The sequence below is a fragment of the Camellia sinensis genome, chromosome 4 (genome assembly GCF_055761805.1).
Source record: "Camellia sinensis isolate YWXY chromosome 4, ASM5576180v1, whole genome shotgun sequence".
In the NCBI taxonomy this organism is placed as follows: domain Eukaryota; kingdom Viridiplantae; phylum Streptophyta; class Magnoliopsida; order Ericales; family Theaceae; genus Camellia; species Camellia sinensis.
Genome location: NC_138964.1, coordinates 43,837,363 through 43,909,451, shown reverse-complemented (window position 1 = coordinate 43,909,451; position 72,089 = coordinate 43,837,363). Strand labels below are relative to the sequence as shown.

The window sequence follows — 72,089 nt, the reverse complement described above, 5'->3', positions numbered from 1 at the left end:
AGTTTTATACATATCTGTGGAAATGATGATAGAGCAAGCATGCTTATCTGTTGAAAAAGGGAAAATGAAAAGTTAATTGGGACTTGTAAGTCGTTGACATAAATATGTAATTTATGTGATTGAATCAGTGTTGACCAACTATCAATTGGCTAATGTTTTAGTCATTGTCCATGGTTGGTTTAGTGTATTTCTACTGGGCTGTGGCTCACCCTATATGGGAATATCATTTTCAGGTAAGGAAGCATGCCACCTCCAAGGACATAGCTGGGAGGCTAGTGGCGGGCATAGTTTTGTCGTTTTACTTTTGATGTATTACATGTAATTTCAAGCCAAGGCTTAATGTGTAAACGAGTTAGAACTCTTTGTTGTAACCAAGTGTTACTTGGGAAAGCTGTAAGCCCGTAGGGCATTTTGTTATGAGGTTAACATGTAATACTTATGTCTTGGAATTCTAATGAATGAAAGGAATGCGGTTAGTTAAATGTAAATGCATGTCTTATCTGATGGGTTTATTGTTATTATTTTGAGGGCGTTACAGTCTATGTGCGGCATTTAAACCGGTCCGGCAGAGTCACGGCCGAGTTGGTGTATCCTTCGTCTATATCCGAAATGGATTTTATGCCCTGAGACTTCTTGAACAGCTTTTCTAGCTTGCTCACTTTTAGCCTGTGGGATCTACCTCAAACTCAAAGGGTGTATCCACTAGGTTGGTTTGTGCTTTGGATAGCTGGTGTAGATTGGGGGCGGAGCTAGCCCCGTTGAAACGTTCGTATTTTCCTAGACGTTAGCTGTCTCCTTGAGTATTGGAATTCTAGGTGGGGGAGGAGCTGGGTGCGAAGCAGATGCTCCGACTTGCTGTGGTGGTTGTTGTTGTTGCTGTAGTCTAGCAATTAACTCTGTCTGTTGTGCCATAACCTCGGCTTGGCATGCGGCAAACTCTACCTATCAGGCAGCATCCTGCTGCATAGCTTTGCATACTTTCTTGGAGCTGACGCATCATCTCCTCTATACTTGCCATATTGTGCTGATCTATCTGAACAACCGATATATCTGTCCCTGTAGTAGAAACTGAGACCTCAGCCTGACTATTCACTGGTGGAGAAGACCACTGACCTAGCGACCGCTATGCCGATACACTGCGCCTTACCGACCTCCATCTGGTAACCGGGGGTAAAAAAAGGAACACTGCTTGTTCGTCTATCAGATCCGCGGATCGATTAAGTCTTCGACCTCTAACCCAGAGTGCTCGGGGAATATCTGTCTGGTTGGATGCAATGGTGCTAAACTAACTTGTAAAAAGATAAATAAAGCATAATAAAGAAACAAATAACCGAAAAAACGGACAGCATAACAGCTTAAATAAAGACAACACACAGTTGACAAACAGAAGCTGAAAAAACTATCCTCAACCACTGATCACTGTTCCCAAATCACTGCCTCGAAACTGAATCTGATACCCGCAGGTAAAACTGATTCCCCAAATACTGATGCCCGCAGGCCTGATACCTAGACTTGCAAACTGATACATGCATTCCTGTAGAGACGCACTCTAAAAGCACATAGCAAGCAAGTGAGAGCCAAAACACCCCTATAGAGGGGTAGGGTTTCCCTGTCCTATTGTCAGGAGCTACGGCCTATTGTCAGGAGCTACGGTTTCACTACGCACATAGCGGTTTTCAAACAACCTACAATCGGGTAAGCAACCTGTCCTAGTTTTGGAATGGTCACTACAGTTTCTGATATACACTAGGTCGAATGGTCAAAAAGGGTGCCCCGGTAAAAATCAAGGTTTATGTTCCCGTTGTGGCAGAGCCCGCAACCGGTCAGCCTTATGGCACGCTTCTCAAAGCAAGCCTCTAGCAAATTGTTCAGGAATAGCATATGGCAAACACGGTGTCCTAGGCGCACCAATGCAAATATAATGCAAAGAGACACATAAGTATAGTCAAAACAATATATCATGAGTTCGAGTCAAGTTCTCTAAATCCCCAGCAGAGTCACCAGAAACTGTAGACGTGCCCGAACGTCCCGGCTCCGAGCGCAAAATGGCGCGAAATCCATCTTGTTCTTAGCTACTACAGTTCGGACTCAATGTTACGGTTCTGAATCTAATCCCAAAAAGTGCAATGCAAGACTGATAAATCACCAAAGAGTCCAAATCCGACAAATCGTTTTGGAAAACAGATTTTTATAAAGAAGTGCCAAACATGGACTGCTTTGCTAGATTCAGAGTCGCCACCTAAATGTTTTTTTTTTGTTTTGGGGAATTTAGGAAACCCTGACTCGTGCCTAAGGCCACGTATCTGTCATCACCAAAGTTGCCTCGGCTCGGGAACTTGGGTATGAGAGGAGAATGTCATGCAATGAGCACTCCCGCTCGCCCGATCAAAGATCAGCCTTTACTAATATGATATTTTATTTTTTGAAAACACATGTGTTCTTATTCCGATTTATTAGCTAGAATTACTATGTGATGCGCACAGCATACAAGTATAGAGTAGATCACCTAAGTTGGAACAAAACATCTCATGTTTGTTTGTTTGAAAATGGTTTGAAGGTGCTACTTGCAAGTAGGCTAAGACGTGGTTTTGCCACCCTCAAGGGGGCTTAGAAAACAAGATTTTGCCACTTCGCAAAGTGGGCTTAAAACTCGCATTTCGATGAATTGTTGCAATTCAAGCAATCCAACCTTCACCCACAGGCATTCAGGCAGTTAAACACTTAAGCAGTTAGCCTCATGGCAAGCATGCTATCATTGCAACACTCACACTCATGCAAGATGCTAAAGCATAAACACTTACAGTGTACTCCAAGCCAAAATAGAGAACTAGTTAGAAATCATGCATGATCCTAGTTCATGTTAAGATGGCTAATGTAACACATGCAAAATGCAACTAGAAATAGGCTCGGCTATTCTAAAATGGCATATGAGGTGCAACTTGATAATCATGTATTCAAGTAGGAATTGAAATACAATGCGGTTAGTATGATGTGCCGAGCCCGGTGCATGCAAGACAGATGAATGATGCACGCATGCGAAGCATAAGGATGCTAATTAAAATATGTCCTAAAACTAACCATCAAAAGCTGATAAGTAAAAGGGAGAAAGACGTGGGCTTGGAAGACATTCACACACGCACGCACACTTATTACAAAATTTGCCCTCTCGACGGAGGGTCCGAATGAATAATACAAGCTAGATACGCTAAGCTATTCTAACTAATCTAATAATCTAAATAGACTAATTATTACATAATCAAATTGAATATTAGCTAAGTTAAGCTAATTAAGAATTTACAACGATGAATTAAATTAGCTAACACATTAACTAATTAATTACAAATTAACTAACTATGCAAAGTAGTTAAAACGGCCTCGAGAAGAGGGGCATATGCATGCTCGATCAACTTCGCTCGGAAATCTGTTGCCATGCCTCATGTTGCCTCTGTTTGCACTATTTTAGACTTCTAAAAACTGTACAAATCTCCAAAACACTTCTGATCCACCTCATGGACATGCTGAGAGGCCATCGGCCAAATGGTATGGTCATCGGCCAAGGGATAAGGGTCATCGACCACTTTTGAGTCCATCAGCCAAATATTGATAGCCAATTGGCACACTAGATAGCCGATCGGCCATCTCTTCCTGCAAACTGCTCCTTTTGTTGCAGCAAAGTACAAACAGAGGCATGGCAATACATTTGCAAGAACATGTTGTGCAACTACACCCCTTTTCATGTTTGAAACTCAAAGGAGTGCAGTGCTCGACTCTCGAGCCATCAATTACGCATTTAGATGCATGATGGCCAAAGAGGCTAAGTTGCACAAATTAATATCACATGAATGCACAAAAACACATAAATGTCTTGACCTCTATCATGCATGATCAAGAGGGTCGGCGACCGAGAATTGAGGCACGTTTCATCACTTCAAGTATGAAACGTCCCTCGTTCCTCGTGTTTGGTTTAATACCCCAAACCAAACACAATGCAATGCGTGCAACATAGAGATGCTATGCAATGCAACATAAGCATGCCAAATGCAATGTCACAAGCATGCAAAATGCAATGCAACCTAAACATGCAAACATGCAATGTACCAAGCACGCAACAACATGCAAAAATCATGCAATGCGACAAGCATGCGACAACATGTAATGCGACAAGCATGCAACAATGACAAAATGGAGCAAGCATGCAACAACATGCAAGATGGACATAAACCAAAATGGACAGACCTCAATCATGCCCAAATCAGTGGCCAAGGCACCAAAACTAAGGCACCAAAAGGCAAAACATGCATGCACACATATTGGTCCATAAGCTAGGCAACAATGCACAATCCTCAAATACGATGAAGAAGTGACAAGTATGAAAGTATGACAATGGAGTAAGCTTTGAAATCATGTGAAGAATGATGCCAAATCATGCACATAATACAAGCATAGCATGCTAGAAGGTTCAAAGCTTAAGAATAACCAAGGAGTTTGTACCAAGGCCACATGAATCAAACCCCAAAGTGCCGAAGACAATCAAAACAGTCCTAGATCATGCCAAAATAAGTCTAAAACATGCATGGACCAAAGCTAAAACAAGCCAACATGAATGGCATAAGGTATGATACATGCAAGGCCAATGAAGAGGGTCACACTACACCTACCAAAACCAAGCATAGCATGACTTAACCAATAAAAATCAGAGTTATGGCATGTCAAAATAAGCCCAAAAACCCATTGAGATGGCATCCCAAAAGCTGAAGCAATAAGACATGCATAACGGCTCATGTTTAAGGCTTAAAACACATACCTCCCAATGCATGGAAAAGGTGACAAATGTGAGTGTGTGACCACACTATATGGACTGAAATCACATATGAAATGATGCCAAATCATGAAAATGGTCTAAGCAATGCATGGTAATGACTTGGACACTCAAAGCTAACAAGTTAGAATGCACTATGGCTATACAAAGCAATGCATGGATGACTAAAACAACATCAAGCAGAGCTTAAGCATGGTAAAACATGAGGGAAATCTTCTTTGAGTTGAACCAAAACATGCAAGAATGATGATCCAAACACAAGATGCATGTTAAGGCAATAGAGAGGATTGCACTACAAGTGCATGGTTCATGCAAGAGGCTATCAAACCAACCTTAGACAGAGGTATATCATGCTGAAATAAGGTCTAATACATGCTAAGATGGAGCCAAAACAAGCTTAACAAACATGTTACTTTTATGAGCCATCAATACAAGCATATGAGACATAAGGAGAGGGGATGACCCTCTCCTATTTGGGACCTCAAAACACCATTTCCACCACTGAAAATCTTCTAGATTTCAGTGGTGAGAACGCCAAAACAAGGTGGTCCTAATAGCTTAAAAGGAAGGCACAAGAACAAGACCAAACAAGGCCTAAGTGGGGGTAGACAACCCCCAACACAAAAGTGACCTTAAACAAACATTACAAGCATGAAAAATCAGAACTTTTTACAATAGAAAGTTAAGCTTAAAACCACATGCGAGTAGGGCCAAAAGCTTAAGCAAAAATAAGGGATCAAAATGTTAGTTTCTTACCCTTGAAGAACACCTTCAAAATCACAACTCTAGCAACTTTTCTGAGCTTAAACCAACCCAAAAACTCTAAAACCAACTTCAAGAAGCCTCAGCAACAAAAGGATGGTGTTCTAGTAGGTGTTTGTGTGCAATAGTGTGAAGAAATTATACTTTTGAGCACAAACAAGGGCAAATATGGAGAGAGAGGTAAAATATAGAGAGAGAGTGACATATATTTTGTATATCAACTTTTCAGAACCTCTGGAAAGGGAGAGGGGCCTCCCTTCTTATAGAAATTCAATTCTCAAGCTTGAGTCTTGAATCAATCCCTCCATGCACGTGTATGGAGGATGAGAATTGTGCTCACCAGCTGGCATAAAAATATCTACAAAAGCAGGTGGAACGGTCTCGGCCAAGAAATATGGCCGATTGACCAAAAAGAGTGCCGATCGACCAAAAATAGTGCCGATCGGCCACCACTTATGGCCGATGGCAAAAGGCCTTGGCCGATGGGTTATAGGGATGGTCAACAGGCCACCCTCTTCCCTCAGAAGCAAAACCACAAGTCCTTGGTCCACAACCAAGCACAAAACAGATAAGTTGAGAGATCTTAAGGCAAGGTGCGTAGCCGAGACTTTCGGAAACTCAAAACGAACACGAGCATGGATGATCATCAAGTGCTCAAACGATGACGTCCAAGTCTTGAGAACGGTAAAAAATGGGGTGTCTACAGTATCATGCATATTTTACTAATTTTTGTTTCATCCTCATAGTCGGATATGAGTAAATACTAGGTGAATATTTATAGCTTTAGCATCCCGTATGTGAATGATTTTTCTTATTATGTCTAAGCATCTTATCATGCGACTACATACTTAACTAATGTATCTCTATGATTGCCAGTGGAATGAGGTTGTGTCATTTAATTTGGAAAGTATTGATTCTTATTCCTGTGGGCTTAGATTCATTTGAGTTGTACATATATCAAAAGTCTTTCAAAATACATGAGGTCCAAATGTTCTAAAATGAATGACATCGTGTATGCTTGATTGCTTCACATAGTAAATTTGTAGCATTAATAAATAACCAAAACAAGAGCATATATTGTTTATAAAACTTATATTATGATTTAGTAGAGGCCGATCTTTTGATCAGGTGAGCGGGGGTGCTCACTTCATGACCTTCCCCCCTTCATACATAAGGGTTCGAATTGAGGCATATTTGGTTATGACAAATAGTAGCCTTTGGCACGAGTCACGAGTTTCCTAATTTTTCAAAACCACTCTAAGATCTGGTGATGTAGTCTATTTCTAGCATATTTTGCAATAAATGGATTTTCTACAAAAGTTGTCGGATTTGCTAATCCAAGCATGTATACAGAATGAGACATACTAATCAAAGTACACACAATCTGAAATGAGTAATGACCACAGAAAACACACATACATTAACAAGTAATAGATATTCTCATCAGTTCTAATATATACTAAGAACATCTCAAAAATTTGAAGCTTGCAAAATCATACTAGGAAAATCTTTTTGGATTTTCTTTTTAAAAAAAATTTATGGAAAGCAAGAAAGAAACGAACAAACATATACAAAAGACCAAAAAAAAAAAACAAAACAAATCAAACAAACAAACACGAATAAACAAATTAACACAAGTCAAGCTTTCTCACCCAAACCGCTTTAGTACGAACAAAGTCGTGAAAATTGTGGTTCTTGGCTGGTGTCTTGACGTTGTGGTTCTCTTTCCCTTCAAGAGGAGCTCTTCTTGACTTGGTTTCCAACCTCCTATTCCTAGGTCTAATTAAGCAAACACAACCTCTCGTCATGTTTGGTCTAATATGACCCTTAACCTCATTACGACCAATGAAATGTTTCCTACCTCACAAGGTATTAAAATTTCTTCCACCTCTATGAGACAGTCTCCCATATAACTCATAACAATAAGGGTAAATATGACCATACATACCACAATGATGATAAATAAAAACAGGGTGTACCTTATTTTCTTTAACCTTACCAACTCCCCACACATAGTCAGTGAAGTGGCAAACATGGAAGCCTCAAAATCACAAACTCTTCTGCATAGGCACAATTCGAGTTGAATTTGCATCTAAACACTTACATCCTCACTAAAACAAAAGAGCGAATAAAATTATAACTGAAAGAAGTTTTTTCAAACGGAATTGCCACTTACAAAAACCTAACATAACTAAATAGAGTTTTATCCAACGGGATTGCCAATTACAAAATCTAACATTTTTCAATTAATTCTGTTAAATAAAAAAATTATAACAATAAAATATTTGTAATTTTCTAAATCACACGAAGCAATTTATATTTTAAGTAAATCGTGCATTTGTAATTTACCCATCAATCTACTGGCATCATGTTTGATTTTGAAAGTAACCGAAGTTATGTTGTTGTTGTTGTTGTTGTTGTTGTTGTTGTTGTTGTTGTTGTTGTTGTTGTTGTTATTATTATTATTATTATTATACTCACTTCCATTTAAGTTTAGAGAAAATACAATTAATTCTATATTTTTGATATAATTATATTAATTTCTCTTGTAATAAGATTAAAATGATCAAAACTAATAATACCTGTCACACCCCAAACTCACCCCCTAAAAGTTTGGGCATGACCTATTCAAAAACGGACACTTAGCCTAACATACATAACATACGGGGCCTAAACGGAAGCATTATATATTAGCAAATAACATGACATAAAAAGAAACTACATCCATTGAGCGACCACTATCATGCCAGGATCACAAACAGTGCACCAAATGGTAAATATTTACATGCACATATACAAACACCGCCCCTTGCTTGGGCGTATAACAAAAACATTGGACACATATGATAGATAATCAGCGTATAAGCTAAAACTTAGCAAAACTTTATAAAAATGGGCAGGCTACATCCAATTTCCTAGACACACAGAGGGTGACAAGAGTGAGACGAGCACCGAGGGTTAAGGCTGACCTCCAGATTTGCTACCTACAAAATCAGACAAAATATAGAGTGAGACAACCTCAGTGAATAATAGTACTTTGATAACTCAATGATCAACTTGAATTATAATGCAGAGCAATGCGTATAATATAAAAGACAAGTAGTTAATCTGATTCTGTACTCATATTCATAACGGCCTCGTCGGTTCACAACGTCATAGATTGGCCCTCGGCCTGGTAGGTTCACACATTCACAAATTGGCCCTCGGCCTCATAGATTCACAACTTCACAAATTGGCCCTTAAACAGAACGACATTAAGCCCTCATCAAACATGTATTAACTCAAGAGGTGGCTCGCACGGATTCTAGAGGTGACTTGCATGGCAACACTTAGTTCCGTGCAACACTTTGTTTCATATTAACAGATCATACAGAATGGCCATAGGCCTAGATGTCATAGATTGGCCATAGGCCTCACGTATGTCACAGGACGGCCATAAGCCTCATAACGTTCATAAAACGGCCATAGGCCTCAGTTCACATATGTATGGACTCAAGAGGTGGCTCGAACGGATTCTAGAGGTGGCTCGCACTGCAGCACTTAGTTCCGTACAGTACTTTGTTCCATACCAGAAACCAATAGGTCTTAAAGACCGAACAATGCATATCATGTCATAGCAGAAATGAAACGATTAAACGGAACAGAATAACCCCATGGTTTATTGCAAGTTGATCTAACTTTCTTACGTATTTCAGAACATTAACAATACTCACTGACAGAAAACACATGTGTTATTAGTCTCAGAGTGATACGGAGGCACATAGATTCTTTTAATCATTCACATGAGTTGAGGTAACATAGCGAACTTGCATTTAATAGAGTGTTAATGATGACTATTAACAAATAGATACCGTAGTTCCATAATACACACACATTCAATTATTCGTTATGAATCAATACCGCTAACTTGTAGATAACAGAGTATCAATAATGATTATTAACGGGAGACGCATGTATCATTACAGTAGGGTCAAGAGACAGAATAATTCATATCATAACGTGGGTCATATAACGATGGTAGACTTTTGTGTTCATATCATAGGTTCTGAACAACCTCAGGTACACGTATAACACAACCGAATAATCTTAGATTCACACAGACACCAGCATTTCCAGATGAACATAAGTTCCATTTATTTATTAAGAAACGACGTAGTTTGCTTATAGATAACAGAGAGTTAATATTCGTTATTGACAGAACAAAATGGTTCCAAAGTCATACCCATGTATGCAAATCTTTCCACATTTACATAAGTTCACACTCTTTCCCAACCGACATAATGTAAGTGTAGTCACTTACGAGGAACAGAGCGTTGGTATCCATAGTCATTAACGATAAGTAAAATGTACATCTATCATACTATTACTCACAGAGTTGTAACGGAGCGATAGTCCCTCCCGGAGTGTGCCCTGCACACATACATAACTCACACATTAGTTCCTTTCCTTGTTGCATTATTTTTGGACTCGCTTTGCTTCAAATGAATTTACATACATCAAAAAGGTACCAAATATAAATTCCAAAAATATCAGAGGGTCGAGCACATAAAACGTAGCGAACCATTTTTTCCAGCATGGGCCGCATGTGCGGCTGTGAGCCCCGCACGTGCAGCAGTTGGTCCTGCACGTGTGGCCATGACCCCCGCACATGCGGTGATTTCAGTGTGGGAGCAGTCCGAAATTCAGACCAAATCCCATTTTTGGTGAGCACTTGCAAGGTTCAAAATAGACTCATTAATTATTAAAATATGGTTCAACAACCATGTAAATAGGGATCACAACATATAACAGTATGAATATAACCTAGATCCTTAATCCATAAACCCATAAACATAGCTGAATTAACTCTTACTTCTTTCAAAGTCTCAATACAACGCAATTCTCCTTGACATACAACATTACATATGAAACTATGTAGCTTAATCATGAAAAACCAAGCACTAGGATGTAATTCTTATATACACACCAAATTAGTTCCAAAACAATAATCAAACACCAATTTCCATCCTAACCCTTAGTCACATGATTATGAGGAAATCTTACTCAATTTCAAAGAAGAGTTCAAAGAAGAGTTGTAGAAGATGAATAAATTTACCTTAAGCTTAGATCCCTCAAATTCCCTTCAAGTTTTCCAACCCTTTTCCTTGTTAAACACCTCCTTCTCTTCTCTAACTCTTTTCTCTTCTAACCCTCTCTCAGAACATATCTTCTAAGTCAAAGGTTAAGAGAACATAGATATAGATATATAAAGTGAATAAGACAAAAATTAATCGTTTAATCATTTCAAATTGAAATTTCACAGAAAATCATATTATAGCCTAAAAATCATGCTGGTCTCAAATATAAAATTAATTTCGGATTATCAAGCCTCTAAGGCGTTCAATTTCTGTTCTGAACATTATAATTGTAACAGATATTTCTTCTTTTTTTTTTAAAAAAAAAAAAATATGAGTCTCTAATCATAAAATTCACCCAGTTAAACTTAATTCCACATAAAATTTCATAGTAAGCATATAAAGGCACGGAGTAAGGGACTAAAAACATACCAGAAAACATGTACGAGGGTCGGGTTATTCCAATACCAATGGTGAGTAGATACTAAAATAAATGAAGATAAATATATATTTTAACAGGAAAATGATGATAATATTATTTTTTTATTCAAACGACTAATGAATTATTGATGAAAAATGATGTAAGTGTTATGTGAATTAAAATTTGATGGAAGTCAGTGTAATTATATTAAAAATGTAAGAATACTTGTATTCTTTTCAAACTTTAAGGGAGATGAGTTTAATTTATTATTATTATTATTATTATTATTATTATTATTTGGTATGAGTCCAGCAACTCCGACAACCATACATTTTACCTAGCAAAAGTACATAAAAAATACACTTTGTATTTTACTAAATCACTTTATCTAATATATACTCCAATAACGCTCTCTATTTCACTTAACCATACAAACTAAAGCTATGTTTGGCAATGGATTTTTGGTTAAAAAAGTACAAAAGACAAAATTAGCTACATAAGTTAATAAGACAAAATGTCACATCCAAACTATAAACATTACACTTTTTCTCTCACAAAAGTCATAAAAGTCAAATAAAAACCAAACGAAGATTAAAAAAAAATAGGTTAAAATAGACAAAAAGTAAAAAAGTTAGGCTATTTTAACTCTTCACAAACGAAGACTAAGCCAATAAATTTTTAAAACAAAAATGTCATACAAATAAAATAAAAAATACATTTTTATATCATACAACGTAAGCACATAATTATGACATGATTGTCAATATGACATTTGCGCAACAGTAACATTTAAAAAATATATATATATATTTTTAAAAATAAATAATTTCACACAAAACTTGATGGATCATTGCCAAAATTTCCTATCACTAGCAATACTCATTTATAAAAGATTAATAATGCAATAAAAATAAAATAAAATAAGGATTGATGGGTTAGAACTGAGAAAAATTGAAAAAGAGCAAGCAACACAATGACAGAAAGTCACGTTTGCCCAACATTAGACACTAGCAACATATGGAGAGTCAATATGAAAATAGGTAAAATCCCTTTTTTGATTGAGAGCCTCATAAAAATAAATAAATAAATAAATAAAAATGCCTGAGTTGCCCATTTTATCTCTTATGTCAGAGTTGCTCTAAGTAGCTTTACTATTTGAATGCGTGTCTTTTTAAGCATGGATCGGAAAGGAATACGAGAAGTGATCGTCCTCTTAATATTTCAAAAAATATTTTCTACATTATCTTTTCTCTAAATTATTCCATTTAAAAAATAATAGGCAAAATTATTTATAAGTCTTATTAAAGAGACTTATACTACATATGGTCCTACTAAAAAACTTATATTCTCATAAGTTCTGTAGGAAGTTTGTTGACACATTTACCCCCAATATTAGTTGTTAATATCATAAATAATAGTAAAATCATATATAGGAAATTGAATGTTACCAAAGACCATATCTATATAAACGTAATGTAACGTGATACCTACATAAACATAACGTGACACATATACGTAACATAACACCTACATAAACGTAATGTAACATTTATAATCTATGGTAACATGTAATTTTCTATATAGAAAATTGTATGTTACCATAGATCATATCTACATAAACGTAACGTAACGTGACACCTACATAAACGTAATATGACACCTATGATCTATGGTAACATTTAATTTCTACATAAACATAACGTAACGTAACGTAACACCTACATAAACGTAACATGACACCTATGATCATATTTGTATGAAACGTAACATGATACCAATATAAACCAGCAACATTTTCACATTCAATTTAAAAAAATAAAAACTTAAGTTAGCAAAATGTAACGTGACACGTTACGTTACGTTTATGTAGGTGTCACGTTATATTTATGTAGGTGTCACGTTACGTTACGTTTATATAAGTGTCACGTTACATTACGTTTATATAAGTGTCTCGTCACGTTATGTTTATGTAGGATCTTGTAAAATACATTCCTATTTAAATAGAATTTGAGACTCTATAAGAAATTATACAAGACTTAACTTACCATAAGGGTTTGAAAAAGAACTTATAAATAAGCCTCCCAAAATAATAATAATAATAATTTGTTGTCTTTTCAAGGGTTGTCGTCCCTTTATATCTATGAAATAATAGAGTCAAACTATAAAATTATAAAAAAAATATATAACAAATATTTATCTTATTATATGTTTTTAATGCTGTGGAAAAAAGCCCAACACAATTTAAAATGTCTCATTTTAGTATGGAAATTATTTTATAATTATTATCTTTTGTAATTTAACATATAAATAAGAAAATATGCTTATTTATACCTATATTTTTATTTTATTTTTAACTTTCTGTGTCCATAAGAATTGACGTTTTAGTTAATAATTTTTTAATTTTTTTATGAGTAATATATGATTGCCCCTTATATTAAAATTTTGGGTATGTGCTTATTTCAATACTTGTCTAGGATTCACCAAAAATTTAATTTTTCATAATAATGTATTTTATTCTAATTTTACTCTTGTTTAATATGAACAATAATTTTGTAAATAATTTTAATTTACTTTAAATTATATTTTTTAATTATAAAAATTAAAAATATTATATTAAATAAAATCATAAATAACAATTGGATTGACAAAACCATGGCATACAATTCATCATTTTGTTGTTTCAAACAATGAAATTTTGTTGGATAAACATTTCAAAGTGATAAAATTTTATTAAATTTCCATCAATAGTTCTATGGAAAATAATATCGTGGCAAATTCATATATTCTCAATGCGTGAGATAGTTGGTGAATTTTATACGTATTCTTTTGTTTATAAAATTTTAATTAATTTCAACAATTAAAATATTATTAATTATAAAAATTAAAATAAACTAAATTTATTTGTGAAATTAATTTTCATATTAAATGAGAGGTGTGAAATTGTGATAAATTCTACCATTATGAAGATTTGAAATTTTTGGCACAATTTATAAAAATAGGACTTAATTACTTACATTAAAACGTGATAAGACTCAATAATAATTTTCAAAACAAAATAGAATCCCTTGATAATTTTCCTTGTTTATTTCATAATCAAGTGATTTTGTTTCCTTGTTTAGACGGGCAGTGCATATGCCATGACTTGTGCATCAAATTGAAGAAAAGTAATTAAATATTTTAGGTGTGTTATATGATATTATTTACATGATTTATCAAAATTTTATTTTGATCTTTTCACTGTTAATTGTAACAAGTACATAATCAACTCTTTATGCTATAAGTTACAAACTTACAATATTACTCTTATGTCTATCTCGTTTTAATAATATGAGCAATTTTTAAGTGTTTAAGTACATATCATATGCACTTACGTAAGTTCTTACAAATATATGTAAGTTATATCACAAAATCGACTAAGTTTTCACAAATATACGTAAATTAACCTATAAAAATTTGAGAAATCACAACTTACACACACACACACACATATATATATATATATATATATATATATATATATATATATTTATGAAAACTTACATAAATATATATAATATACACCTTACATACCCAAACACTTCTCCATGCACAACAATGATATTTATCTGTCATTTGGGCCTACCAAGCCACTTGTCACATGTTTATCTGGTGTCATAAATTAGGAAAAGGGATGCCTGCTGTGCAGCAGGTACTGCTGTGCGTATTTGACCCATGGTTTTGCTTTTTTTTTTTTTTAATATAATTTTTTCTTTGTTTTTTCTTTTTTATTGGTGTGTGTTGCATGCACGGCACACCCTGCTGTGCTTAAGCACAGCAGGCACCCCTTGTCCCATAAATTATTGATCATGCACCAAAACAAAAATAAAAATAAAAGTGGAACAATTATAAAAACTAAAAAGAAAAAGAAAGAAAAAAAAAACCTCCAGTTTGAGTCTTTTAGTAAGATAAATTCGAAAACTTTCATTTTATTAATTTAAATCTTAATTTTTTGATTTATTTTCAATATAAATCATTTGTTTATTTTTACTATGTAAAACTGATGGAAAAAAAAAAGTATTTTAGTCATTAAACCCAATATATGAATATATTAAATGTCTAAAATAATTTTTTTATTATTAAGTTTAATGATTAAAATATCATTTTTTTTCATTTATTTTACTTAAGGAAAATAAGCAAATTGTTTAGATTGAAAACAAATTAAAAATTTAGGATTTAAATTGACAAAATTAAAAGTTCATGGTTTATTTTGTTATAAAGGTCAAATTTTGAGATATTTTTTGTAATTTTCCCAATTTTTTTTTTTTACAAACACATAAATGAGATTGATGAAAGGTCTATCGATATCAGATTAACTTGATTTTTTACAAGTATATTTTACTTGATGTATCTTAAAAGAACGATTCTGATCATCAAAATGAACATCAAAATAGGTTACGCAGGTCGCACAATAGTGACTACAGATGGTCATTTTTTCCCGCTTTACTTTGCACTCGCATCCCCCGTGCCACCCCGTCCCACACGGTCTTTCCCCAGCTTGATTAAGAAATAGGACAGAAACGGGTCTTGCTTCCCTCGTCCTGTTCCATCGGAACCCCACCTTGATTATATTTATTAAATATATTTATATGTATATAATATATATAATATATTTATTTTTCATTATAATAAAATTAAAATACTAAAACATTATACTTAATATTAATTTTTATTCACTTACTTTCTATCTTATATAATATAATTCTTGTTAATTATAAATTATTATTCGTAATATACTAAATTATCTATAATTTTTATTAATATTTTCATTTTTCAACTTGTGAAATTAACCGTCTCGCACCTACCCCATTTCCATCATTCCCCGATTTATCTCTTCCCCAATATGATATGGAACGGGACGGATTTCTATAAACCAATCCCAAACCCAACTTGTGACCATCCCTAATAATGAATTTTGTGTATCTGCACAACAACCACTTCAATTCTTGTTTCCAAAGCAATCCCATTAATAGATTTGACAATACAACATATCTTTTTGTTTTCCATCATTTTTTCCATCTAATCAAAATAAAAGCAGCTTTCTCCTCTTTTCTTTGAACTGGTATGCATTGGAACACTCTGAGATGACTCGAAATTAGGCAAAACACTATTGTATAATATATGGAATAGCACAGTACAAGCTGGTAAATTAACTAGAACAGAACTAAGAGTAGCTTGTACTAATTTTTACCTAAAATGTAATGTATTGACTGGTACAATCCGATACGAAATGAGACTAACAACTTTAATTTTAATGTTGAATTAAGTTATCAAATAATATCTTACAATATTACTCCTATGTCTATCTCGTATTAGTAATAATGATTGAAATTGCTTTTATAAAAATGACCGCAATTGCTGGTATAGATTGACTTTATTTCATTTTGGTTATAGAAAGTTGTGGGAGGCAAAAAATGAATCAACATAAGACAGGATTGGAATTCCTAGGTTGGCAGTAAGAAGGTAGCATCGCCAGCAAAATGAAAAGTCAGCCCATGATAGTTTGAGTCTGGCCTAGAAGCCTAAAACCAAACTAGGCCAGAGAAGTTTTAAGATAGGAGAAAGGTGGCAAAGAGCACGCATAAGAAGGGCGTAGACCCAGTCAACCCACATTCCTTTGTTTTAGGCTCAACCAACTCCTAGAAATCTAGACTTGGTGGAACACAATCCCTAAGGAAAGAGGGCTGACGTGAGGAGTGTGGGGAAACCTAACAGCCAACAACGTTTAGTAGGCAAAAATGGGGCTTATCATTTGGAAGATATGGATGGCAAGGCTGTACCTTTTCCTTGAAACACTGCAAACCTTAGGATTTATTTTCATTAAGTATTTGTTTAAAAAACAATCTATAAATATGCAATTTTTATGAGATTTTTTAGTTATGCTTCAAAATGGTTCTTTGCCTAAGTACAGTTTATAATAATTGCTTGAGTACAAGAATAGATGGCAATCCAGCACAGGATGATATCCTGTCCTGATTGTAGTAACGTTCTAGTACGAAAACAAATCGTTCAAGATTTTTTTGGATGGTTATTCTGTAAACAACACGCCTATTCAGGAGTGTATGAAGGATTCTGATGCAGAAACGTAGAACAATTCTACTTTGGATTGAGGTCCTTAAGACTAAAAAGAATTTTTTAGCCCAAGAAATGTGACTTCCCTGCTCAGGAATGTAGCACAGTTTCTGAATCAGAAAGGTAGGCAAATCCTGTTCTGGATTGTGTTTCTTGGACTTAGAGGATTTTATCAAAAGTTTTCCTATGTCCAAGAAAGCAGACCCTCTTACATATGGGGGTAGTTAAAAAAATTTTACTTAGTCAAAGTTGTTTCAAAGCTTTTACTCAAGTCAAAAATTTTCCGTCAACTTTTACTTGAGTCAAAAATTTTTCAAAATTTTATTTAGTCAAATGTTTCCAAAATTTCCACGTCATTACAATTTCTTCCAGTTTTGTCGTAGTCTAATTTCTTCAAATTTAGTGCTCTACCAATTTTATATAGTTTTTTTGTCTTTGTTGTCAAAACCATCCAAGCTCAGGGGACAAGCAGGGTGCCTTACACACCCATCTCAGCCTAGAAAAAATATTTAGAAAAGTACTTAACACTTAGATAAAAATAAAACACAAAAGCCTTCTATTTTGCGAAAAGTTGCAATTACATCAAAAAGACTAGACCATACAAGAGTTTCTAGGCCACAATTAAAAAAAAAAAAACAAAAACAAAAACAAAAACAAAAGGCAAGTTTCTTAATCCTTTATCATAGCAGGGGTCTAGGTAACACCAACTTCAACAGCTCTAGAAGAAACAATTCCAACATCCCCACCTTCAGCAGGGGTAGGAATTTCTATGGCAGGAAGAACATATGGAGCATTGGAAGAAGTTTTTTCTTGAGGCTTAGGGGTAGGAAGTTCAACCTCATCAGTAGGAACGGCTGCATTCTGGGCACTCGCATTCAGAACAGTCTCCACCTCCTCCTCAGGGTCTTCCTTAAAGCCCACTTCTTCAGCTTCCTCTGTTGGCCATGAATCTTTCTTCCAAGACAGAATTAGGTCTGACTACTAGAAGGAATCAAGAGTAACCCCAGCCTTAGCCAAGGCAGCTTTCCATCCATCAATAACACATATCATCTTGAAGCTTACAGATTTGTCGTAGATATTTCTCGCTAATGTCCCTACGGTATTTATCCAACTTCTCATTCTTTTCATTCTTTAGCGTCTCATTTGCAGCAAGAGCAAAGGCCAGGTTCTCTTGGGACTCTTCCAGTTGGATCTTGGGTAGTTGGGTTGCACTTTCAGCAAGTTCTTTTTTAGTTGTAAGCTTCAAATTCTAGTCAAAATTCTAGTCAAACATCAATTTCGGTATCTTCTCCATATCAGTGATAGTTTTCAGAGCACTAGAGGCCTTGACAGATTAGATGCATGCTTCAGCCTTATAAGAGTCCATGCTGGTCAAACTTTCATAACAAACTTGGATGGCCTACAGAATAGAAGAATGATTAAACTCAGTCAAAATACAAGGAATATAAAAAGCTTGAGTACAAAAAAGCTTACTCTTAAAGCACTGACCACATCGGTACAGATCAGACAAGCATCATCCAAAGGATGAAGGGAGGCCATATCCCTAGGTATGGTAAACCCTTTGCTAAGTTGAAGCCTAGTTCAGGAACTTCCATTAGGCTGTCATTCTTCGACACATAAAGACAATTAGGGAGCAACATCTGGCACCTGAACTAATTATCAGGAACCTTGTAGGACATAGTCTTGCTACCCCTTTGTGTCTTGGGGCGTTTCGTAGCAGGATCTTCATGGTCAGTAGCAGTGGCAGTTGTAGGAGGGGTAAATCATTTTGATTTCATAGATTCAAGGGTAATGAACCCACCGACACCGGAACTAGCACTGGCGGTAGTAGCAGTAGAAAACACGACTCGTACTTCCTGCTTCACCTTCAGGAGTTCAGCACCTTTTTGAAATTTTCTCTTCTTCTCTACAGAGGGAAGGGTAGTAGTTTTCATAATCCTTGAAGAACGTCGCGCGAGGGAAACAGCCAAGTCCTCAACCTCTACGTCCATGGATGTGGCAGTAAGGTCAATGACAGGGCCATAAATTCTTTTGGCAGGACTACTAGTGGAGCTTTCTTGTTGTTCTTAAAAAGCTTGGGACCACTATTTCTCATCTTTTAGATGGGATGCAGAGGATTCAAAACGCAGAAGTTTGTGAGCAGACTTCTCATCTTCAGGAGGGTTCTAGATCTTCTTTAGTTCCTCCTGACGAACGACGTATTCACGAAGGTGCTTTATCATGTTAGTGGTAGGATCTGGCAAAAAGAGAATGAATGGTTAAAGAACAAGTCAGCCATACAAATTCAAAGGAAAAATAAGGAATATAGAATGGAAAGGACATGCTCTTGCAAAGGATATAGGTACAGGCCAAGTATGGGGAGAGCTCTTAAATTCTCAATTCTCAGAAATCATCACAATATCTTCCTCTAGGTCCTTATTGGTTTTGGGAAGAAGGGTGATGAGTCTCTTTGAGGCACTTTGGCCTCAATAATACTTAAGGTCCTCAGTTGAGGCTTGGTATTGTAGGTTGTAAGAACATAAATGGACAGAATCTCTATTTGACCAAGGTGGGTGCCCAGGGCTCGGTTTAGCTCAAAAACCCCATTCACAACTCTATAAATGTCAGCAGAGAGTTGAATGGGGGCAAGGGACCAAGAACACATGCACTCTCTCAAAAGTGGGTTTAGGGAAAACCTAACCCCTTCCTCAGTAATGGCAACAAGGGGCATACAATTGTAATCTGGGCCACCGTCAAGGTTGTCGCATTCTTTTGCAAGCAAATATGGACATTATCTGGGATACCAAATTGTTCGCGGAAGGCGGCCAAAGAGGAAAGGGATTCTAGGAGGACACGATACTTGCCTATCAGACTAGAAAAGGAAAAAAAATCAAGAAATGTAAGAGAGAGAGGGGGACTTACAGACAACCAAAGGAAGATCGAAACAGAAAATTATCGAACTGAAAATGCTATGGTTGGAATATTTTCTCTTACTTTTCTCTAGAAGGAATAGTGAGTATTGAAGAAGGAAGGACTCTGGTGGGAAATTTATAGCGCCAGAAATAATTTTGAATGGACATGTCTGTCGCGTCGTATAATAGACACGTCAGTTTGGAACTTATGGGGTGAGGCCACCTGTCCTAGGATAGAGGCGGTGCGACAGGCGAAAGGACATCACGCCTTTTAAAAATTGAAATGATAGGCACGAAGCCCTAGGATTACGGGAAAAAACTTTTGCAGTTGTAATGAAAACTCTAATTCCTTTTTCAGCCTAGAAAGAAAAAGAAGCAAGAATTGTGAGGCAATTGTGTGAGGCAAAAAACGAATCCACATAAGGCAGGACTGGAATTCTTGGGTTGGCAGCGGGAAAGAAGCATCGCCAACAAAATGGAAAGTCAACCCAGGATAGTTTGAGTCTAGCTTAGAAGCCCAGGACCAAACTAGGTTAGAAAAGTTTTAGGGCAGGAGAAAGGCGGCAGAAAGCACGCCTAAGAAGGGCGCAGACCCAGTCAGCCCACATCCTCTTATTTTAGGCTCAACCAACTCCTAGAAATCCACATCTGGTGGAGCACAATCCCTAGAAAATGGGGCTGGCATGACGAATGGGGGAAAGCCTAACAGCTAACAACGGTTAGTAGGAGCATGCTATAAAAGGGGAAACAATCAGTAGAATTGAGGTATGCAAACACTTCTATCTGAACCCTACTAAGATAATCTTGCACCTTTATCTACCTCTATCGCTGACTTAGGCATCAGAGGGTCTCTAGGCTGCTCCAACTGCCCTTCTTCTACCTTTATCCAAATGTTTTTCAAGTCAAGAATCAAGCTATCTCTGTCGCGTTACTGCTGCAACCTAAGTGATTTGATTTTTTGCACCACAAAAGTCATTAGAACAAGGGGGAAATTACCCATAAGTCTTGTTTGAAATATGTGTACACTATTTAATCCAACAACTTTTTGAGTAGACCCAAAAGTCCTACACGTTTCTCTCTCTCTCTCTCTCTCTCTCTCTCTCTCTCTCTCCTTTTTGTCTCATTCTTTACATTTTCCTCTCTCTGCGTTTTCTTTTCCTTCTCTTTGTCATGTCTGACAACCGGTGATCACACCTTCCTTATTCTCTTTCTCTTTCTAATATATAGTCATTGGTGACCGACGATCACAATTGATTGGGGTTTATCAGCAACCACCAACCACCAACATTAACTCGTGACTTCATTCTCACCGACGATGAAGAAAATGAGATCTACATCAAATTTGAGTAGATCTACATGAGATCCGACTAAATCTAAATAAAAAATAGTTGCAGGAGTACAATATTCTTTCTATATCTATTTTTTTCTTCAATTTCTCAATTTTTCTACATTTTCTCTGTTACACAAGTCTATTTTTCTATTTTAATGGAGAAAATTTTCAAATTCTGAATAAGTTGTTTTTAAGTTTTAGTTATAAGCGGTGAAAACTGTACAATTTTACAATTTCAGCTTTTTTGGTGTTGAAATGAATGAAGCTTTAAAACTGCAAAATTTTGCAGTTTCATAATATTCTTTAGAACTGTAAATTTTATAGTTTCATAACATGTTTTTCAGCTTAATAGAATAATGCTTTGAAACTGTAACATTTTACAGTTTCAAAGCTTACTTTTCAGTTTGATCAATATTACAGATTATTTGCTTAAACCCTACAAAAATTGAAAAATAATATACACTTTTTCTCATTGTTGTTTGTTGTTGTTATGTGTTTTAACTATAATTTCTCAATTTATTCTTCTTCTTTTTTTCGAAAATATTCTGAATATTCTAGTGAATCTCTGATGATGTTCTTGACATTTTCCAGTAATGTTCAGAATACTTCAGCGAACTTCCAGTGATGTTCCGGCAACTTTTCAATGATGTTGAATATTCCGGCGAGTCTTCGGTGAGTTTGACGGAAGTCGTTGGATGTATTAGCATTTTTAAAGTTATATAAAAAAAAAAATTTTAAAAAGAATTTTTGGTAACAATTAAAAATATATAAAACTAATTGGTGCAAATATTTTATTTTGGGATTAAATAGAATTTAAATTTTCTGTATGAGACTTATTAATAAATGCCCTTAGAACAATACTCTAGAACCATCGTATTTATGTCATTTGAGCCTACCAAGCCCACCTGTTTCACGTGTTTACCTGTTGTCCTATTCTTTCCCTTTTAATCATTTACAAAATTCTTTATCATGCACTAAAAAAATGACTATAATATAAATACATAAATTGATTCTAAAATCAGATACATAACATATATATAGATAAAAAAAGTTTTTTTTTTTTAATGAATCTCATAATAAATCTTAAAAAATCGTATCCATGTCTATGTATATTATGATCAGTTTCTATAATCATTTTTTTTTTTTTTTTTTTGTAGCAAAACAATATAAGAATGACTCATCTCCATACTATTATATTTTATACTCCTCTGGATTTCATTTTGTGAGTCCACTCTGTGTCCATAACGATGATACAAATCACTCATCTCATTTCATCGAATATCAATTAATAGATGAACAAATCACATTTTGTTTTATATAATGGTCTATTTAAGTTTAAACTCATAGTTTCCGTTTATTAAAAACAAAACAAAAGAAAACAAAAATTGTTCATGCGTCTAGTCATATCCAATAAAATTAATTTTTTACACGATTCATCTTTATTGTTGATTTTAGAAGATGAATAGTTCAAATTTTCATAGCGGACCTAACATAAGGCTCACCAAATATAATATGGAAGGGTATAAAAGATAGTGGTATTGAAAGGAATCATTGCCTCTTCAAGGATGTTTAATTTGAAAGTAAAAAGTTTAAATTAACCCATATTATTATGTATGAATATTCTATATTAATTTTTTTTATTTGTACATCATTCTTCAAAAAAATATCATCCGTCGATGATTAGTTCTATTTAAAGCCTTAGACTTCACAAGAATGTCACAAGCACTTAACACCCAAAAATCTCTCCTCCTCTCTTTCTTCTCTCCAACAATGGTGACCTTAAAGGCCTCTTACATGGTGAAACCAACCAAGGAAACACCAACTGGGCTCATGTATTTATCAGAATTTGATCACTTGATTTCCATAATTCATGCACCTACTGTTTACTTCTATCAACCCTCTGGTGAGTTGACTCTAAATTCAGTAATACATACTCTAAAAGACTCTTTAAGCAAAGCACTCGTCATATTCTACCCTCTTGCTGGACGCCTCCAATGGATTGCTAGGGGTCGCTGTAGACGTCCCTGAACGTCCCGGGAGGGAAATCCCCCCCGTTTTGTTCATTGGGTTCACTACAGTTCAGGACTCAATGTCACGGTCCTGTATCTAATCTCGCAGAGTGCAATGCAAGACCGATGAATCATCAAAGAGTCCAAATCTGGCAAATCGTTTTTGAAAACAGATTTTTTTGAAAGAAGTGCCAAACATGGACTGCTTTGCCAGATACAGAGTCGCCACCTAAATGTTTTGTTTTGGGAAATTTAGGAAACCCTGACTCGTTGCCTAAGGCCACGTGTCCGTCATCACCAAAGTTGCCTCGGCTCGGGAACTTGGGTACGATTGGGGAAGGTCACTTCGTGAGCACCCCCGCTCGCCCGATCAAAGATCGGCCTTTACTAACCATGATATCGGGTTTTGAAAACATTATGCGTTCTTATTCCGGTTATTAGCCTAGATTTACTATGTGATGCACACAGCATACAAGTATAAACTAGGTCGCCTGAATTGGAACGAAACATCTCATGTTTGTTTTAAAAAATGGTTTGCTACTCGCAAGCAGGCTAGAATGTGGATTTGCCACCCTCAGGTAGGCTTAGAAAACAAGGTGATTTGTCACTATCTAGTGGGCTTAAAACTCACAATTGATGAATTGTTCCAATCCAAATAACCCAACCTTCAACCACAGGCACTCAGGCAGTTATATCATATAAGCACTTAGCCTCATGGTAAGCATGCTATCATGGCAGTCACTCACACACATGCAAGGATGCTAAAGCATAAAACTTACCGAGTACTCCAAGCCAAAACAGAAGCTATGTTAGAAATCCATGCATCATCCTAACTATACAGAAATGTCTAATGCAACACATGCAAAAATGCAACTAAGATAGGCTCGGCTATTCTAAAGATAGCATATGAAATGCTACAACTAACAAGTATTCAACTCGAAATTGAAATACAAATGCAGTTAGTATGATGCGCCGAGCCCGGTGCATGCAAGACAGATGAATTAATGCAAACATGCTATCATACTGTATGCTAATTGAAACATGCCCTAATCTAACCATCATAAGCAGGTAAATAAAAGGGAGAAAGACGTGGGGTTGGAAGACATACATCACACGTACGCACACTTATTACAATTGCGCCCTCGCTCGGAGGGTCCGAAAGAATAATACAGTCCGAATGAATAATACAGTCCGAATAAATAATTAAATATTACAAAATCCTAATTAATTAACAAATTAACTAGGAAAGCGATAAATCAACATGCAAGCCTATGGGCTGCCTCAGCTCTGTTCTGAATGATGGGAGATGCATGCTTGAGTTGTCTGGTGCCGAAATCCATTGCGATGTCCCGATTCGCCTCTGTTTGCAATTGTTTTCGAAATGTTGTGTAAGGCTTTGGAAAGCTGCTAATTTCTGATTTGCTGCAACAAAGAGCAACAAAAGGGCATGGCAAAGTATTTCACATATGTATGCATGACTACTCTTCAAGGAGTGTAGTCCTCGATCCTCGTGCCACCAATCACGCATATCGATGCATGATGACCGAGGAGTCGAATTGCACGACTCAATATGAAATGAATGCACATGAAAGCACAACAAGACCTAAACTCCATCTTGGGTAATCCAGAGTGTCGGCGACAGGGAATTGAGACACGTTCCGTCACTCGGAGTACGAAACGTACCTCGTTTCCCGTGCTTGGGCTAACTCCTATCCCAAACACGATGCAAATGAGATGGCATACACAATGCGGCTAACATACAACCTAGCATACACAATGCTATGAAATGGCATACACAATGCTTGATGTAACATGGCGTACACAATGCTCTAACATGCAACCTAGCATACACAATGCTATGAAATGGCATACACAATGCATAATGGACTTACACCAACATGAGTGGACCTCAGCCACACTCACATCAGTGGCCATAAGATGAAAATGAGACAACCGAAATGTGTGCACACATGCACGCAAACCGAGGACTAAACCTACGACATAAAATACCACTCTACCAAAGCATGGCAAGGATGAAGCATGGCATTCAAACATGTAATTTTCAGCACTGAAACATAATGCTAAATGGTCCCGAATCATCCAAACATGGCACCCGATGCATGGAGTAAGCCCCGAAACTCAAAACTAGACACATGTATTGACTTGTAGCTATACAAAGCATGCATTATTTGACCATGAAGCACAAAGACAAAGCCAGGGCAGTCCCAAAACATGAACATTTCTAGTTCAAAGCATGACCAAAAGATGCAAGCATGATGGACTAAAATAGCATGCAACTTTGACTAGCAAACATGGTTTACATGGCATGCATATGAAGCATATGAAATCTCACCAAACCAGCAAAAATCAGTGAATAAAACATGCCAAAATATGTCCAAATAATCACTGAAATGCAGCCAACATACACAAAAATGAGGGGCTTCTTTGGAAGGGCATACAAGGGGTAATTAAGCACATGCATCAAGAACACTTAGCATGGCACAACCAACTCTGGAAATCAAATATAACAGCCCTAAAACTCACCAAATTGATCCTAAAATTGGTCTAGGGAACATGCAAAGAAAGGCCTCTTTGAAGGGCCTTGAATGTGATTGGTCTACACATGCAACATAGACCTAAAATATGGCAAAATGGGCCTCAGAAAGAGTCAAGGCTGACCTCAAAACCCTCAGAATGAGGCCTGGAAAGTGACTTCGATGCATGCAAAATAGGGTCCCTTTGGAAGGCCTAAAAGATCCCCAAACAAGACAAGGAGAGAGGGGGTCACCCCCCTCTAATTTTGGCCCTCAAAAATGTATCTAAGCCACTGAAAATCCACTGAATTTCAGTGGCGAAGAGGCCAACCCATGGCCAATGCAAGTGCTCTAATGCATGGCCCTAATCATGAAGGAATGAAGCATGCATAGGGGAGGATGACCCCAAACAGAGAATAGACCTTAATCAAACATAAAGATGATATCAAAACAAGATTTGTTTCAGTTTAGGTCGAGGTCAAAAATGGCTCACAAATAAGGCTAATGTATCATGCAAAAACAACCCTAAAAGAGGGATAGAACAAACAGGGCAGCAAAAGGGCTCAAACTGCAAAGAGCCCTTCAACAAAGTTGAAGAGGGGCTCAAAAAAAGATACTTTACAGTTTATGGTAAATCTCGAATATGCTCACAAGTAAGCCTAAAATATGATGCAAAAATAGCCCTAAAAAGGAGATAAAGGGAAAGGGGTAGTAGATGGCCTCAAACAGTGAAGAGCCCTTCAACAAAGTTGAAGAGGGGCTCAAAATAAGGTACTTCACAGTTTGGATCAAAGCCCAGAAATGCTCAGAAATAGAGATAATATATCATGCAAAATAATCCCCAATAGAGGGATAAAGCACAAAGGGGGAGTAGAAGACTTCAAATAGAGAAAAATCCTTAATCAAACATGAAGATGAGCTCAAGATAAGACTTTTTTTAGTTCAGGCCGAAGCCCAAAAATGTAAGAAAAAAGGGCTAAGATATTGAACAAAATAGTGCAAAAATTGAGAGAATAGGAGCTTACCCTTGTAGCCTAACTTTCCAGCAGCCTTTGGTCCAAGGAAATGAGCTTTCAACCTCTGCAAATGACTTCCAAGGGGCTGGAATGGATGATGGTGGTGTGGTGCTATGGGTTGTAGTATAAATGGACCAAGGAAGTTAGGGTTTTGAAGCTTGAAATGGTAGCAATGGAGGGAGAGGTGTATAAGCCTTGGTCAAAAAATGTCTAACCTCTTGCAAAATGAGGTGGGGGGTTGGTTATATAGAGGGAGAGAAGTAAGGCTTCTTGGAGAAGCCAAGAGATGGGTCAAAGCTTCTCAAAGAAGCTTTAACCAAAAAGGTCAAGCTTCTTAGACCAAAATGGTCAAGCTTCTCTAAGAAGTTAAGCAAGGGGGGCAAAACCAATTAAAAAGGATCAAAAGGAGGCTCAAAATCTCAGACAGTGGGTCAAGTGCTTCACAGCTGGCACAGTTGTGTTACACTTGAGAAGAGCAAAAAGCAGAAAGCTGGCCGACCAGCTAAGGTGGCCGGTCGGCCGGCCACTCCCTATGGTCGGCCGACCAGGGGTCAAAAGGGTCAAGAAAAATTGCTGGTCGGCCTACCCAGAAAGGTGGCCTCCCAGATGAGTAGAACGCAGCCCGGTGGTGAAAAACCAGAAAATGTGGCTCAAAAGTGAGAAAAACTAGCTTTTTATCAGAAAAATCGGCTTTTGGAGAGAGAAAATGAGAAAACTGGATTTTCAGGGAAAGAGGTGGCCGACCACCATCCTACCACCTCCCTAACAGTGAAAATAGGGTCTCTACCAAAAACGGACCAAAACGGATGCAAAATGAAGGTTCGGGGGCCAAAACGCGCGGTTCAAGGCCCCGAAAACAGGCTGTTAGGCACCGGAAGTGGCGTATGACCACGAAGGTGGTCTCCCGGGCCACAGTGTCCCTCTAAAGGGAGGAAATAAGATGTGTGCCAAAAACCGGAGTAAACGGAGGTAGTTAAGCGGTCCCGAACCGAGGCACACGGCCGACAACTCTGAAAACCGGAAACCGCTCCAAACGGGAAAAATGGCCTACGACTACGAAGCGTAGCCTACGACCACTGAGAGATGGTCTACGAGACCTCTCCCTCCCTTCGGGAAGAGAAAACAGAGAAAACAGGACCCGATTCGCAAACCGAGGTAAAGCACAAAAGAGCCCCAAAGTCCGGAGGCAAGACTCGTAGCTGAGACTCCGTAACCTCAGAACGAGCACAATATGCAACATCACCGAGCGCTCAATTGGTGACGTCTGAGTCTTAAGGTCGGTCAAAAATGGGGTGTCTGCAGTCGCCTTCAAGTAAACAATCTTTTCTATTTTTTTTAATTAATATCTTGTTCTTTTATTTTTGTTAATTATTATAGGAGTAATTATATTTAAGGTCCTCAAAGTATGAGTATTGTGTCATTTTAATTACTGATAGTTAAAAGTATTTCAATTAATCTCCAATAAAAAAACGTGTTTCAAGTTGGCCTTCCAATCTAACTTAATAGACGCATTGGGAAATCAAATTAAAATATTTTTTAATGGTATAGATTTGGAAACCTTCCGCCAAAGGAATATTTTATACACAGTAGACAAGGAATCCATTCAATGAAATACCATTTTTATTCTTTGGCACAACTCGATGAATTTAGTAGATCCTTTTATGAGGCCCATTATTTGTAAGCTTAGATCGAACTTATCCAACTTTTATAGTGTGATGGTTGGTTGTTCACGGACTAGCTATACTTACTTTTTTTGGATCAATATTAGTAATGCAGCTCATCAAATGATATAATTAATTTGTATTATAGAGCTACGAACACAATCAAACCCAATCAAAGAAAATGTTGAATTGAATTGTACTGGTCTTTATTGGGGTGTTCTAAGCCTATATATCATGAATTGAACTAATTGCTTTCTTTTCAAGTTTTTTTTTTTAAGAGAAAGAAAGAAAATAGTATACATTGGGGATCATATTGAAATATTTTCAAAAAGTATTTTAATTTGGTCCTCTAATGCGTCTATTAACAAAGTTAGATTGAGGAACTAAATTGAAACACTTTTTATATATTATGGATCAAATTGACATAATTTAAATATATTGAGGACCAAATTGAAACATTTTATATATTGGGAATTAAAATTGACACAATTTAAATATTGTGGGACCAAAACGACAAAAGACTTGTACTTTCAGAAACCAAAATATAATTAACCTATTGTTATAAGGGCAAATTATACCAATAATCCCAACATTTTGCCACTTATGTTATTTTGGTTCCTACACTCTCAATTGACTCAATTTTAATCCTTAGTTTTGGATTTTGCATTAATTTCACCCAATAAATAACACCATTAAGGTTTTTGATAAAAAATTATCACTAAGTTAGTTGACATTAAGTTACTAAATTAATCAATGAAACATACCACTCATTTGTCATAAAAATAAATGTTAACAATTGAAATCAATTAAAGCAATTTGAGACAAAATAAAAAAATTTCAAGTTAAAATTGAACAAATTAATATTATAAGGATTAAAATGACACTAGTCACTCAAGATTTAGGGGATAACTATTAACGATGTGATTTACCCTTGTTATAATATTTACTCTAATAGAACTTCTTGCAATATTTTCAACAAGATCAACTGCAACTCCATGGGTGCCCAGTTCCTCGAAGCTGAATCCGAAGCCAAAATTGATGATTTTGGGGACTTATGTCCGAGTTCAAAGACTAGAGCACTCATACCATCAGTGGACTATGACAGACCAATTCATGAACTGCCAATGCTTTTGGTTCAAGTAACCAAGTTTAGCTGTGGTGGATTTAGTCTTGGCTTGAGTGTATCACATATCCTAGTTGGTAAAATAGTACTAAAATTCGTGAATTCAGGATTACTCTCTCTCTCTCTCTAACGTTCTCTCTCTCTCTCTAAACCTCCACCCCCGGGCCTCACTTTTGGCCGGTCGACCGCCGCCTTTGGCTATGGCGGTCGGCTGGCCCAACTCTCTTTCGTGTTTGTGTGCTGGTTTCTGCTTTCAATAAACTTGATTCCCACAATTTCTTCCCACTTTGGTGTCCTTTTTTTGTGTCTTCAGGGGGGCTTCGGCTTGTTTTTTTTTTGTTGTCTGTTTCTGTGTCCACTTTGGGGTTTAAGGGACAGAACAGAGAAGAAGGAGGTTGGGTTTGGACCGGTATAGAGGTTGGCCAGATCTGGATGGATCTTCATTCGGGCGCTCTTTTGTGAGTGGGAGTTTGAGGGATGAGCTTGGTTTCGGATCTATGGAGTTGCTTCGGTGCTTTGTTTGGAGGGAACATGGGTGTTGTAGTTGATCTAGATTTGTCTAAGATTTCATTCGAGCGCTCCTTTTCGAGTGGGAGTTTGAGGGGTGAGCTTCATCCAGATGTATGGTTTTGTCTCGGCGGTTGTTCGATGTTTTGGGCTGTCAACACCGAGGCTATTGCATTGGGCGTGTTCAGAGTTTGGAGCTGGAAAGCTGTGCCCGATCATGGAAGTGGAGATGGCAGTGGGTCTTGTTGTCATGAGTGTTGATCGGCCTTGGGTGTATTCAAAGTGCTCGGAGTTTTGAATCAGTATAGAAGTTCAGACCGTGGAAGTGGGTTTTGGCTGTGTTCAGATGGGTGGCTATGAAGTTTTTCGGCCAGAGAAACTCCTCGGTAGGAGCAGAGAAGTGTGCAGCAGGTAGGTAATCAAGCTGGTAGCTATGGTGATCAAGCTGGTAGGAGCGTGCAACAGCAGGAGTTTTGAAAAGCTTTAGCAGTAGTAGCAGGTGGCTATGGAGTGGGTGTAGCAGGTTTTCAGTGGGGGTAGCTATGGTGATCAAGCTGTGTTCAGTGGGTGTAGCAGGTTTTCCAGCCATGGAGATGTTGGCTATGGAGTCTTTTGGCCAGAGGAGCGTGCAGCAGATAGGTGAAAAGATGTTACAGTAGGAGCAGGTGGGCGTTGGACGTTGTCAGGTGGGCGTTGGGAGTTGAAGTAGGTGAAAAGTTTAGATTCAAAAATTAGCTACTGGGCGGTAAAGATTTAGTTTTATGAATAGCAAGTGGGAGTTAAAATAGCAGAGGCATAGTGATTAAAAATTTTCAGGAGCTGTAGCAATAGCATAGGCGTTCGGGAGTTGCAGCATTAGCAGAGGCATGGTGATTAAAATATTGGGTTGTTGATATTGATGATTTAAAATCATGAGGCTTGCAGTTTAGGTGATTTAAATATTGGGTTGATTTTGGGTTGATTAGAGGATTTGCAGGAGCTGTTTGGGGGGTTTGGTGGGTTGATTTTGTGGGGTTTCATGTACTTTATTTTCTAGTTAAGTCCTTCTTAACTTTTTATTTAAAATTCGAGAGGCCAAGGGGTTGGTTGTATGGATGCGAGTAGCAGTAGTAGGGGTATTTTTGTACTTCCGAATCTCTCTCGATGCATGTCATCTTCCTGTACCTTTAATTTCATACTGTTAATGAAATTTTTCTTTGCTGATCAAAAAAAAAACATATCCTAGTTGGTGGTGAATGTGCAGGTCACTTCATCTCCGAGTGGACCAGAATCGCTCGCGGCAAAAAACCAGAGAACTTTCCATTTCTTGATCGAACAATCTTACAACTTGAGGATCCTTTGCCAAAAACAAGCTTTGATGTCTCGGATTTCAACCCACCACCGCTCTTAATAGGCCATTCGAACAACACAGAGGAGCGAAACAAGAAGACCGTCATGGCTATGCTAAAGCTAAGCAAAGAACAAATCAACAAGTAGAAGAACAAGGCTAATGAGTATCGAAATAGCGAGACCAGTACTAACCGCGCCTTTACAAGGTATGAGAGTGTTACTGCTCATATGTGGAGGTGTGCATGCAAGGCACGTCAACATGAAAGTGAGCAGCTGACTAACTTTCGTATCGTTGTGAATTTTCGTAGCCGTTTGCAACCTCCATTGCCTAAGTGGTATTTCGGTTGCGCTGTCTTGCCAGTAGTAGCAACCACTACCTCGGGGGACATTGTGTTGAAACCATTAAGTTATACCGCAGAGAAGTTAAGAGAAGTTATAGAGAATATGACAAATGAGTACATAAGGTCATGTTTTGTTTTTCTGAAAAATGAACCAGATTTATCTAAGTTTGGATACTTTCATATTGTTGGAAGTAGTCAAGGAGCCTTCTATGGGAATCCAAATATAACCATCGGTGATTGGACTCGACTACCTTTATATGGGGTGGATTTTGGGTGGGGAAAGGAAATTTATATGGTACCCGGAGCAATTGGACATGATGGGAAGGCATTCATCCTCCCGGGTCGTGATGAAGATGGTTCTTTTCTTTTCCCATTGCGGTTGCAAGAAGCACATGGATGCCTTCAAAAAATTCTTTTACATCGATATCTAATGCCATGTTAACGATATCTATTGTCTTCAAAAAGTTATTTTCTTATTCCATTTGTAGTATTTTATCCTAAATATTTATTTCTTGAAGACAGTCATTGCTTGTATTGAAATGAAAATAATTTATGAATAATCTTTTGAGTGCACATCTGGTGATGGCAAGCATTTTGCCACAAATCTTTATCTTTGGTTTGGTTCTCAGGATTTGTTCTAAGTTTTGGAAAAAAAAAAAAAGAATAATTAATTTTATGAAAAAATAATAAATAAAAGAACACATCATTTTTTGAGGGCAAAAGTAATTTTAAAAATAAAAAAATAATATTTTTTTAATATTTATTTTTATAAAATAATTTTTTTATTTTTTTTTAAATTTAAAAAAAAAATGATTCTAAAATTAAAAATGCCACCCCCGAGAATTGCTCAAGGATATCGGAGCAACGTTTGTTACTGCGGCAATATAAAGTAGCTAAATAGTAAGATTACTGGGATATTGCTGATACTCTTATCACTTTGTTTGAAACAAGTCATTTTAATAAATTTTTTAGTTAAAATATGAAGTAAAAAATTAGTATGTTTGGGATATTTTTTAAATTTGTATGAAAAAACATGGAGAAAGTAAAATAAAAACAGAATGCTTGATTTTTTTTTATATAGCTTGTTGATTTTATAGTAGTTTTAATTACATTTTGACTTCTAAATTAAAATTCACACTTTTCAAACGATGTAGTGATGTTCAAAGTTCACTTGAGTAAAGTTGTTAAACGAATTAAATTATTCATGCTTGACTTATGTCTCCAGTTTGTTAAAATTTTGTTTGAGATCATTTTGTTATATAAATAAATCAAGAATAAATATTATTTAAAACTTATTAATTTTTCAAATCAAACTTAAATAATTTACTTCTCAACTTGATATACTTATATGCATTATAAAAAATCAAATTGATCAAACTTGACTCGTATTTAATTTGTTAAAAACTCAATTAAGTTTGGCTTATTTTGTAAAGTTAAAATTGAATATATCTTAAAACTCGTTATATTTTTTAACTTGAACATTCTAATACTCTACTCGACTTAACTCATTTACGGCTTTACACTTGAATTGAAGAGCAAGGTATAGAAAATAACGAGGCCCAATAGGCCACAACAAAATTGGAAATGGCTGGCCAGCATGTGAAGATGATTGTATTTCATTTAACATTCAACTATGTATTACTGCCCGTCTTAGCACAACTTATTTACAATTAATCATAAAGAGAAGGAACTTTCAATGACTTGTTTAGACCCGAGGCCGAATATTCAGTCGTGTCTTCATGTGGTGTTTTCTGCTATGCTTTTAAAACGACGTTATTTTGATATTATTTTTTATTTGAAAATACATAGGTTTAAAATGGGTGTACTATATACATTTTTAATTATGTTATTTTCTTTTTTAGTTTTAATTAATTTTTTTCTTTAATTGTGACATTATTTTAGTCATTACTCATGAAAATTTTAATTATATCTCATGTTGTATTTAGTTATGACATGTATTTTTTTTAGTTATGATTCAAAATTTTAAAATTATACAATTTTCTTATTTAGTTATAATATGCATATAGAACAAGACGAGGGCGACAATGTAGTAGTAGTGAAGCAACGCTAATGGATCCGCAATCTCCTCTCTCTCTCTCTCTCCTTGAGAGAAAACATATGTGGATCTGCTTGGGATTTCGTATCTGTTTTATGTTGTTTTTGGTGATCAATTTGATCATTTTTGCTCTCTATTGGAGCTTTTGGTTTTTCAATTTTTGTGGCTTGAATGGTGTTGTTCGCTAGAATATGAAAACCTGTTGATGTTAAGCCTAACAAAAAGAAAGAGGTTAGATTACAGTAGCAACAAATTGCAGAAGAGTTGGTGTTAAGCCTTCAATGGCAAATCTTCGAAGCAGACTTCTCGCCAGTCATCTTCGTTCGTGGTTCGTTTTTTCCCTCTCCTTTGTTTTGGTAATTTCCCCTAAACGGAAACAAAAGAGAAATATGGGGAAAGAAAGAGTGCCAAAATGAGTCGGACTCGTTTAGGCACCACAGCAAATGATTTGGACTCGTTTAGGCCCTAATTGAGTTGTAATTTTTTAGTTAAAAAATTATATATATAAAAAAAGATAATTACATTGACATTGTATCAATGAAAATTAATTACAAATTAATGACAAAATTTATAATTTTAATTATTAATATTTGTAATATTTTTTTTTTGTAATTAATATTTTCTAACATCACTGTCAGGTTATTTTCCTAGAAAAATATTAAAAAGTCAAAAAAGTAAAATATCACAATATACATGAATCAATCCTCTTTTCTTTTTTTCTTTTTTTTTTCTCATAACTATTTATTCAACTAAAAAAAATCATTCTAAATATATTAACTTTTTTCACCTTATAAGAAAATTTAATACTAAAAGACTAATAAAAAAAGCCAAGTTATCAATCATAAAAGGAGAAAATATTATTTTTTCTCCTAAACTATCACTCAAAAATTAATTAAACCCTATTCTTTTAATAATATCAATTTTATACCTAAATTATCTGATTGTGCATGAATTTTATCCCCAACGTCAATTACCGTTTATAATCAAACAAAAGTTGTTGATGTGACATCCAAATTTTATTTGAAATTTTAATTTACTTCCAAACTATTCCCAAAATATCAATTAGACCCTTGAATAAAATAAAGTTTGGGGTCTAAGTGATATTTTATAAATAGTTTGGAAGGTAAAATAAAATTTTAAACCAAATTTTAGTATTACGTTAGCAACTTTCGTTTGATTATAAAAGACAACTAATGAAATTGATACAAAATTATATAATTTAAGTATAAGATTGATATTATTTTTTGCATACGGTTTGAATTAATTTTTAAATAACAATTTAAGAAACACAATTATATTTGCTTGTTTGAGTTCATATTATTGTATTGGTGCCCACCAACTACCGTCATCCACCTTTTAGCTTGTCTTTGATTGGATTTTAAATGTTTACGTGTTAACACATGCTTTTAAGTAACCATGCCCTTTGCCTCGGCCATTTTGTCTTATTGTTGTAATTTGATTATATTTGGTACAATTGATTTTTATCAGTATTTTTTTAATGGTGGATCAATGGTTGCTACTCATAGTTTAGGAGCTCAAAAATAAGACCAATAACCTTATTTGATTTTAGAATTTTGAATTCACTTTTTAAAAATTGAATTTTTTATTTATTATTTTTTTTTCATTGAATTATTTTTAAAATTTAAAATAATTTTTTTAGTTTTTAGAGACACCTAACATAAATATAATTAAATAGTATAATATTTGTGGAATTTTTTTGAAAAAAACATTCACTAAAAAAAAATTTTAAAAACAAAAAACTTAATTATCAGAAAATTTAAGTTAAAAAATTGGAGCCTTTGGTTTAATTTTTGAATCATGATTTCAATCAAAAGATTTTAGTTTTTTTTTTCAAAACTCATAATCCAGTGCTCAATTCAAAACTTTTGTCAGCAACTATTTTCAAAACATGTTTTGTTATGTAAAATTATTTTTATTTTTTATTTTCTTGAAAAAAATATTTATTTTATTTTTATTTTTGAAGAAAAATATTTTTTATTCATTTTTTTGAAAAAAAAAATTAGTTATTTTTTTAAGTGTTGACCAAATAAGTTGTTATGATTTAGATATATATAGTGATTCAAAAAAATATTTAAATTTACAAAAAAATTCAACAAAATTAAATATGTAAAAAATAAATAAATAATTCAAAAATATTTTTTAAAAATATTTAAAATATTAAAAAATAAAATAAAATATTTAAAATAAAAATGATATATTTAAAATAAAATAAATATTTTTAAAATTTTAAAAAAATATTTAAAATATTAAAAAATAAAATAAAATATTTAAAATAAAAATGATATATTTAAAATAAAATCTATATTTTTAAAATTTTTAAAATTTTTAAAAAATATTTAAAATATTAAAAAATAAATAAAGCGCAGAATGTAGTAAATATAACACACATTAAAAAAACAAATAAATATTTACAATAAAAATATTTACCTTAAAATAATAAAATTAATTTTTAAAAAATATTTATATAAAAAAACAAAAAAATTCAAAATATAACTTAAAACTCAAAACTCAAAACTCAAAATATGACTTAAAATCATTTTCAAAACTCATAATCAAATAAATTTTATCTTTTCAAAACTCATCTTAAAAACTTAAAATTCAAAACATAACACAAACTCAAATTATGATTTCAAAACTAAATCAATGGAGAAAAATTTATTGGTTGGTCGAGGGCGCCATGTGAACATATTTCTCATCAACCACAATTTATTACACACTTTCATATTCCTTAATCACCTAATATAAATTTATAAATCATACCCACTCCACCAATTGAAATAATATTTTTTTTTATTACAAGAAAATCCTCCCTACTCTCCTGCAGATTCAATGCGGCGCCCCTTGTAGAGATCATCAGGGTGTCTTGTTAGCCGTTCCGAATGAGAAGGTTATAATATGGGATCTTGCCACAATTTCTCCAAGACAAGCTCCGCTTCAATCAGAAGTTAGCCCTCGTTTGGCAAGTGGTGATTTTAGTCAAAAAGTCACTAAAAAAATCAAAAAGCCAACAACTTATACTAAAAAGTCAAAGATTCCCTTTTTCTCTCTACTTATTGCACATCTTTTCATAAAAAAAATCAAAAACTCATCACAAACATACTAGTTTTGTTAATATTATATTTTAATTAAAAAGTCAAAAAGTTACTAAAAAAGTCTGTTCCCAAACGAGGCCTTACATACGAAAAAAGCATTAAAACATCAAACCAGGATACCAAAACCAATTAATAACTTCTCACCATAATAATTCCTCATGTTTGTGGCTTACAGCTGGAAATATAATGACAGGTGGGACTGCCATGAAACCAGTGTACCATCAATAAAAAAAATTATGGTTGCGTTTAATTTATGTTTTGAGATAAATTTTTAAAAATAGTTTTAGAGAGAGTATTTACAAATATTTTTGATTTATTTGCTTGTATATTTTAAAAATAGTTTTAGAGTTTAAAAGTTTGAGATGATTTGATATTTTGGGTTAGCTTGGCATCCATGAAAAAAGATAAAAAACTAAAAAATTATTAAAAAAATCAAAAAGCTATCACTATTCACAAAAAAAAATATATAAAAAAATAAATTTACAAAAAAAAGTACTAGTCAAAAAGTGTATTGAAGTGATGTGCTGTCTGCAGTGCTGGTACACATTAGACAGCCGAATGCACTTCTCATGATACACAGGACAACGTCGTTCGGCCCGTGGATGCCCATCACGGTTCCCGTTTTGATAATCTGAACCATTCAATTTGTAGAACTCGTTGAGTACTATATGCTTGTAAAAAATCACGTTGATCGGATATCGATAACTATATAATCAAATCAGTTTTGTAAAAAAAAAATTTGACGGTGAAGAAATTAACGGTTGACAAAAAACTAATTTGATCAGATAGCTATCGATATCTGATCAACATGATTTTTTACAGACATATAATACTCGACGATTTTTATACATTGACGGTTCCAATTATCAAAACAGGATTTGTGGTGGGCCTCCATGGACTGAACAGCACCGTCTACTTCGATCTCGGGCTATAGGCAATCTGTTCCTATACACGTTTGCTGCCCACCATCTGGCTTCTTGGACAATCCAAGCCAATAGGCATTTAGATATAATAGCGGTAAAATGGTAATTTTGCCATTTTATACAATATTTTAATACATATTTTTTTCGTAAAAGTCAAAAAGTTATCCCAAATAGCCTTTTTTTTCTCTACTTTTTAGTCTAAAAAGTCAAAAAGTGCACTTATTAATGTGTAGGAGAGAAAAAATGTGTGAGTGAGAGAAAAAGAGATTGAGAAGGAGAGAGGAGAGAGGAGAGAAGAGAGAAAAAAAATGACTGATTAATGTGTAGGAGAGAAAAAATAATTTTGAAATTTTTTTTCAAAAAATTTGAACCAAACAAAATTTTAGAAATTTCTCTCAAAAATTATATCTTGAAATATAAACCAAACAAGCCCCATAACATTCGTTACAGAACAAATTTTTTCTTTTGAAAACTAATTTAAAAAATTCAAAAGTTAAAACATAACTCAAAATTCATGATTTCAAAATTAAATCAAATGGAATCTAAATTTTTTATTTTTCATATATATATATTTTTTATTTTTAGTGATTTTATTTTTAATATTTTAAGTAAATTTCTACTTTTTATATACACCTAACTTACATGTACCTAAAAAGTAAAATATTTATAAAAAATTATTTTAAAAATTAAATAAATACACAAGAATACAAAAAAAACTAATTTTTATTTTTTTATATATTTTTATTTAGTATTTGTTTTTTTTTTAAACTTCACAAATATTACACTTTTTAATTGTATTTATATTAAGTGTATCTAAAAACTAAAAGAATTATTTAAAATATTAAAAACATTTAGTGAAAATAAAAATATATAGAAAACAAAAAACTCAATTTTTAAAAAATTGAATTAAAAAAATAGATTATATTCTCTTTATCCCATATTATTTGTTTAACATAAAAAGCAAAAATTTAAAAATAATATATTTCCTCATTAATTTAAAAAAAAAAAAAACATTCACCAATTGAAATATTTCATTAAGTGGGTCTGTTTGGTAACGTTTACGTTTTTAGTTTATATTTACAAAAATTTTATAAACTGATTTTTGTTTATTTTTAGAAAAACATGAACTACAAACGCGTTTGGTAATTGACAAAATGTTTAAAATATTTTAAAAATATAAAAAAGAGTGAGAAATGACAAGTGGCGGTGGAAGACGGTGGTGGAAAGTAGTGACGGTGGGTGGGTGGGTGGGTGGGTGACGGTGGCAAGCGGTGGGTGGTAGTGAGTGAGTGGTGGTGGTAGTGGTGGCGGGTGGTGGGTGGTGGTGGCAGGCGGGTGGTGGTCGGTGGTGGCGGATGGTGGTGGTGGTGGTGGGTGCATGGGTGACGGTGGCGGGTGGTGGGTAGCAAGTGGGTGGTGGTGGTGGTAGCAGGAGAGTGGCTGGTGGTGGGTGGGTGGTGGTGGTGGGTAGGTGACGGGTGGTGATGGTGGGTGGGTGACGGTGGCGGGTGGTGGGTCGTAACGAGTGGGTGGTGGTGGCAGGTAGGTGGCGAATGATGGGTGGTGGTTGGTGGTGGTGGTGGTGGTGGTGGTGGTGGTGGTGGTGGTGGTGGTGGGTGGGGTGAGTGACGGTGGCAGGTGGTGGGTGGTAGCGAGTGGGTAGTGGTGGGTGGGTCAGTGACGGTAGCGGGTGGTGGGTGGTAGCGAGTGGGTGGTGGTGGGTGGCGGGTGGGTGGTGGTGGTGGTGGTGGGTGGTTGTGGCGGGTGGGTGGTGGTGGTGGTGGTGGGTGGTTGTGGCGGGTGGGTGGCAGGTGGCAGGTGGGTGGTGGTGGCGAGTGATGGATGGTGGTGACAAGTGGCTGGTGGCTGGTGAGTGGTGGTGACGGGTAGGTGGCGGGTGGTGGTGGCGGGCGATGGATGGTGGTGGCGGGTGGATGGTAGGTGGGTGGTGGATGGTGGTGATGAGGGGTGGGTGGTGGTGGCGAGTGGGTGGCAGGTGGGTGGTGAGTGGTGGTGGCAGGTGGGTGGTGGTGGCGGAAGATGGTGGTGGAAAATGGTGGCGGGTGGTGGATGGTGGCGGGTGGTAAAAAAAAAAAAAAACTCAAAACTCAAAACGGAAACACATTTTTTGAGTTTACATTTTTTGGTCAAATTTATAAACTGAGACCACTGATTTATAAATCAAATTTACCAAACAAGCTTTTATTTGAGTTTTTAAAATTTTTGTAAATATGAAAAGAAAACTGAAAACGTAAGTGTTACCAAACGGCACATTTTAATTTGTATGCAAAAACTTAAAAGTTATAAAAAAAAAATAAAAACATTTAATTTTAATTTTAATTTTTTGTTTTTTTAGCACTTAACAAACAATTTAAAACAAAAGTACTAGTATATTAGAAATAAATAAATAAATAAATAAGTAATTTTATATTTTTTTCTCTTATCCATGCAGGTTCCATCATGATAGTTAGGGGTTATCAATAGAATGGACGAGACTTACTTAACCTATAATTATTGTGTTTAAATCCTATATTTTAATAGATTTTTCGAGTTTTGACTAGTGAATGGGTTGGTACGAGCTGGGCCTTTTTAAAAAGCTAAAATCGCACCTCGCTATAGACACTCCATTTTGACCAGTTTTAAGATTTGGGCGCTTTATTCTAAACACCTGATGATGAAAGTTGGAATGTGTTATTTTACGAATTCATCAGGAGAAAAGTCGGGTTCAGACTTTAATCTTAGCTTTACATCCATTTTGGCCAACCTATTTTAGACACTTTTAAAACCTTTGTAAAAATCTTGGGGTGGCGCAATTCCAAACATTTCTACAATATCCTAAGACTCACATTTCAAAATGTTTTCTTTTTTAGTAGATCGAGAAAATGATATAGTGTGGATGAATGGAAGGGGTGATATCCTATGAAATACCTGTTTCCCTTTTCAAATCATGCTAACCTTACTTTATTGATTCAACGATATATTTTTTGTTTGGCCGGACAGCTATTCTTGGTCGGATAAAAAATAGTCAGTCGAATGAGTAATGGCACGGCCGGTTGAATTGTCCGGGTACGGAGCATTTTCGGGAACTTCGGCTTTTTCTGCAAATATCTAAGATATTTTTATACTGAGCTTCCTCTGCAAGTTGCACACAAATATCTTAGATATTTGTATTTGGCTTCCTACACAAGCTTCATGCAAATATCTTAAATATTTTGCATTTGACTTCCTTCATAAGCCTTGCCTCCAAAAATCTATATATACATATCTTCTCTTCATTGTTAAGTGGAAATTTTTGTTACAAGCTTAGAGACTTGTAAGAGTTAAGACTACTTCCAATTTTCAAGCTTTCATAAAAACTTGAACTCTCTTTTCATACCTATACAACACCAACACCATTGAAGCTTGAACTTGGATCTTCTTGTTGAGGATTCAAGCCATATCCAAGGACCTTGAGGGTGTTTGGAAGCAAGTTTGGCAATCAAGAAGCTTTTTCTCTCTTCTAGAGGTAAAGCTTTGGTTTTTTTTTTTTTTTTCATCTTCTCCTTCTTTCTTCATCTCTAAGCTTTGTATCTCATTATTAGCTTGTTATAATCATGTGATAAGTCCTCATGGATGTGGATGAGGTAGATTTAGCCATCTATTCATTGAGTTGATAGCTTTTCCTTTATGTTCCTTGCTTTCCTTAGCTCTAATTTCTTGTTTGTATGCATTTTTTACCCTTGTGGATGTGTTTGGGAGTAGCTATTAGCCATCCATTCACAAGTTCAATAAGTAAAGTAGTTTTTCTTGTTGTTACATTCCTTATCTTCATCTATCCTATCTCTCAAGTGTATCAATCTATATGTTTCAACCTATGCTCGAAAATAATGAGTAGGGTGGTTCTATAGGATTCCTTGAGTGATTCCTGAGATTTGATGTTGAAAAAAGTTGTGTTCTCTTTATTTTTGTTTGTCTTTTAGAAGTACAACAAGAGATTTTGGGTCAAATGATGTTAAAATCTCCCTTCTCAATCATTTGTGCACATAGAAAATGGTGGAAACATCCTTGTTCTATGACTAGATGAGGAGTTTTCAATGGTTTTGATGAATCCCTTGTTTTAAAAGCAAAGCTTCCACCAAGAAATGATTTGCATGAATCTTCGCTCTCCACTTAATGGCATGGATTTGGGTATTAATGTGCCCTTATTCACAAAAACAAGATGTAGGTTCCTATTAATTTTTGGGCTAGAATTTGTTATTGCTTTTGATTAATTTAGTTTGTTCTTTTTAGCAAAATATCTGTTGTATATATTTGTTTATATCATTATTGAGGGTAATAGCCCATCTATCTCTTACCTAAGTGATCCTTGTGGGCAGAGGGGTAGAAGGGATCAGCACCCCTTAGAAAATGTCCTTTGGCCTCTGTTCTGGAAGTTTTGCACTGACCTAAATCTTAACCGGAAGAAGAGTTAGGTCGACTAATTTTCTACTCGGCCGGCCCATTTTTGTGTCAAGCCAGATGATCCTTCCAAGAACAGAGCAAATAGTTTCTGGGGAGTACTGTCCTAAGTGGTTTTGGAGCTGTTGGTTATATTATTTTGTTTATACAGTATGATTTGCTAGATTCAGCAATAATTAGGCTAAATCAATTCATTGTTGTAATAATTCTTCTAACCCCATTCGTCTTTCTTTTATTGTTTTATTCAATTGCTTTATTATTTCAATTCATTCTTTTATTATTTCATTCAATTGTTTTAATAATTCCTGCCTCAATTCGTCTTTCTTTGTTTTCATTTGAATTATTGTAATAATCTTCCAACCCCACATCTTTCTATCCCTTTTATTTTTGTACTTTATGTATATACATAGAATCATGTTTTATTTATCATACTCATGTATTGCATCCATTTTTCATACATTTGGGTTCGACTCATCTGCATTTATGGAATTTATCATTTTTGAACTGATTATGTGCGCTACCTCATGCCTTGAGATGATACACATATCATATATTTAGTAGCCGAATCTATAGTTGCATTCTTGTGTATGTATTGCATTAGTATTTTGCATATAAGATCACGCATATTTTACCAACTTTTGTTTCATCCTCATAGTCGAATGTGAGTAAATACTAGGTGAACATTTATAACTTTAGCATCTCGCCTGTGAATGATTTTTCTTATTATGTCTAAGCATTTTACCATGCGGCTACATGCTTAACTGATATATCTCTATGATTGTTAGTGGATGGAGGTTGTGTCATTCAATTTAGAATAGTATTGATTCTTATGCCTGTGGGCTCAGATTCATTTGAGTTGGACATACATCAAAACTCTTTCAAAATAGATGGGGTCCAAATGTTCCAAAATGGATAACACAGTTTATACTTGATTGCTTCACATAGTAATTTGTAGCATTAATAAATAATCAGAACATGAGCATATATTGTTTATAAAACTCATATCATGGTGTGTGGGTGCTTAATTCATGACCTTCCCTCCCTCATACATAAGGTTTCGAACTGAGGCATATTTGGTTATAACGAACAGTGGCCTTTGGCCCGAGTCATGGGTTTCCTAATTTCTCCAAAAAGATTAGATGGCGACTTTGAGATTTGGTGATGTAATCCATTTCTGGCTTCTTTTTTTTTTTATATAATAAATGAATATTCTATAAAAGTTGTCAGATTTGGATTCTCATTTTTTATTTCACATTGCATTAGTGATGGTTTGAACTGTTGGGCATGCTCGGGTACCCTTCCAACACCTACAGTTTTTGGCGACTCTGTTGGGGAAACTAAAAGACCTTGACTAGAACTCCATGATATGAGATTTATTTACATATATATGTTCATTGCATTGCATGTATTGGTGCGCTTAAGTCACTGTATTTGCCATTTAACATCCTGAACGGCTTGCCAGACATGGGCTTTGTTGTGGTGGGAATACAAGCCTTGAATCTAGACCACCAACGTACTGCTTGATCCACCATTTACTTATAGGTGTTGGGTAGGGTAGGTATATCTTTGTCTTGCTGAGGTACCCTTTTGTAGCTTGCTTTTCATGCTCTTTTCGGATATGACTATTCTGAATCTGATTTCACAAGTGCAATGTGAAACAATGAAAACACAAAAAGAGTCCAAATCCGGCAATTCTTTTTGGAAAATCAATGTTTGAATCAAATTCCAAAAATGGACTGCTTTACCAGATTACAGAGTCGCCACCTAAATATTTTTGAGAAATTCAAGAAACCCGAGACTCGTGCCAAAGGCCATTAGTCCATCATCACCAAAGTGTCTCAACTAGGGAACTCAGGTACGAGAGGGGAAGGTCATGAATTGAACACCCTACTCTCCCGATCAAAGATCAGCCTCTACTAATCATGATGTGATTTTTATTTACATTATATGCTCTTGTTCCGGTTATTAGACTAACATTACTATGTGATGCACATAAGTATAGACTAATTTGCAAAAGTTGGAATGCTTTGATTTCATGTTTGTTTGAAAGTTATTTTTGATACTCGTTACTTTAAAAAGGTGAGTTTGTACAATAATCAATTTGTCCCAATTTAAGCAATTAGCCTTCACCCACCGGCATTCAAATAAGTATATCATTTAAGCACTTAGCCTTATAGAATCATGCTTTGATATTATAACACTAATACGCAATGCATCATACTAAACTCAAAATTGCTCACCTAGTACTCCGAGCCAAAACAAAGAAAAATAATTAAAAAACATGCATGCTCCTAACTAATGCAATATGACTAAATGCTATGCACACATTATGTATTTTTAATAGGCTTAGTTATGAACATGGCATATGATTCCATTCAAAACATGTGATAAATCACGTATTCAAGTAATGAATTTAAACATTTGATTAGTATGATGAGCTGAACCTTAGATGCATGAAAGACAATGGATGCAAAGCATAAAGATGCTAATTTGAAAAATGGTGCTCTACACTACCATCGTAAGCGAATAAGTAAAAGGGAGAAAGACATGGGGATAGGAGACATACATGATATTATATATTTTCCCCAGTGAAAGAGGGTACGAATCAATGTCCAAGAGTCCGAATTAAACTAATTATTACAAAACTGAATGAATGAATAAGTAACTAACTAGCTAAGCTGTAATTAACTAAACTAGCTAATCTATTACAACATAATAATCTAACTATCTAACGAATTATTGCTATAACAATATTAATTACGATGATAATAATTACAACAATATTGAGATCATTAATTTACAATTTACAATGGAAGCACAAGAATGGCATGCTCGTAGCGGTTTCAGAAGTAACTCTGTTTGCCTTCCTTGGAATCTATTCTGTTTCACCTTCAGTCATTGCCCTCTGCTTCTGCAAAACACACTGCCTTACCAAACATTGATGGTCGGGGTCGGCCCCCAATTAAGCTCGGTCAGGCCCAAATAAGGTTGGCCGTGTCTTAATTTTATGCAAAATCCTATTTTTGTGCTCTGAAGTGAAAACAGTGCAGATAGAGTTATTCTAAACTCTTTTTGTCCCTTTTACTCTTCTCTCTCATGGTAAGCCTCAAGAGAAGTACAAAGTCATTTCCAAAACCATCAATGAGCAAATTGATTGCTTGATGAGTTAGTGTAGACGCGCTCCCGGGAACTCTCCGATATCCGCACTCATGAGGGGGCGCGAATCTCGTTTTGTTCTGAGCTACTACAGTTCGGACTCAATGTCACGGTTCTGAATCTAATCTCATAAAGTGCAACGCAAGACCAATAAATCACCAAAGAGTCCAAATCCGGCAAATCATTTTTTGGAAAACTGATTTTAAAAAAGAAGTGCCAAACATGGACTGATTTGCCAGATACAGACTCGCCACCTAAATATTTTAATTTTGGGGGAATTTAGGAAACCCTGACTCGTGCCTAAGGTCACGTGTCCGTCATCACCAAAGTTGACTCAGCTTGGGAACTTGGGTACGAGAGGGGAAGGTCATGCAATGAGCACCCCCGCTCGCCCGATCAAAGATCGGCCTGTACTAAGCATGATATTTTGTTTTTAAAAACACATGTGCTCTTATTCTGGTTAATTAGCTAATCTTACTACGTGATACGCACAGCAAACAAGTATAGACTAGATCGCCTAATTTGGAACAAAACATTGCATGTTCGTTTGTGAAAAAAGTCTTGTTTTAAGCTTCTTAACATGTTTGTTTAAGACCTCTTTTCTGTTGGGGGTCACCTACCCCCTGTGCATGCTTCATTACTCTTTGTTTTGAGCCATGCATTAGGGCTTTTGTGTTGAGCTTTGTTGGCCCTTTTGACCACTGAAATCCAGTGGATTTTCAGTGGTTCTTATGTATTTTTGAGCATCAAAATCAGAGAGGGGTGATCCTCTCACCCCTTGTTTTGTTTACTAGCTTTCTTGGCCTTACAAAGGAGCCCCTATTTGCATGTTTTCAAGCCACATTTCAAGTTATTATTTGTGAGTTTTATGACCTGCATGACCTCTGTCTAGAGGTGGTTTTGCCATGTTAAGTGTCCATCTTGCATGTGTGGAGTAACCCTCTTCATGGCCTTTCAAAGGAGCCTTCACTTGCATGCTTCCTAGCCCCCTTTCAGGCCCCTTTTTGATGAGTTTTAGAGCCCTCATAACCTCTATCCAGAGGTGGTTTTACCATTTTTGATGCCTATCTTGCATGTGTAGAGTAACCCCTTGCATAGCCTTTCAAAGGAGCACCTCATTCTAGCATGTGTTGACTGAGTTCCAGTGAGTTTTTGGTCATATTTTGGCATGCATTGTTTCTGTTTTTGGTTGGTTTGGTAGTCCTTCACATGCTTCATATAGTTGTAGTGTAAGTCATGGTTCACTAGCTTGTTTTGCATGATGTTTTGGCCGCCTTTCCTAGCATATTTTGGCCTTTCCTTAAACTGATTTTGTGCATGTTTTGGACTTCCTTAGCTCTATTTTTGAGTCTTATGGTCGAATGATGCTTGTTTTACATGCCTGTAGTTCAATATCCATGCTTAACTTTGAGTTTTGAGGTCCATCGCATGCATATACTGAGGTGTTTTCATGTTTTGGGGCCATTGCACATCATATTTCAGAGCCTATATGTATACCATATTCCCATGATTTTCACTCTTTAAGTGCATTAGAGAGTCGGGCTTGTATGCCTCATTTACTGACCATTGCATGGCCTTCATTTGAATGCATTCCGAGCCATCATTTTAGACCAATTTCCCACTATCTTGGACTTGCCTACGGTCTATTTGGGGTTGGTTTTGCCATTTGTGCATTTCTTTGTGTGCCTCTAGTGTAACGCACTTCACTAGTTTCGGTATTCGGGCCATCTAGCATGCATCGTGTGAAGTGTTTGCATGATTCGGGACCATTGTGCATCATATTTCAGAGCTGGATCATGTGCCATTCTGTGCCATATTTCATCCTTTGCCATGCTTTGTTAGAGTTGCATGTTGTGCCTTAGGATCGGTTCTTTGCATTCGTGCATGTTTGCATGTATTTCGGTTGTCTCATTTTCATCATATGGCCACTGATTTGAGTGTGGCTGAGGCCCATTCATTTTAGTTTAAGTCCATCTTGCATTGTGTATGCCATGTTACAATGTGTTGTGCATGTTATGTTGCTAGCATTGTGTATGCCATGTCACTCCATGCATTGTGTATATTAGGTGGTTAGTTGCATTGAGCATGTCATAGTTCATATAGCATTGTGTGTTCCATATAGTCCATAGCAATGTGTATGCTAGGTTGCATGTTTGCATATTTAGGTTGTATGCCTATTACATATTGCTTGCTAGCATACTTATTTTGCATTAGTTTGTTTGCATGCTTAGGTTGCATAGCATTGAGCATGCATCCCTTGCCTCTTGATCAATCATGATAAAGGTTGGGGCCCTTTATGTGTTTTATGCATTTCATTCCATATTGAGTTGCACACTTGGCTTCTTTGGCCATCATGCATTGAAATGCGTGATTGATGGTCCGAGGGTTGAAGAACTACACTCCCTAGAGTCTTAAACATGATAGGGAGTGTAGTTCTTACCTGCACTTGTTAGTGCATTGCATTGCTCACGCTGTCTTGCGCATCTTACCTGCACTTGTTAGTGCATTGCATTGCTCACGCTGTCTTGCGCACCCATCTCATCGCACTGTCTTGTGCACTCGCGTTGTCTAACGCATCGCGCTGTTTAGCGCATCGCACTGTCTTGTGCACTCTCTGGTCTAGGAGACCTTAAATCCTCTAAAGGTGCAATTCCTTTGGTGTTTGTCGTGCTCGAACGACTTCCGGTGGTTTGGTATAGCCACCTGCCTATGTTTGCAGTGAGTTCCTAAGAGACCAACTGAGACGGTGGAAACTAGAGTTCGAATGGCTCATGCCTAGAACGCAAAGGTTCGGGATTTCTGAGACTAAAGTCTGGTTTAAATACCCAGGGGTATATCCTCGGCTTGAAATCTGTATGGCAGCCCCATAGATTGAGATAACATGTGTATGCGCCTCAATTCTGGATACCGAATCAACCTAGTCTGTCACCCTGTTGGAGAATAGGAAAAGTTGTGACCATAGCCAGAGAGAAAAGTAGTACCTACGGTTCAGAAATACAAGATACAGAAGAGGAAGATTCCCACATCAGCATGAGGTAGGACATTGCCGAGGTAAGTCATTGCCAATTGCCCCTGTAAGGTACCTCCTTTTTCCTAGCTATCACATTGCATTTTAGTCATTACAGTGCATTGCATAAATCCTGAATTATCAAACCGGCTTCGTGTAGCGTATAAGTCCAATTTTCAAACCAGCTTCGTGTAGCGTATAAGCCCAATTGTCAAATCGGCTTCGCGTAGCGTATAAGTCCAATTATCAAAATCTTCCTGCATAACATTTTGCATCCTGCCCCTGAACTACGCTGGTTTGATTCCTTGTAAAGGGATACGTAGGCAGCCTGCAGGCGCAACCATTTATTTATTTGTACTTTGTTTGTCCAAGTCTTCGGCCTTGTCAAAAATGGGTCGTCTTTGGGCTTTGACATTCACTCCCGTCACTTCTTGACTTCCGAGTTCTGTCAAAGAGGGGCAACTGTAGACACCCCATTTTTTACTGCCCTTAAGACTTGGGCACTACTGACGTGTACAGGGCAAAGGTTCAGTTTCTTCAGCAATGAGAGAGAGTCAAATCTCAACTTCATACCCCTTTTTAGACTAAAACAATCTTTATCAAAAGATTTTAGACCTTGAAACCCTCTCTTTCAAAATGTTTTGAAAATAAAGTTCCTATGATGTTCCGACGCTCGCATTTCGTTAAATGTTGCGCTTTTTGGGAAACCGAGCAAGGACAAAGTGGAAATGAATGAAAGCGAGTTGAAATCTTTGAAAAATCTTTCAAAACACCTTATTTAGGAGTTTGGAGTTGCAGAAGAGAGGAGAAGAGGAAAGAAACCAAGTTGAAGAAGAAGGTGGGTATAAATCGTTAAGAGAAAATCGAGCGGTCCTCGCTAAATCAGGCTTATCTGTCTATACACTTAGGTTTAAGCTATGACGCCACACCATTGGAAAGAATACTTCCGGGGCTTCATTTTACACTCAAGAATCTCCTAAAGGCAAGTCTGGATGGGGAGATATGATTGGTTGAAGTGGGGCGTCAATTCGGTTGGATCGAAACTGCGCGGGTTCACCAAAATAGACATAACTTTTTTCACAGATAGAATTTTAATGCAAGGCGGGTACCATTGGAAATCTTACTTCTGGGGCTTCAATTTGGACACAAGAATGACCTGAAAATGAGTTCATATGAAGGAGTTATGCCCGTTTGAAGTTGAACCTACAGAGCAGATTTTTCCTGCCAGCCGACCAAACAATGTGCCGGCCGACCCAAACAACGTGCCAGCCGACCAAATAAGTAGCAGGCCGACCATTTATAGTAGCCAGCCGACCAATTTTGCTGGCCGACGGCCTTCCTACGTATTCTACAGATTGAATGGATGCCAGCTGTGCCAGCTGGAGGGCACAAACTGGATCCTCCATACACGTGTATGGAGGATTTTTGGCCTTGCTTCTTGGCTTCTTGGAGAAGCTTTGGTCTCCTTGGTCTATAAAGGAAGCCTTCCCTCTCCATTGCAAGGGTTCAGACTTTGCTTCTAAGGCATACAATATACACCTCTCTATATCTCTCTCTTTTGTGCTCAAATACTCCATAGTTCTTGCCCCTTTGCACACCAACCCTTAGCTTAACCCTTCCACCATCCATCCAAGCACCTTGGAGCTGATTTTCAGAGGTTGAAGGTTTGCTACTTTGGTCCAGAAGCTGCTGGAGGTCTTCTCTACAAGGGTAACACTCATTTCCCCCTTTTAAGCATTATTTTGATTCACATCTTAGCTCCATTTGCAAGCATATTTGGGCTTTGTCATAAACTGAAAAAAGTCTTGTTTTAAGCTTCTTAACATGTTTGTTTAAGACCTCTTTTCTGTTGGGGGTCACCTACCCCCTTTGCATGCTTCATTTCTCTTTGTTTTGAGCCATGCATTAGGGCTTTTGTATTGAGCTTTGTTGGCCCTTTTGACCACTGAAATTTAGTGGATTTTCAGTGGTTATTATGTGTTTTTGAGCATCAAAATCAGAGAGGGGTGATCCTCTCACCCCTTGTCTTGTTTACTAGCTTTCTTGGCCTTACAAAGGAGCCCCTATTTGCATGTTTTCAAGCCATGTTTCAGGATATTATTTGTGATTTTTATAACCTGCATGACCTCTGTCCAGAGGTGGTTTCGCCATGTTAAGTGTCCATCTTGCATGTGTGGAGTAACCCTCTTCATGGCCTTTCAAAGGAGCCTTCACTTGCATGCTTCCTAGCCCCCTTTTAGGCCCTTTTTGATGAGTTTTAGGGCCCTCATAACCTCTGTCCAGAGGTGGTTTTGCCATTTTTGATGTCTATCTTGCATGTGTAGAGTAACTCCTTGCATAGCCTTTCAAAGGAGCACCTCATTCTAGCATGTGTTGACTGAGTTCTAGTGAGTTTTTGGTCATATTTTGGCATGCCTTGTTTCTGTTTTTGGCTGGTTTGGTAGTCCTTCGCATGCTTCATATAGTTGTAGTGTAAGTCATGGTTCACTAGCTTGTTTTGCATGATGTTTTGGCCGCCTTTCCTAGCATATTTTGGCCTTTCCTTAAACTGATTTTGTGCATGTTTTGGACTGCCTTAGCTCTATTTTTGAGTCTCATGGTCGAATGATGCTTGTTTTGCATGCCTGTAGTTTAATATCCATGCTTAACTTTGAGTTTTGAGGTCCATCGCATGCATATACTGAGGTGTTTTCATGTTTTGGGGCCATTGCACATCATATTTCAGAGCCTATATGTATACCATATTCCCATGATTTTCACTCTTTAAGTGCATTAGAGAGTCGGGCTTGTATGCCTCATTTACTGACCATTGCATGGCCTTCATTTGAATGCATTCCGAGCCATCATTTTAGACCAATTTCCCACTATCTTGGACCTGCCTACGGTCTATTTGGGGTTGGTTTTGCCATTTGTGCATTTCTTTGTGTGCCTCTAGTGTAACGCACTTCACTAGTTTCGGTATTCGGGCCATCTAGCATGCATCGTGTGAAGTGTTTGCATGATTCGGGACCATTGTGCATCATATTTCAGAGCTGGATCATGTGCCATTCTGTGCCATATTTCATCCTTTGCCATGCTTTGTTAGAGTTGCATGTTGTGCCTTAGGATCGGTTCTTTGCATTCGTGCATGTTTGCATGTATTTCGGTTGTCTCATTTTCATCATATGGCCACTGATTTAAGTGTGGCTGAGGCCCATTCATTTTAGTTTAAGTCCATCTTGCATTGTGTATGCCATGTTACAATGTGTTGTGCATGTTATGTTGCTAGCATTGTGTATGCCATGTCACTCCTTGCATTGTGTATATTAGGTGGTTAGTTGCATTGAGCATGCCATAGTTCATATAGCATTGTGTATGCTAGGTTGTATGTTTGCATATTTAAGTTGTATGCCTATTGTATATTGCTTGCTAGCATACTCATTTTGCATTAATTTGTTTGCATGCTTAGGTTACATAGCATTGAGCATGCATCCCTTGCCTCTTGAACAATCATGATAAAGGTTGGGGCCCTTTATGTGTTTTGTGCATTTCATTCCATATTGAGTTGCACACTTGGCTTCTTTGGCCATCATGCATTGAAATGCGTGATTGATGGTCCGAGGATTGAAGAACTACACTCCCTAGAGTCTTAAACATGATAGGGAGCGTGGTTGTGCAAACATTGTCTGGTAAATGCATTGCCATGCTCTGTTTGCTCTCTGCTGCAGCAAAACAGGGTTCTGCAGGAATAAATAGCCAGTCGACTTCTTTCAGTGCCGACCGACCAACCATACTTAGCCGATATCCTCACAACTGGTCGATGACCATTTTCCAGTGGCCGATGGCCTCTCACAGCATCCATGAGGTGGATCAGAAGTGTTCTGGAGACTTATGCAATTTTCAGAGGAACAAAACAGTGCAAACAGAGGCAACATGAGGCATGGCAATGGATTTTCGGGTAAAGCTGACCAAGCATGCATTGATCCCTCTTCCCGAGGCTATTTTACTGTTTTTTTTCCATAGCTTAATTAATTTGTTTAATTAGTTAAGAATTGTGTAATAATTAGCTGTAGTTGTTATTTATTCAGTTTGTATTATTTATTCGGACCCTCCGAGAGAGGGCAATTTTGTAATAAGCGTGCGTGTGTGTGATGCGTGTCTTCCAACCCCACGTCTTTCTCCATTTTATTTAACCGCTCATGATTGTTAGTATTAGGGCATATTTCAATTAGCATCCTTATGCTATGCATGTTTGCATCATTCATCAGTATTGCATGCACCGGGCTCGGCGCATCATACTAACTACATAGTATTTCAAATTCCAAGTTGAATACGTGTATCAAGTTGTTGCATTTCACATGCCATCTTTAGATTAGCCGAGCCTATTCTAGTTGCATTTTGCCTGCGATACATTAGCCATTTTTAACATGGACTTGGATCATACATTTGATTACTAACATGTTCATTGCTTTTGCTCGGAGTACTCGGTAAGTGTTTATGCTTTAGCATCCTTGCATGCGTGTGAATGACTGCCATGATAGCACGCTTACCATAAGGCTAACTGCTTATGTGATATAACTGCCTGAATGCCTGTGGTTGAAGGTTGGATTATTTGAATTGGAACAATGCGTTGAATGAGAGTTTTTAAGCCCACTTGAAAGTGGCAAAATCATATTTTCTAAGCCCACTTGAGGGTGGCAAATCCACGTCTTAGCCTACTTGCGAGTAGCACCATCAAACCATCTTTCAAATAAACAAACATGAAATGTTTTGTTCCAACTCAAGCGATCCAGTCTATACTTGTATGTTGTGTGCATCACATAGTAATTGTAGGCTAATAACCGGAATAAGAGCGCATAATGTTTTTTAAAACTCTATATCATGGTTAGTAGACGCCGATCTTTGATTGGGCGAGCAGGGGTGCTCACGAAGTGACCTTCCCCAATCGTACCCAAGTTCCCGAGTTAAGGCAACATTGGTGATGACGGACACATGGCCTTAGGCACGAGTCAGGGTTTCCTAAATTTTCCAAAACAAAATATTTAGGTGGCGACTCTGTATCTGGCAAAGCAGTCCATGTTTGACACTTTCAAAAAATCTATTTTCAAAAACGATTTGCCAGATTTGGACTCTTTGATGATTCATCGGTCTTGCATTGCACTCCGCGAGATTAGATACAGGACCGTGACATGGAGTCCGAATGGTAGTAAGCCCAAACGAACAAAACGGGATTTCCCTCTCGGGACATTCGGGGGACGTCTACACAAGGGCAACCTAAAACAGTCCTAGATCATGCCGAAATAATACTAAAACATGCATGGAAGGAAGCCAAAACAAGTTAGCATGAAGGGCATATGGCATGATGCATACAAGGCAAATAAGGTGGATTACACTACACCTATTAAGACCAAGCATGGGATGACTTAATCAACAAAAATCAGAATTATATCATGGCAAGATAACCCCAAAAACACATTGAAATGATGGCTCGCAAGCTAAGGCACGAAGGCATACGCAATGATTCATGTTAAGGCATAAAAGGGGAAACCCTCTAGCGCATTGAATGAGTGATAAATGCAAGTGCAAGTGCATGAGCATGAAACATGGACTGAAATCACATAATAAATTATGCCAAATCATTCAAATAGTTCAAGTAAAGCATGCTAATGGACTTGGTACACAAAGCTAACAAGCTAGATTGAACCATGGCTATACAAAACAAGTCATGCATGGCCAAAACAACCAAAATCAGAGCTAGAGCATGCTAAAACATGGACAAAAGCTTCTTGAAGTTAAGCTAAAAGCATGCTAGAATGATATGTTAAAATATGATGCATGTTAGGCTAAATCATGGAAATGCACTACAAGTGCACGGAGCATGCAAGAGGTGACCAAACCAAACCCTAACAGAGGTATGACATGGCAAAACATCACCAAAAACATGCTGAAATGGAAACAAAACAAGCTAGAATGACATGCTACTTCATGAAGTATACAAGACTAGTTTGTGAGATTTACACTACAAGTGTATTAGGCATGTATGGAGTGACAAAACCAAGTAAAAACAGTGGCATGCCATGCTAAAATAATTCCAAATACAAGCTAAGATATGGTCAACATAAGCTTAACAAACACGCTCACACATGAGACATTCAAGACAAGTATTGAAGACACAAGGAGAGGGCATGACCCTCTCCTTTTTGGGACCTCAAAACACCACTTCCACCACTGAAATTCCTCTGAGTTTCAGTGGTGAGAAGGTCAAAACAAGGTGGTCCCAAAGGCTCAAAAAGAAGGCACAAAAGCAAGGCCAAACAAGGCCTAAGAGGGGGTAGACAACCCCCAACACAAAAGTGACCTTAAACAAAGATCTTAAGCATACAAAATCAAAACTTTTTTTAGTTTAGAGTTGAGCTTAAAACAATCATCAAGTAAGGCTAAAATCTTAAGCAAGAATGGGGGTTTAAAAGGTTAAAAGCTCATCCTTGAAGACCACCTTTAAAGCTGCAACTCCAGCAACTTATTTGAGCTCAAACCAGTCCAAGAATCTCAAAAACAACTTCAAGGGACCTCAGTTCCAAGAGTATGGTGTTTGAGTGTGTGTTTGTGTACAAAAGTGAGGCAAAATGACACTTTAAGGCACAAAACAAGAACAAACAAGAAAATATAGAGACAAGTGTGTATCTATCACTCAAGCCTCAAAATTCTGAACCTAGATGAGAGAGGAGGAGGTTCTCTTATATAGAGAACAAAAGTGTAAGCTTCTTGAAGAAACTAAGGCTCAAGGCCATCCCTCCATACACGTGTATGGATGATGGTTCTAGTGCTCTCCAACTGTGCCAGCTGGCCAAAAATATCTCCAAAAATGTGACAAAAATCAGTCGACCACTTGAAGTGTGGTCGACCAGCTACTTTAAGTGGTCAGCCAACCACTTTAAGTGGTCTCCCAAGACAAAAACTGATCGGCCATGGTGGGAGATAGTCTAGAGCATGAAAACAATGCAGTGGTGTGGTGGCCGACCAGAAAAGATGGCCTAAAGACCAAGGAGACCAGTTGTCAGACCAGAAAACTAGCTGGCGGGAAGAAAAGTGGTCTCCAAGGGGAAATACTGGTCTCCCACCCTTGTACCACCTTCCAAACAAGGAAAACAAGGTTTGTACCAAAAACAAACCAAAACGGATGTAAGACGAAAGTTCGGGAGGCAAGCCGCGCAGTCGGGAGCCTCGAAAACTAGCTGTCGAGCACCAAAAGTGGTCTACGACCACAAAAGTGGTCTCCCAGACCACAGTGTCCCTCTAGACAGAGGCAACAAGGTGTGGTTCAAAAACCATGCCAAACGGAGAATGTTAAGCGGTCCCGAGCCAAGGCGCGCGGTTGAAGGCTCCGAAAACTGAAAATTAGTCTCCAAACGGGAAAAGTGGTCCACGACCACAAAGTCTACAAGACCACTCCCTCAAAAGTGGTCTACGACCACAAAGTCTACAAGACCGCTCTCAGCCAAAACTCTGGAAACCTCGAAACAAGCACAACATGCGCAATCACTGAGCGCTCAATCAATGACGTCTGAGTCTTAAGGTCGGTCAAAAATGGGGTGTCTACAGTTAGGGCTTGATTTTGGACAATAATTAATGAATGCAATGAATCAATAACCACCCATCCTTCCTATCATTGAGTAAGCTCAAAGAGAGAGGTAGGAACGCTTCAAGGCTCATCAAAACATCATGAATTGATGTAAGACAACCCTTAACACAATAGACTCGACATAACGTCCGGCCAAATCCAAGCAATACTACTCATTTTCTTTATGTGGGTTGATTCATTTTAGCAATTTTTAGACCTTTCCATTCTTTAGTCCATTTGTCCAAGATAACAATTAAATCCACTAAATGAGAAGCATGTCAAACGGGAAATGATTCTCAACATGAAAGAGAGACTATGCCGTTGGCGATGAACCTCCGTAGAGATAAAGCCATTAAACATAGATCTCCAACTCATGTTTTGAACAACCATCAACCGGTTTAAACAACTCTCAAATGAAAGAAATGAATAGTAAGTTGATTATTAAAAGGAGACCCTTAAACATAGAAATTAAACAAAGAAAGGCCAAGAACAACATACAACAAGCTATATATGCGAACTTATGAGACAACAAGCAAACTAATCAAAGCATGAACTAATTAAATAACCTAGGATAGTCCTAAAACAACCCTTAATGGGTGAAAAATAGTGGCTCAAAGTGCATGAAAAAGAGCCCAAAAAACTAAACAACAAGTAAAGAAAATAAGGCTATAAAGCAAGAACAAGGAGGGATGGCTAACCCCTCTACTTTTGAAACCTCAAAACATGATTTTTAGCCTCTTTTAAACTCTGAAAATCAATTTAGAAAGCAAAGAAAAGGGTGTAAAAACAAGGGTTTGAGCTATAGGTGAAGGTGTAAGAAAGAGTGTTAACTCTCTCTACCCTTTGGTAGCTATCCAAATCCAAGCTTGGACACTTGAAAGAGGATCAAAACAATACAAAAATACAAGAACTAGATAGCAAGAGATAGCAAAGAGAGCAAGAAAAAAGATAGTAAGGTTATACCTCTCAAGAAAGGTAAGCTCTTTGTTGTGAATCAAACTATGTCCAAACACACTCTCAAGCTTGAATTGTGTTGCTCAAGGCTCAACCAAGGTTCTAAGGCTAAGGTGTGAAGGTGTATATGGTGTATGGATATAGGTTAAAGGTGGAAAGCTTGCTCAAAGGTTGCTGGCACAAGAAGAAGGAACTCTCAAGAAGGTGTATAAGCTTTTTAGAATTTTTTTCAACCCTCAAAACAGAGATACAACTTCGTTTTTATAGAATTTGAGCAAAAGAGGTCATAAATATCTTCAAAAATGGACAACTAGCGGGCTCTCACCCAGAACAGTGTTTCTCTGTACCAAGCCACGGCCAGCCATAAATAGCCATGGCCAGCTCCCAATGAGGCACGGTTGGGGCTCGATGTGATCCCCTGTCTCTCTGCTTCAGACTCAACATAGGATGGCACAATGTGTAAAAATAGATTTTTGAGGTACAAACAGTGTGAATATGGAAGGTTTGGGATTGTTTTGGAGCTTAAACATAGCCCCTTCGTTGAGACCTCGAACCACGCACAGCACCACTTTCATCATCGAGTATACCAGGCAAAGCGCTTGAGCCTCTTTTTGACAGAACTCAAAAAAATGAGGTGTCTACAGTTGCCCCTCTTTGACATAAAGTGACGTGAGTGAATGTTAAAGCCCAGAGACGACCCATTTTGACGAAGCCGCAAGACTTGGGCAAGAAATCAAGACATAAATGCAAAGATTGAACTCAAGGGCAAAATGCAAAATGACATGCATAAAATAACTTATGATCATGCAATGAAACACCAATGAAACAATGCAATGAAACATTCGAATGCAAATGAAGCAATGAAACAACGCTACGATCTAAATAGGAATGTAACGTTTGAATGAAAATGTAAATCAGAGCAAAATGAATCCCGCTGTGTCTCACATAGAAAGAAGTGAATAAACAGGCACGTCTCATGTGGAAAGGACAAAGAAAGCACAAACCAAACTACGTCTCATGTAGAAAGGATGTAAGAAAATGCAGACCTAACTACGCCTCGCGTAGGAAGGGTGAAGGGCGACGTAACCATCGAGCACACCCGAGGTTTTCAATCGAGATCCTAACACGTCTCACGAGAGAAGAGGAAGGGTGGTGTGAACAAACAGGTACACCTGATGTTTTTAACTGAAGCAAACAATCCTAAAGCATCTCATGCGATAGGAGGAGAGGTGGTGTGAACAGACAAGTGCACCTATTATTTTTAAATGATTTGGACAATCCTAACGTGTTTCATACGAGAGGAGGAGGATGGTGTGAACACCAGGCACACCCGATGTTTTTAACCAATTTGGACAATCCCAATGCGTTGTACACGAAAGGAGGAGGATGGTATGAACAACAAGTGCACCCGTTGTTTTTAACCAATTTGGACAATCCTAACGCGTCGCACGCGAGAAGAGGAAAGGTGGTGTGAACAAACAGGTGCACCTGTTATTTTTAACCGAGGTAAACAATCCTCACGCATCGCATGCGAGAGGAGGAAAGGTGGTGTGAACACCAGGACACACCCGTTGTTTTTAACCGAGGTGAACAATCCTTACGCATAGCACGCGAGAGGAAGAAAGATGGTGTGAACACTGGGACACGCCTGTTATTTTTAATCGAGGTAAACAATCCTCACGTGTCGCACGCGAGAGGAGGAAAAGTAGTGTGAACAAACAGGCGCACTTGTTGTTTTTAACTGAGGTAAACGATCCTCACGCTTCGCATGCGAGAGGAGGAGATCAGAATAATGCATAAGCAGCCAAATTCAAAAGCAGCCAAACTCTGAAGCGAAATTATCTCATTCCCGGGAAGGCCTAAGAAATGAAGCCATAAGGCCCGCAGAGATAACTCAAGTCAAGACACAATGCATAAACGTGAATTAGAAGTAAACATAGATTCTACTCAAAGACACATAAAATCAAAACAATCAAAGCAATGTAGTAAAGTGAAAGCCAATTTGCCCATGTGTTGAAAATGGGCTTTTGAAAACGACACACCACGTTTCAATTTGATTGTAAAATGGATGATGATTTTACTATGGCACGAATGATTTTGTCCAAAATTCCTCTGAATGAACCAAACACATAATATCGTTTATTTATGGAATAGCAGAATATATTACGATTCAGGTAAAACAATTTATAAACTACCGGAACAGTTTAAACAAATTAAAAGTTTTAAACAAAACAAATCAAATTATGAGTTAAACAAACAAAATGAATTAAAAATCAAATAAATCAAATTATGCATTCGCACAATAAAACAAAATAGAATGAACAAAATTCCTCTCTTTTCTTTTCCCTCTTCTTTTTATATTTTTCCGCTCATTTTTCCCTTCCTTCTTTTTTTGATATTTTCTTTTTTTTTTTTTTGATATTTTTTTTCTTCACTGTTTTTCTGTTTGCTTAAAACTCCACAATACAAGAAATAAAATAAAATAAAAAATTGACTAAATTCACACTGAGAGCCGGCTGGGCCTCGATGAAGCATAGTCGGGCATCAATAAAGCCGGCCGGGCCTCGATAGCGGCAGGGGCAGTTTCAGGCATTCCGCAAGTCACAGTTGTTTTAAACCAACTCAAGCCTTATTTTCTCACACACTCCCATCCGAAACTCCTTCTCCTCTCTCTCTAACCTCCCTCTCTCTCTAGATTTCCCCTTTCCTTGAGTTACCCAACAACCCTTGCAATTTTTCTTTGAAACCCCATTCCCTTCTCTATATTTTGAACCGAACAAATATTGATTTAACGGAGTTTGAGTTTTTCCTTTGATTTCTCTCACATTTGCTCACACCTTTTTTGTTTTCCCCTTTGATTTTCCACCTCCTCTTTATTTTCTCTCTCCTAGGGTTTGGATTTTGGGGTTTTCACTCATTTTCACTCATCCCTTCACTTTTTCTTCACTTTTTTTTTTCTTTCACTTTCTCTCTATGGCTAGAGACGAGGTTCCCATCCCAAACCCTGCAATTGGTATTGGGTCGTCTTAGGTGCAGATATAGAAGCTAAAGACGTTCCTACATTGCCTCCCCACATCGATAGTCCATTTGATACGGCCACCTACTGACCACGTACATATGCTCCACCCCCAGGTGGTATTTTGAGATTTGAGGGCCTCATCCCAGGGATAGATGAGGACATCCTACTGCGAGAGTCCATGGAGCACTTGTCCGCTGATGCCTCCACGATAAGCAACTTTTCCTTCGTTTTGCACATATGTTGAATCTCTTAAACAAACCATTTGTTAGTGCTATACCCATATTGATAATACTCCCAATTTACAGATGATAACTAGAAGGATTGGCAACTATGGATCCATATCCAACCCCGGCGCTGGTATGAGAGGCGTCCCGCAGAGGTCCACACACTGGTTGATGCTGCTGGCTTTGGGCCCTTCTGTTCAGGGCTCATACAGATGAGGACTGAGTCGCTGCTATACAGGACCCTAGTAGAGAGATGATGGGACACTATGGACTTGTTCCACTTCTCATCAATCGGGGAGCTAACTTTGACCCTGTACAATTTCTCGATGCTCACTGGCCTGCGGATTAGGGTTGGCGGCTCAATCCCATGTGATCCTGATATGATACAGTGGAGAGCCGCACATTGTCAACTCCTCGGGGCGATCCCAGACACCACCAGTCATGGGATGGTGAGGTATAGTTAGTTCTTTGATCACTTCTTCGACTTTCAGCCCACTACTCTAGATGAGGTCGCCTAGTACACCCGCGGCTTCCTTATGTATCTCCCTGAAACTACCATGTTTGTGAACAGGGAGAATACTATGGGGTTATATCTTCTAGGAGCACTGGTGCACCTACCACAGGTAACAGAGTATGACTGGGGTGGCGCCAGCCTGGCCACCTTATACTGCTATATGAGCTTCGTATCCCGCTGTACAGCGGATTCACTGTGTGGCTACTGGAGAGTTTAGGAGGTACACCTTACACTTACTTTTTATGTGCGTTCTGTTCAATTTTGCATTTCCTGCTCATCTTTGCTTTGCATTTCCTGTTTATTTGCTCATTTACTTCATCCATCTTTTTCTTCTTGGAGCTATGGGTTTACACATATTTCTCTTCTCTAGCTCCGGTCCCGGTGAGACTGATTGAGATGTCAGTGCCCTGCTCCCGGTACTATAACTCCCAATTTGAGCGACGTCGTCTCGTAGACCGAGACCTCCCTTACTTTCTCTACTTGACACCACCACTGCGAATCAGGTAACAAAATACTAGTCTTTAACTTCCATACTATTGTTTCCATACTGCTGTTATTCTCATACTGTACTATTTCCATACCACACTGTTTCCATATTGCACTGGTTCCGCTGCATTATTTTCGCACTGCACTATTATTCTCATACTGTACTTCCATACTGCTTAGATCTTTGACATCTAACATCTGCTTTCATAGGTTGACTGGCACCCCTAAGTGGGTATTCCTCAGGTAGCGAGGGCGACCTACGTTGCTGCGTGGCACGCCTTTACCATGCAATTTCTGTTTGAGGGCCCCTTTGGTTGAGCTTTTACCTGGGGGAGAGGGTCATCTGCCAGACACGAGGGGTAGCAGATTCAGACATTCCACATCCTCTTCCTCCCAGTATGAGGGTAGTGGATGATCTTCACGACGTTCCTCATATCGATTTCCTGATGTTAGGAGAGGATGGTGACTAACATCATGAGCTCGGGACTTCACTACCTTCTTTCAGACTCGGTTGATGGCGTCTCTTATCCATAGCATGGCCCGTGCTATTCCAGAGGTTGCTGCTACTACTGCTAGAGGCGCTCTCGCTTCCGGGTTTCTTATGATTTCGACTGAGGTTGTATACATGTGGCCAAACGGGGTGATTGAGCAGATCCCCCTTGAGCATATTGAGGAGAGGGATCGCAAGTTGATGCTTGCTCCAGCCATTGAACAGGCCCACACTTCTTTATACTTCTGCCCACTGTGCTACTTTATGTTTTCACTGTACCCTATTATTTCTGTTCACTGTACCCTGTTATTTCTGTTCACTGTTCTCAAATGCTCTTCCTTTTGTAGGTACCCAGGGCATATGTTGTTGGCCTCCTCCAGAGGATTGACTGCCTGCTTCTGATGGTGCGGAGGAGGCAGATTGCTCTGGCCACTCATGGGATTGAGGTATGCTTTTGTCCCTAGTTTACAATTTTTACAAACTTGCTCACAACTCTGTTGATTTCTTCTAATATCTGTAATTTCTTTTTTTCCTTTCTTCTTTTAGCTTGAGCCAGCACCAGTTACACCTACAGGAGCTCATCCAGCTAGGTGACGGAGACGAGGCTCAGTGAGGGGCAAGGTTGGAGCTGACTGGAGGAGAGGCAGAGTGAGATAACGCTCACCTCCCAAGGAGTCCTTTGAGGAGTGCACGACTTTTGAAGAGGAGGGGGATGCGGTTGACATGTAGTCTAGCAGCTCCAGTGATGACAGCGATACACCCCCTCCGTAGTCGAGGAGGAAGAGAGTGAGGATGGGTTACTGATGATGATGATAATGATGATGATTTTCTGTTTTTGTTTTTGTTTTGATTTGTAGTTAAAGACTAGCTTTAGATAGACCTTTTTGTTTGAAGGATTTTCTTTTGTTTTGTTGCTTTGTCAAACAATGATCAGGATTGGACCCGCTATTTTATAAAAGACAAATTTTTGAATGATCTCCTTGCATATGTGATGAATAGCATAACCTTTGTATGGTAATTTCACACAAGACTTAAAACAACGAATAGCTGCTCTTGCATTCATTCTTGAATCAGATAGCAACCCACAACCGAGCAAAATGTAAAATACAACTCGATAATAGGAAAATAAAATGAAAACAACTTGAAAATACTAAAAAAACATTTGGTACAAACAAAACAAGACTTAAAACACAACCGTCGTACATCAGGACAAAGGCCAGCCTTTTTTGAAATCACACTGATCTGGGCCCTCATTTAGACTCGGCTGAGCCCAAATAGGCACGGCTAGGCTTCACTGAGGCATGGCTGGGCCTAAATATGAGGTTGGTTAGTGCTGTCTAGCTGTCATGCACTGTTCCTTCTCAACCTCTATAAATGGTGCTCCTATGCTGTTTTTCTGGCAGAATAGCAAGTCTTTGGTATTTTGCTCTCAAGATGGAAACATTTCCTAACAATAGGCTCCAAGACTGGGTAGCCACTCTGGATGGCTCGGAAAAGGTGAACTTTCACGGTTTTGGCCTAAATGCCCTTTTTCCTCTAAGTCGCACTTCTCTTTGCTTTCTATTCCTCCATGCTACTGTTCGATGTTGGAACCCGATCACACATGTGCTTTAATTTGGATCACAGGAGATGTGTCTGACAATCGAAGAATTTTAAGCATTGATGGAATCTCGGCGCGACGAAGAAATCATGTCGCAGCCTTGTTTTGGCCATGCCCAAGCTTTGGGACGGATGTGTGGGATAACATTACACGAGGTTCGATCCTTGGCACATGATGGGAAGCTAGACATCCCCGGTTTAGTTTATTGATTTTTCGCTATTGGAGATAGGAGTGATCTTCTCTGGTGAGGCCACCGACAACATGCTCTCTGTTAATGCCTACTTGCACAATTCCTCCTTGCCCCTAGTTTTGGCGGAGCTAGCATCTGGTTGATCAAAGTGGCTCAATGTTTGAAAGAGGGTAAGAGTTGCATGGGTTTGGCACTGGCCGAAACCTTGATGGGTTTGGATGCTTTCCGTCGGGGAGAAACCACTCGGTTGGCAGGAAGTTCACTACTTCTCCAGGTATTATTTCCTACCTTGTTAATTTATGATTCTCACATCACTCGACACTCAATCTCTATTTTTCTCTCATAACATCTTCCTTACTTTTCCCTCATTGTACACCTCTCTATTCTTTAATCTCTCTTATTTTTCATCCCTCCCCAGGTATGGCTTATGGATAAACTAGAAGTAGTGGACCCTTGCCCCGAGTACTCAGCTAGAGCTTACTTCTTTCGCCAATGGCTGGTCGATTTCCCTTCAGAGGGGTTGTGGTGTGATTGGATGTGCAACAAATCTACAGTTGGCATAACTTGGCATTGCCCCTGGATTAATTTGGCTAGCATGAGCTACAACATGTCCTGACAGCCGGGTATGCAGTTGATTGGCCTCACACACTATGTGTTCTATTTCCCCTTTCAATTCAGACGCTAGTTTGGGCATGAGCAGACACGTCCAGATGAGGAAGTGGAATACCCGGCTTCATTTCCCATTCGTGGTTCACACTTGCCTCGATAGCTTACTGCCTGGAGAACAAGGGAGCTTCTAGCCCCTACCTTTAGCTTCAGTTATGCCCTTTCTAACGAGTGTTTAGCTTGGCTTGAAGACGAAGAACAAGTTGGGCCATCTTTAGCTGCGAAAAACATAGAGCTACCTGACTTAGCTATGCCCCTAGTTTTACTGTTTTGATCTTTCTTTTCAAGTTTTATGACGTAAAAACAAATTTGTTAAATCAAAGAGTTGGAGAATGTACTTGTGTTGAAACCAATGAAATTAAAGTTGCGAGTACTGAAAATTTTCCTTTCGGTCCCAAAAATGGTCCAAGTTGTAAAAGGGTAAAATTTTGAGAAAAATCAACTTTTATTAAAACTTTTCAAAACAATTTTTGGGAATGATCACCACCTGACTCACGCAGAATCATCTCTCAAGACGTACAGCCCCGAATCAAAAGATCATAATTGCCCCTGATTGCATACCACTACTGCTCTGCATTGTAACCAGTTTTTCTTCCCAAAATAAAGATCACAACTGAACTAACAGATGATGAATAGAGATGACCTGATCAGGAAAACGGATAAGACAGTTGAGTTGGAGATAGTTATAGCCGAACTTCAGGATGAAGTTGCCTACGTATCCCAAAGATGGAAATCAGGCCTTACGTAGTTCGGTTCAGGTTCACTCGAGTATTAACTTTCTCCTTTTGCGCTCTAACTTTTGCCAAAGTTACCATTTAGGGTTTTCAACCTTGCGAGCTCAGTTTTTCTTTATTTCTAATTTTTCATGCTCTAACTTTTGCCTGGGTCACCCTTTCGGGTTTTTGGCCTAGCGAGCCTCTCAAGGGTAATATTTCTTTAACTTGTCCATATTGATCGGCTGTGAGAACTCTAGGCCATCTAAGTCCATGAGAATAATCGCCCCTCCTGACTAGATTGATTTGATGATGTAAGGACCAGTCCAATTGGGTCTGAACTTGCCCCTAGGGTCATGGATGGGAGCCCGGTTATCTTTCAATACCATATCTCCTTCCTAAAGGTTTCTGGACTTAACTTTCTTGTTAAACGCCCTGGCAATTCGGCGTTGGTAACCCTAGACTTGATACAAAGCCTTCAGTCTTCTCTCATCAAACAACATTAACTCCTCAAACTTGCTCTACTGCCAGTCCGTCTCCGCTATCTGACACTTGGCCATAACTCGTAGTGACGACACTTTAATTTCGATTGGCAGAATAGCCTTCATCTTATAGACGAGAGAATAAGGGGTTGCCCTTGTAGATGTCCGAATTGACGTTCTACAGCCCCAAAATGCAAACGACAGTTTCTCTGGCCAGTCCCTGCAGGTCTCCACAATTTTTCTGTAGAATTTTCTTGATATTTTTGTTCGCAACCTCAACGGCTCCATTGGTCTGTGGCCTGTAGGTCGATGATTTATGGAAAGCCACGTTATATTTTTTGAGCAGATCCAACACCTCTTTTTTAAAATGCGACCCATTATCGGAGATAATCTTGTTTAGAATTCCATACCTACAGATCATGTTGTTCTTGATGAACTTAGCCACATGCGACGCCTTTAGCACAGAGTAGGATTGAGCCTCCACCCATTTGGTGAAGTAGTTAATTGCTGCTAAGATGAATTCATGCCCGTTTGACCCATTTGGCGTAACTACACCGATAACATTTATTCCCCAAACAGAAAATGGCCATGGTGAGGTCATGTTGTAGAGCTTCGACGGTGGAATGTTCATGCGATTGGCATGGATTTGACACTTGTGGCATCGTCGCACAAAATTAATACAATCCTTCTCCATGGTTAACCAGTAGTAGCCTTGTCTAAGGATTTTTCGAGCGAGCATCACACCATTCATGTGGGCCCCACACTTCCCTCCATGAATGGCCTCCATAAGGTGCTTCGATTCCTCTTCCTCAACACACAGCTTATGCATTCCCAAATGGCCTCTTTTGTACAACTTGCCTCCACAGATGATAAATTAGACGGCCAGACGCCGTATTCCCCTTTTATCCTTGGTGTTTGCCCTTGGCGGATACGCCTCTTTTTCCAAGAAATTCTAAATATTGTAGTACCAGGGGTTCTTGTTTGAAGCCTCATCTATCGCAGCAATGGTTTCATAGGCCGACATGTACTTCTGTTCCATAATGATCAGACACATCCTGAATTCCAATGGAATGTCTACCATAGAAGATAGAGTTGATAGTGCATCAGCAAACCGGTTGTTCTCCCTTAGCAGTGGGTACACGTTAGCTTTTCAAACCTCAGAATTAGCATATCCAAGACCTAATGGTAAACCTTCATTTTCTCCTCTTTAACCCACCAATCTTCGTTGGCTTGAGACACAACCAAGTTCAAATCCCCGATGACGTCCAACCTTTTTGCCCCTAGTTCCAAGGCAGCTTCTAAACCAGCAATACATGCCTCATACTCTACTTCGTTGTTGGATACTTTGAACCGGAGTTTGAAGGCTAAGGGTATAAAGGAGTCATTGGGTGCTATCAGCAACACACCGATCCTATAACCATATTGGTTGGCTGCTCCGTCAAAGTACATCATCCAATTTTTCTCCTCTATTTGTAGAATATCTTCATCTGGGAAAAAGTACTCCACCACTTCATCCCCCTCCACCAAGTGGTCTGCCATGAATTTTGCCACAACTCTCCCTTTAACTAACTTGCATGTAACATATTTGAGATCAAATTTGGAGAGAAGAGTCAATCAACGGGCTAGCCTACCCGTAAGCACTGGTTTCTTGAAGAGATATTTGATGGGATCTAATCTCGAAACCAGAGTTATTGAGTGAGCTAACAGGTAGTGCCTCAACTTTTGGGGTAGCCCATACCAGGGCTAGGCAAGATTTCTCAAAGGGAGTGTAACGGGTCTCGTAATGCAATATTTTCTTACTCAAGTAGTAAACGGCTTTCTCCACCTTGGCCTCTGACTCCTGAGCTAATATACACGCCATGGTTGAGTTTGTCACTGACAGGTACAAAATCAATGATTTTTCCGGTTCTGGTGGTGATAACACAAGCAGATTTTGCAGAGGTACTGCTTGACTTGTTCAAAAGCAAACTAACATCGATCATCCCACTAAAACTTCTTTCCTTTCTTCAGAAGACTAAATAGTGGTTCACAAGTCAAGGTTAATGTGGAAATAAACCGTCTTATGAATTTTACTTTGCCTAGAAAGCCACGCACCTCCTTTTCAGTCCTCGGTGGTGGCATTTCTAAGATGGCCTTGTTTTTGAAAGGATCTACTTCAATTCCCCTCTGTGTGATAAGAAATCCTAGTATTTTTTCTGTTGTTACGCCGAAGGTGCATTTTTGCGGGTTTAACCTCAATCTATACTGTCTGATCTGTTGAAAAAATTTCTCCAGGGCCATGTAGTGGCCCTCTCAATCTTTGGACTTGACAATCATGTCGTCCACATACACCTCAACCTCTTTGTGGATCTTGTCGTGTAGAATGGTGGTTGCAGCCATTTGATAAATGGCCCCAGTATTCTTCAACCCAAACGGCATGAGCCGGTAGCAGTAAGTGTCCCATGAAGTAGTGAATGCGGTCTTCTCTCTATCCTCGAGTGCCATCAAAATCTGGTTATACCCGAAAAACCCATCCACGGCGGTGAAGTCTACTAACTCGTCAATATGTGGCAGTAGAAAATCATCCTTCAGACTAGCCTTATTCAGATCCCTCAAGTCGACACAGACCCTGATTCTGCTGTCCTTCTTCAAAACTGGAACAATATTGGCCAACCATGTCGGATACTCAGATACAAGCAAGAACCCTGCTTCGATTTACTTAGTGACCTCTTCTTTAATCTTTAAAGCCCAATCTGGGCGGACTCTGTGCAGCTTCTGCTTAACTGGTCGGGCCACAGGGTCAAGAGGGATCCGGTGCTATACAATCTCAGGGTCGATTCCAAGCATGTCTTCGTAGGACCACGTTAAAGTATCTTTGAAATTTTTTAATAAAGCGATTAAATGATCGCATTCCTCCGAAGACAACATTGACTCGATCTGGACCAGGCGAGGATCCTCCTCAGTACCCACGTTAATTGATACGATTTCATCTGTACAGGGCTTAACACGCATTTTCTCCTTATGATCAACCAAAATTTTCAAAACTCGAGAAATTTTTTCATCTTCGTTTAAGTCAAAATTTTGAAAATCAAGATCAGCATAACAAACCAAAGGCACAGAAAAGTAGGCAAAGTTCACAACATTCTCATTCAAAAAGTCTGGATCTTCAGTTATAGTAGACTCAAAAGAAAAGCTAAAAGACAACCTGGACAAGACTTTGGTATCCGGGTTACCTCTCCTAGAAGTACCAGACTCAGAGGAACTCGAATCTGACTTCGACTCCACAGACTCAGTGGAATCAGATCTAGACTCACTATCCGATCTAGAACTGCCGATGACACCTTGCTCAAACTTCCAGACTAGGTGTGGAGCCTCAAACGCATCCACGATAAGATTAGAGAAATCCGCTGCTGGGTTATCTCCGATCATTGAGATAGAAAAACTATCTCCCAAGTTGGTGAACTCAGCTTCAGCAATAGAACTTGCTAGTAGGTCAACAAGTGCTTTTCCTAACAGCTCTTCTCCTTCAATGTCCAGGCTTGCAGTCCCGCCTTGATCTGTGCTAGGGCTCAGGTCTGCTTGTTCATCCCTCTATTCTGGTAACTGATATCTGAAGAAGATCTCGAACCCCGGATACCTTGTTTTTGTTTCCCAATCATACCAAGGTTCTAGAAATCCACAGAAGGGGAAATCTTCTCCTTGGTGGACAAAACGTCCGTTCAAGGTTCCCCGTATTGGTTTGTGGAGACCAAATATTCTTTCTATTAGTTATTAAAACTTCTTTTCTTTCTTCAGGAGACCAAATACTTGCATTGTTCCTACATCATTTTTAAAAAAAATTAATCTAAATAAGAATTTCGTAGGATTATAAAAATTATACAAGAAAATAGTTTTAATCCATTTTATTTATATAAAGAAATGATGAAAAATTATTCAAATTTTGAAGAAATATAACGAATGATAGTTTTAATCATTATATACCAAATATATATATATATATATATATATAGGTTACTCAATGAAAAAATGGTCGAATATAAATAAAGCCATGGACATTGAATTAAATCATATGAACTCTAAATTGATAGTATAATCTAGAAAATCAACTAATAATAACATAGAGATATTGACAAATATATAGTACTTCCGTATCATCCTTGTATTATATTCATTAATTTCATATATCATATAAAAGTTTTACTCGTCTCGATCCTTCAATAAAGTAAGGACCAAGAAAACAAATTTGATAAGAAATTGATTCTAAACTTTATTATTGAAAAAACAAAAATTTCAAAAAGAGAATTTAGAAATGGAATTGAAGAAATACTTTAACGAATGACAGACTTATAAAAAAATAAAAAACCATAACAATGATCTAATGCAAACTATTTTTAATAACTAACAGAAAGAATATCAAGTTATTACCTTGGATAAATATAGTGATGAGAATTAATTTTGTGAGATTTTTGTGCTGCCTTCTCCCATGTAACTTTCATTATTTCATTATTAATACTCTTCTCATTCAGAGTCAACTAATTTCATTATTAATACTCTTCTCATTCATAGTCAATAATTTTTTTTTTAATTTTTTTTATCTTTATCACTAAGTAGATAATAACGAATAATAAAAATTATCAAGAGAAGATTAAGAATTTAATAGGAGATGAGAAGTTATAAATAAGGACATTTCATAAGATAAAAAATTAAAAAAAAAAGATAATATGTGATAGAAGGAAAAAAAAAATGAGTAAATCAAAATAAAGATTTAGATATATATGTTTTTGATAGATATATAGATTAACAAATCATATCTTTATCTAAATTTTATTATTTTAATTTTTTGTAAATCAACTATTTAATCTTTATCTTTATCTATAGGCTACGAAATTAATCTTTATAAATTATTTATCAATTTTATATGTTTATTTATCTATAAGTCATGAAATCAATTTTTTTAATTTTTATCTTTATGTATAGGTCATGAAATAAATTTTCATAAGTTATTTATGAATTTTTATGTGTTCATCTATAATGAAATTAACTAAAGTACAAAATGAAGGGGAAAAAAAGGAGTAATTTCTTTCTTTTTTTATTAAATCAATTATTTAATCTTTATCCTTATTTGTAGGCAATAAAATTAATTTTTATAAGTTATTTATCAACTTTTATATGTTTATTTATAGGAAGAAATTTTCAATTATCCATAAGTTATTAAAATAATTTTTTTAAATTAATTGTTTAATTTTTACATGAAAGGCAATCGAAGAAGGTTGCCATGTAGGAAAGAAAGAGTTTATTATTATGAGAATGTAATTTCATTTTTTATTTAAAATCAATTATTTAATCTTTATCTTTATTTGTAGGCCAAGAAATTAATTTTTATAAGTTATTTATCAATTTTTATATGTTTATTTACGGGAAGAAATTTTAAATTATCTATAAGTTATGAAATTAATATTTTTAAATTAATTATTTAATTTTTATCTTTATCTGTAGACTGTAAAATTAATTTCAATTTTTATATGTTTATCTATATGTAGGAATTTTGAAATTCAAATCTTTATCCATAAGCGATGGAATTAATTTTAATTTTAATTAATCAAAAAAATAGAAAACGAAGAAAAATAAAAAACATGAAATGCAATTAAAGAAGGTTGCCATGTAGGAGAGTGAGTTTTAAAATTATGAGAATTTAAAAATAAATATTTAGAGTATTTTGACAAGACAACTACATTTGGATGTATAGATAGAAAGATAGACAGATAGGTAGACAGATAAATAGATAGATATAGATATAGATAGATAGATATAATATATAGATATTGATATTATTTTATATAGTTTGATTCTTTTAAAAAAAAAAGCAACACCTTAAATAAGAAAGAAACATTCAATACAATGCTTATATAATGCCATTGATATTACCATTTCAATATGAAGCAAAGTAGGTTTATTATTAATAAGTAAAATACTACGTGTCAATGGTGATATGGTATCACCATGACTTTAAATTTTTAAAAATAGTTTTTTGAAATTTTTTTATTTTTTGTGTTGCTTGTCTTTGATGAATTTTGCAAATATTTTAAACATATATATTTTTTTACTTTTAAAATTCACTTAACCTAAACATAAATATAAAAAAAAATACAATACGTTTTTCATAAATATTTTTTATTTTTGGGTGCATCTAAAAAAATGTCTAAAATATAAATAAAAACATAATCACTAAAAACAACAAAACAAAAAAAAAATCAAAAACTATTTTTAAAGATTCAATTGAAATTTTTTTTGTTTTTAAAATTTGTGAAACTTAACCTTATCAAGTGACCCAATCTGTAAAAATTTAGAAAAATTACAAATCTGTGAAAAGGTTAAAAAAAAAAATTACAAATCTGTGATAAAACTTATTAATTTTAATAATTAAAATTCTAAATTTTTCTATAATTTTGTAATTTTTTCAAGATCTTTTTAGTATTTTGTATATTTTTTTAAAAAAAAAAATTTGGAATCACACT

The 72,089-nt window shown here is 37.0% G+C and overlaps 1 pseudogene; it reads left to right on the top strand.

Moving 5' to 3' along the window:
• Positions 1–23,184: 23,184 nt before the first annotated feature.
• Positions 23,185–32,396, top strand: LOC145823720 (spermidine hydroxycinnamoyl transferase-like; annotated as a pseudogene).
• The last annotated feature ends 39,693 nt before the right edge of the window (positions 32,397–72,089 follow it).